The sequence below is a fragment of the Magnolia sinica genome, chromosome 13 (assembly GCF_029962835.1).
Source record: "Magnolia sinica isolate HGM2019 chromosome 13, MsV1, whole genome shotgun sequence".
In the NCBI taxonomy this organism is placed as follows: Eukaryota; Viridiplantae; Streptophyta; class Magnoliopsida; order Magnoliales; family Magnoliaceae; genus Magnolia; species Magnolia sinica.
The window spans coordinates 6,863,592-6,935,680 of NC_080585.1; the positions used below are offsets into that span (position 1 = coordinate 6,863,592).

At 41.4% G+C, this 72,089-nt stretch overlaps 3 protein-coding genes across 12 annotated transcripts; 2 read left to right on the plus strand and 1 right to left on the minus strand.

The window, feature by feature from the left end:
* The first annotated feature begins 20,095 nt into the window (after window positions 1-20,095).
* Window positions 20,096-29,857, plus strand: LOC131222599 (ent-copalyl diphosphate synthase 1). The gene is made up of 15 exons (XM_058217736.1): window positions 20,096-20,392; window positions 21,262-21,351; window positions 21,433-21,512; window positions 21,604-21,907; window positions 21,998-22,181; window positions 22,389-22,603; window positions 22,695-22,815; window positions 22,902-23,014; window positions 23,109-23,335; window positions 23,429-23,544; window positions 24,807-24,905; window positions 24,990-25,214; window positions 28,088-28,208; window positions 28,296-28,505; window positions 29,492-29,857. The coding sequence occupies exons 1-15, from the start codon at window positions 20,287-20,289 to the stop codon at window positions 29,723-29,725; spliced, it is 2,445 nt and encodes an 814-aa protein (XP_058073719.1). The 5' UTR covers window positions 20,096-20,286; the 3' UTR covers window positions 29,726-29,857.
* Window positions 29,858-30,475: 618 nt separating this feature from the next.
* Window positions 30,476-46,221, minus strand: LOC131222600 (uncharacterized). Of its 10 annotated transcripts, XM_058217737.1 has the most exons (9): window positions 45,927-46,221; window positions 37,708-37,740; window positions 37,001-37,085; window positions 36,607-36,746; window positions 35,744-35,870; window positions 35,422-35,492; window positions 35,177-35,225; window positions 34,688-35,005; window positions 30,476-30,819 (listed from the first exon to the last, which is right to left on the minus strand). In XM_058217737.1, the coding sequence occupies exons 3-8, from the start codon at window positions 37,006-37,008 to the stop codon at window positions 34,984-34,986; spliced, it is 417 nt and encodes a 138-aa protein (XP_058073720.1). In that variant the 5' UTR covers window positions 37,009-37,085; window positions 37,708-37,740; window positions 45,927-46,221; the 3' UTR covers window positions 30,476-30,819; window positions 34,688-34,983. The 10 variants fall into 10 exon arrangements, 3 of the variants coding, with proteins under 3 accessions (XP_058073720.1, XP_058073721.1, XP_058073722.1); XR_009160124.1 differs by lacking the exons at window positions 35,422-35,492; window positions 37,708-37,740 and having other exon boundaries at window positions 45,927-46,121; XM_058217738.1 differs by lacking the exons at window positions 37,001-37,085; window positions 37,708-37,740.
* A 14,723-nt stretch (window positions 46,222-60,944) lies between these two features.
* On the plus strand, window positions 60,945-71,342 carry LOC131222602 (uncharacterized). The gene is made up of 2 exons (XM_058217740.1): window positions 60,945-61,838; window positions 70,622-71,342. The coding sequence occupies exons 1-2, from the start codon at window positions 60,999-61,001 to the stop codon at window positions 71,042-71,044; spliced, it is 1,263 nt and encodes a 420-aa protein (XP_058073723.1). The 5' UTR covers window positions 60,945-60,998; the 3' UTR covers window positions 71,045-71,342.
* The last annotated feature ends 747 nt before the right edge of the window (window positions 71,343-72,089 follow it).

Below are 72,089 nucleotides of genomic sequence, written 5' to 3' on the forward strand. Positions count from 1 at the left end.
ATATTTCGGTTTAGTAACGACTTTGGAGAAGATTTGTCCAAGCTCACGACTAGTCTACACACAACAAGATAATGCTAGGATCTACTGGAACCTGTTACGAATCAAAAATCAAACATTCATGGCGATTTCAAATAGGAAATTATTTATGCATGGAGAAATCTCAAAGCTATAGATCTGAATGCATGGTTTATATAAACATGATTCATGCATAATAGAGGAATACCTATCACGAAATTTGAATCAAAACATAGCTGATAAACAATATTACGGATGCCGATTAAATGACGAAGAAAATACCACTTTTAAAGGCGATTTCTAAATCGATGCATCTCCAAAGGTTATGGCTAATCTAAATGATGAAGATCGATACCAATGGGCTTGGTATAATGAGAGACAAAGCTTTAATGGAGATTTTCCAATGGGTTCAGAAGTTTATGGCGGCTTGCGTTAACAATGCACGTCGTTTATTTTATTTTATTTTCTTTCTTTCTTTCTTACGAAATTTTTCCAAGGGACTAACATCAGGTGAAGCAGTTATATTGTAAAGCGACGAAAAAGGAGAGTGGGAAAGGAAGTCAGTTCTATCAATTTTACAGTAATGTATGTTGCACATCGAGTGCGTGTGTGTGTTTTTTGTATGATGGACCAAAATGACTGGACCCAGCTACAGAATGGTTTGGATCAGGCCGTAGGCCCACATTCCCAGTGGTTTGGAGGGGACAAATGGGTCCAAAAACCCTTCTGTCTACGTGGAGGAGGAGATGGGAGAGAGAGTTAGGAGGATCGGTTTCACAGTGAAGCACGGCACTTGTCAAATTATTTTTTTCTCACAATGGGCTCCATGGTAATGTTGCAGCAAATCCATTCCGTTCATCTATTTTGCTTACCCATATATTAAGACACGGTACAAAAATAGGGCTGATCCGATCTAAAGTGGGCCACACCAAGTGAAACAGTGGAAAGAGTTCCCAACGTTGAATTAAAAAGTAGGTTGTTACAAAATCCGATTTAAGTGCAACTTACCAAGTCTGATTAGCCCAAGCCAAGCGTTGTGTCAAGCAATCGGAACACGTGTATATCATGTGATTTATGACTAAAACATATGATATATTAAACTAGTCTCAGAATATCTAACAGATTCGATGTCTTAAATTAGTCTCTCAAAATTTCGTACTAGGATGTATTTGAATGCTCCTGAGTAAACCTCGTAATTGGATTGGCTAGTGTATACCACACACCACCGACCTGGCTAGTGTGTGTACGTACGTGTCGCACGAAGACATGCTCCTTGAGCGCTCTGGGCTGTATGAACGGTTCAAAGATATCAAAGTTAAATGGCCCGCGATAATGTATTTATTATATCCACTTGCGAGATCGTTTTTAGAGCATGAAACCAAAAGATTAGTCATATCCAAAGCTGTAGCGAACCACACCACAAATAGCAGTTGGGATAATAATTCTTACTGCAAAAACATTTGTAAGGCCCACCATATCATGTATTTTTCATCCGATCTGTTCATAAGGTTCGCAAGATCACACAGACATGTATGAAGATGAAAAACAAATATCATATTAATTAATCCAAAAGTTATGTGACCCTCAAAATGGTTTCAATAGCAGACATTCAATTTCCCACTGCTTTTTGTAGTGTGGTCCACATGATCTTTGAGTCTGTCATATTTTTCTGATCAAGCCGTACAAAGAGCTCCCCAAATGAATAGACGGTTTGGATACAACACATACCTCGTGATAGTATCCACATAACTTCGATACATCAACGCACCAGCCAGCTGAGTCGTGTATGGTACACAGGCCAATCCGCTTCCGTGAGAAAGTCGGGATGTATGCGAGGAAAGCGGATTGGCTGGTGTACCACACACCAGCTATATAGCTGTTGTAGGTACGTGCCGCTTGAAAACGAGAACCAACGCTCCTCGTGCTCTAAGTTGTACGGACGGTTCAAAGGAGATCAAAGTTACATGGTCCTATGGTGATGTATTTATTATATCTACACCAATTCACATATTTTTAGAAATCATTTTAAGGCATTATTCAAAAAATGAATCATATTCAAAATTCCTCTGAATCAGCAGAGATAATGAATTTCACCGTTAAACAATTGGTAGAGCCCACCATAACACTTATTTTCCATCCAATCTGCTCATAAGGTCACTATGACCGGAATGAAGAGGAAAAAAAAAGTTATATTGAACCAAAACTTCTATAAACCTCAAAAAAGGGTTTCAGTGGTAGATGTTCAATCCTCCGTTACTTTTCTCAGTGTGGTCCGCTTGATAGTTAGATCTATCTTATTTTTCGTCTCAAGCATTAAGATGAGCTCATCAACTGTATGGACGGTTTGGATATAACACATATCTCATAATCTAACCCACAAAACTTACTAACATCAATACAGCAGCTATATAGCTGGTGTGAGGTACACCAGCCAATCCGCTTCCCTTTCTCACCCATGTATGACGTGTGTCGGGCATCTAAGAAATGTAGAAACACGGGCCACGCTACGAAGATTCCTGGCGGTCAAAATCACGCCAATCAAGTCATAGGTTGGCCATAAGACTGTTCATTGATTAAGAATGGTAGGGCCCACCCACGTGTGCGCCGTCCTAATTCACTCCATGACGTGTCCCACGTTTTGCATGTGTGATCGTTTATCTATGTATCTAGGCCGTTGACTTTATTCAAATCTATTAATTTTAGCGTGTGCAGTGAACACAATCTCAGAGAAAATCAGTTTTTTAAAGAAAGATTATAAATTTTATTTCTTTTTCTTAAATTTAGAAATGCATTGAATTTCCAAACCTATGAGATGCACAGCATCTTCCTCTGGATTCATACTACCAACTATCCAGTGAAAAGTTACATCGTCCCACCATGATGTATGTATTCCATCCATGCCGCCTGTGCATTTATTCTGCTCATTTTAGGGTATGAGCTAAAAAATGGAAGTATTGGATTAGATTGATATTTGCTTTTTCCCTTCATTCCTACCTTTGTAACTTCACGTTGGATGGTAAATAAACATCATAATTGGCTTAATGAATATTTCAATTGTCCTTATGAATACTTCAAAGGTGGGCTTTTTTATTTTACTGTTGCTTGTGTAGCAGTTCACTTGAGCTTTGGATTTTCTTTACTTTTTGGGCTAATGCCCTGAAATGATTGAAAAATGAAAGAAGGCATAAATAAAACATATATACCGCGGTGGAGCTCACAAAATTTTTCCACCTTCTAGCCGGGTGGTGTTGGGACACACTCAATCCGAGTCCCAAAGCAAACAAAAGGTTAAAGCCATTATTTTTCAAGCCGTCTATTTGTTTTGTATCTTATGGCCCACCTGAAATTTTGAATGGCCTGATTTTTAGAGCAGAAGATCTAACCAGTGTAGCACACGTGATGTAAAGCTCAGATATCCCAAGCGTATTGTATATGACAGAGTAAAATTTCAAATACAAAGAAATCTCAGGTTTGATCTAGTTTAGATGTTGGTGATAAATTGATGATCGGTAAATTCAATGTACCACGAACAATAGATTAAAATTACGAGATGAATTTAATGGGCACCCAGATTTTGGTACACCCACCGTTTCCCTCACTCGGGCATTTAAGTGCAACTTTTCATTCTGAGAAATTGACCACTGTGAACGCCACCTTCTACCCGGCGTCTTTTCTGTAAGGACATACTATTCGTAAATCAGTCTCTAAGGACACACTATTTCTAACCTATGGCTACGGTTAAAATCGGTAGCTATAGTTTGTGGATGCCGGTCTTTTCGTTTAAATAATTATCCGTTCAAAACGAATTACTCGGAGATAGTAAAGTTTAGAAGCGTTTTGAAAAGACATTGGGTTAAAGGTGGCATTTACCGTGGTCAATTTCTCTTTCATCTTAAAACCTTTTTGAAACCGCACATGGATTGGGTACTACCCCTACCTCACCTCACCTGACCTCGACACGGCATGGGCTCTTAGGGTTCACCGTGATGTATGGGTTTTATCCACACCGTCCATCCATTTTTCCATATTACTCTACTGTTTAAAACAAAAAATAAGTCAATTCTAATGCTCAAGTGGATCACACGGAGTGGATTAAATACCTACAGTTAAAACTTCTTGGGGCCATATTTTTGTTTTTCCTTCCTCGAGTTACATAACTACTCCATGAAACCTTGATTAAATTTACTATCTCAGTGCGCAACAAATGCTTTACATTAAAGTATTTGGACAGGTACATAAATAATATTGATCCCCACCACATTTATGAAGAGGATTACCTACATAGCAATCCTTTGATGCGACTTAACTGTATCCGATTCATTCACCATGTGGGCCCCACCACTTGTGTGATGATCCAAAACTAAGGCTGACCCGTTCTTCACTTATGCAACCTGATGACCCAAACAAGCCACTGCATGTATGCGATGTGGCCTACACAACGTGCTGCCATGATACATACGTGATTCTATCCAGAGATTTAATTATATTGTGGATGAAGCGCAACCCGAAATTACACCTACTGAACGATCCTCGCCATCCAATTTCTGGTGAACAAATGGACGATTAAAAAGAAAATCTGACTTTGGGATAGGCTCATCCACAAGGAGGCCTGTGATCCGACGGTGTGGATGGGATTACAGGCATGCCACGTTTCCTTAGGGCGTGTTTGGGCAGTGAGAGTAGAAGGGATTAGGTGGGATGGAATTGCATCTGGTCGTGTGCCAATTCCACTCCATGTTTGGGAAGAATGGAGTAGCTGTAGATGAATTGCATGGGATATGTGCCAATTTCATTTAATTTTAGTAAGTTGTGTAGGTCCCACCATGATGTGTGGGCTATATCCACACCGTCCACCCATTTTTTGAGATTATTTTAGAGCATGGGCAAAAAAAGTAAGGTAAATCTAAAGCTCAAGTGGACCCCACCATAGAAAGCAATGGGGATTGAATACTTACCGTTGAAAACTTCTTTGGGACCACATAAGTTTTGGATCTGCATCATTTTTAGGCTCATGTCATAAAATGAGGTTATAAAACAAATGAACGGTTTAGATATAACACATGTGTTATTCTCAGTAATTTCAAATGATGGTGGGTATATCCATTCAATGTACTACCATATTACCAACAAATCATGGAATTAACCTTATGACATGGCAACCGGGGACAATCCCTGCCATGGGTAATAATTTTGCTTTTTGAATCCCATCCCACCTAATCCCTTTAAATCCCACCGCCCAAACACGCCCTTGGAAACTTTAGAAACTCGTACTAGGCTCAAATATACACGAAACGTTACGAGTGTATCTAGCACTCAGGCCCATCCACGAGCGGCTGAGCTCTTGCACACAGATGTGCTTAATTTTTGGAATTATCCTCCAAAATGATATTTCCAAACGGATGGACGGCATAGATATTAGGAAAATACACCAAAGTGGGCTCCATGGTCAGGGATCCCCTACCACTAGCTAGCGGCTGGTGGTCAGTGCTACGTAGGCCCCGCTATGAAGTATGTCTTTTATCCATGCCGTTCATCCATTTTTACAGATCGATCATTTTACTGTTTGATCAACGAAGTGAGAGAGACATAAATCTCAGGTGGACCACAACATAAGAAAACAACCGTGATTGGAAATCCAATGTTAAAATCCTCCTAAGGCCCACTGTTTATTTGACATAAAATCTGTTGATTAGGTCATACATACCTATATGAGGGGGGAAAAAATATCAGATTGATCCAAGACTTCTATGCCCCCAAAAGCTTTTAATGGTCGACATTCAATCAACATTGTTTCCTAAAATGTGGTCCACTTAAGATTGGGATATATTTTATTTTTGGGCTCATAACATAAAATATTCTAGAAAAATAGATAAACGGCACGGATGAAACACATACATCATGGTGGGGCCCACAGAGCACCGACCATAGCCAATCCGTTTCCGTTATGTTGTTGCATCGTGTCATCCATTAGCATGATGGGCCACATCTTTATATTGAATATGGGCCAGTGGAGGTATTTTTCTCGCCGTCCATTTTTCTGAACACTGTGATGACCTACGTAATATGGGTGGTCTGTATTTCTCACACACATCCGAAGTTGGCTTGTGTCCCATGAACAAACCATCGCATCCTACACGCGCGAGTACGACTAAGCATGCAGTGACAAAACGAAAAGCATCGGCCACGTCAATTTCTCTGTCGGGGAGCGCATTCCGATGAACCGGTACGACTAGAGCCAACGAGAGTCGACCGTGAGACTTTAATTCGTTTTTAATGGTAGACCATTCGATCACCACTAATTCTTACGGTATGGTCCATCTGATAATTTTTTATGCTTCATTTTTTAAATAACGGCTTAAAATAATCTTGAAAAAGGATGAACGGAATGGATGCAGAATATATACATTAAAGTGGGTCCCACGGTAAGGGCCGCACCGTCTGGGGTGATGCTGAGTTCTCATTTCTCACCTAATCCGCTCCCATGTAAATATGGAAATTAGTAAGTATTCTCTCCTAAAATACCGTCCAAAAAAATGATGACCTGAATTTGGGGCCTCTACTGTCCATTCATTTTATCAAAAAAATCTAAGGCATGATCTACAAAATGAAGTAGACCGAAAGCTCAAATGGACCACACCAAAAAAAAAAAAAAAAAGGTTATAAAGATATCTATCATGAAAAGTTGTTTCCGTTTTAGGGCTTAAATGATGTTTATCTTTCTCCTAACTCACTCGTAAGGTCAATGGAAACATAGATGAAGGTAAAATACGGTGCCAAAGTAATTCAAATCCTACTATTTTCTATGGTGTGGTCTACTTAAGCTTTGGATTTGTCTCATTTTTCAGTTCATGCTCTAAACTAAGCTAGCTAAACGTATGGACGGCTTTGATAAGTCACATACATCACGGCAAGCCTTATAATTTTTAGATTTTGTGCCTCGGTTTAGAGACCGAGTGCGTTCAAACACCGCATGTGAACGTAGGATACTGTAATTATAAATATAATTAATAACTATTTACAAGTATTTGCAAAAGGATTAGACACGCGGATTACATGGGATGAAGATTGCGTCCAACCCCCGCCCGTCTCTTGCCCTGAATGGGCAGTTCTGTGGGCAGGCTCACCGTGATGTATCTGTACATCCAAGCCGTCCATCCCTTTTCTCATGTCATTTTATGACATGAACACAAAAATGAGATAGATCCAACGATCAAGTGGACAACACCAAATAATAAGTTTGGTTACATTAAATAGACAAAACATTAAATGACAGATGCATTAAATGCTAGAATCATATTTGGTATGGAATCGGATTGCACACGGAGTTACTTAGAACGATCTTATCGTACTGAGTAAACTTTGTTGGCCCATCATGACTTCATGTAGTTTATTCACGCCCGTCCATCCATTTTTCCAGATCATTTTAGCTGTTGAGACCAAAATTTAAATATATCAAAAGCTCAAGTGGACCATATCACAGAAAACAGTGAAAGTATTAATTTCCACCATGGAAACATTCGTAAGGCCCACAGTGATGTTTATTTGTCATCCAATTAGTTCATAAGATCATACAAACATGGATGAAGGGAAAAAGCAAATATAAGTTTGATCTAAAACTTCTGTGGCCCCCGAGAACTTTTCAACAGTAAAAATTCATTTCACACTGTTTCGTAGGGTGTGTTCCACTTGAGTTTTTGATATCCTTCATTTTTGGTCTGAACCCCTAAAATTATCTGGTAAAATAGATGGATGGAATGCATGAAATGTATGAATGACATTAGGCCCCACAGGGTTTACTCGGTATGCAATCCGCTTCCATGTGGTGTGGTCCATTTTGGACGGTAGAACTGCCTAATTTTTGTGTTCATACTTTAAAATGATAGGAGAACATGGATGGACAGCATGAATAAACAGATACATAATGATGGGTCCGCCCACAGAACTGCCCCTTCTGGGCTAGAGACGGGCGGGGGAGAACACAAACCGCGTCCGATTGCACACTGAAGTGCACATATAACTAATCATTATCTTTTTTAAAAAAAGGGTTTTTAAAAATCAAACACCTTTACCACGGCAGTGTACAGAAATGGCGAAGATTCATGGGTCATACTATATTGTATGCATTATACCAGTGTCATCCATCCGTTCATTTTGTGAAATCATTTTAGAGCATGAGTCAGAAAAATGAAGCATATTTAAAGTTCAGCAGTAAAGATTGAACACCTACAAATGAAAACTTCTTATGGGCGACGCAAATGATGGATGAAGCTGATATTTGTGTTTTCACTTCATCCCTGTCTATTTAGCCTTAGAATATGTTGGATGCAAAAATAAACATTATGGTGGACCCTACACACCGAAAACACAAATATCAACTTGATCTAAAACTTTTATTAACCCTCTAAAGATTTTAATGGTGGACATTAAATCACACTTCTTTGAAATTTTGATTATTTCATTTTTGAGCCAATGGCTTAAAATGAATTGGCAAAATAAAAGAATGTCATTGATATAAAATACATATATCAAGGTAGGCTCCATTGTAACGAGTGTGTATGTAAATAAATTTAAAAATAAAAAATAAAAAATAAAAAAACGCTCTACAAACATCGATCCACAAGTATAACATGCATTACGAGAAATTAGCAAAAAAATTCTATATACTAAATGACATAATCTTCTTTCACCTTTTTCAATTTATTATAAAAATAAATACGCGCATGATGGGAAATTAGCGAAGATCTTTTGTAGGCTAAACGACGTAATTCTCTTTCACTATATTAATTTATTAAAAAATCAAATGCTCACAAGAAAGAAAAAAGAAAAAATTCACGATATTTGTGCCACGCATGCATAAACATACGGTACGCACAATCCTCCATTAGTAAGGGGATTTTCATAATTCTTTTGACTAAAAAATTAAGAAGATTCTTGTAATTAGGTGGGCTTAGGCAGGCCACACACTTATATATTGAATCAAATCCACTTCATTCATCTATACATCATATGTTGGTTCAACTCATGTTAAAATGTGATTCGCCGGATTCAATCAATCTGCATCTATTACGTGGAGCCCATTGACAAAAAGCCACATGGACCCACTTGATAAATGGGCACATTTCATATATGATTGGTAGCTGTGCTCCTGTGCCGTCGATAGCCTCTTATGTTTGTCCTACCGCAAGTCGAACATACCTCATTTGTTTTTTAACGCGGATTGCTTCCTGCCTCCGTCCAGCAGATCTGTGGAGGGGCCCACCTTGATGCATCTGCCCATCCAAGCCGCCCATCCTATTTTTGGATTATTTTAAGGTATGAACCTTAGAATGAGGCAGATCCAACGCTCAAGGGGACAGTACCACATGTGACTTTTGCATTTAATGCTTTCAGCATTTAATACAATCCAAGCTTACCATTTGGTGTGGTCCAGTTGAACGTTGGATCTACTCATTCTTGGGCTCATACATTAAGATGATCTGAGAAAAAGAATAGACAGCATGGATAAACATATACGCTACATACCCCTCCACATATCTGCTAGACAGTAGGAGCTGGACGCAATCCGCGCTCGTTGTTTTTGCCTGAGTAAAACGAACGTCCGTATCCATCGGGTTAATTTGTATGCCAGTGCACCAACGATGGAGCTTAGGGGCGTCAATGGGCCGGGCTAGGGCCTGTAAAATCAGAATTTTGAAATAGTTGTGGGCCTGGCCCGCCCAAAACAGTTCAAAATCCAAGCCAAATCAAACCCAGGCCCAGCCTGTTGACAGCCCAACTCTTCTACCGGTCAGCATGATAGTACGTCAATAATTATTAACCATCTGATTTATCCCACTTTAGGTAAATTGGACGTTATTTTATTTTTAACTATCTATTTGATATCAATTAATTGGACGATTGGGATCGATTCAACAGTGTGATCGTAGAGATATGCTCTATCGGCAATGTAACCTGCAATTTGGATGGTCTAGATGGCCGCATTTGAGGAGGGTGACACATCACCATTCCTTAAATGGAGCAAAATTGACATAAAGGCTGATCCATCATGATACATGTGTTTTATCCATATCTTCAGCCTGTATTGACAAATCATTTTAAGTGAATGAGTTTAAAACTTTAGTGGCCTCTGATAAGTTTTTAATGGTGAGTGTTCTGTCCATTTGGAAAGATTGTTTTAGAGCACGAGATAAAGAATGAGGTAAATCTAAATCTTAAGTGAACCTCACCCTAGAAAAAGTGAGGATTGAATAACTACCCCTGACAACCTTATTGAGGCCACAAGTTTTTGATCAAGCTAATATTTGTGTTTTCCCTTATTCCTCGTGCTTGTGTTAACTTATAAACAAGTAGGATCTCAAATAAATATCATGGAGGTCCCAAAGAAAGTTTCAATGGTGAGCGTCACTGTCCCTACTATTTTCTTTGTCAGGTCAATTTGAGCTTTTGATCAAACCTTAATCTTTCACTCATACTCTAAAATGATATCTCCAAATAAATGGACGGTGTGGATATGACACATACATCTTGGTAGGTTCACGGAAGGTGGTGACGTTCAGTCCGGTTCGGTAGCTAATCCGCGTCCGTAGGGAAGCAGATTAGCTGATGTGTGTACGTGGCGCTGGAAAAGAGGAGCACTCGAAAGTAGAGCTACAAAATGCACTAAGTTTAGAAGGAGATCAAAGTTAGGTAGGCCCCACAATAATGTATTTATTATATTCATGCCCTTCATCAATTTGGAGAGATCATTTTATTACATGATCTTAAAAATGAATCATATCCAAAGTTTAAGTGGAAGACACCACAAATAGCCTTGAATAATGATTCTCACTATTTTATTAAAATATTCGTGGGGCCCAAATAATCTTTATTATTACCGTCTTGGATGAAAAGGAAAAACAAATATCAGATTGATCTTATGTGACGCTTAATAAGGTTTCAATGATCCAACTTATCTTTAAATGTCTTATTTTTGGACACAAGCCTTAAAGCGATCTGGTCGCCAAATGGATGGCCAGTTTCGATATAACACATACCTCATGGTAGGGCCCACAGATCTTGGTGACGTCAACACACCAACGACGTCGGTGGTAGATCAGCCAATCCGCTTCCCTGTATACAATCGGCGTCGAGTTCAAGGACTTGTATGATGCTTCGTGGGAGGAAACGCGAAATATACACTGTTTTTAATTTTGGTACAAATAGGGAGCGATGGTTCAGTGATCCATACCATTGATATGGTGGACCCACTGTGGAGGGACCATGAACTGTCCTAAATAGGGCAATCCTACCATATATGACCTGAAAATACACATTCAAGAAGAGAACAAGCAACCACGTCCACGCTCAACTGAAAATAGACCCAACATAGCCGGCCAAGATCGTTCGATCTCTATGAATTTTGGAGCAGGGTCCATCTACGATAGAACCCAACAGAACAATCATCTGATCAATGAAGCATGTGGTTCACCTCAATAAATTTTTTTTTTTTTTTTTTAAAGTAAAAAAAAAAAAATTGTGATTCCCCTCTAGTCTTGTACAACCCGAAAACTACAATATGCTTCTGTATACTTCTGACATTCTCGGAAAGAGGACCGTATAGATCTACAAACGTTGGGATTGTTTGCTGTTCCCCGCGTCAGTGTGCGCTGTTCCCCACCGTCAATGGACGGTGCAGAAATGTGCACGTATTTTATTTTATTTTATTTTATTTTCAGAAACCATTTTTATCGTGCTAATTTTCTTTCTTTCTTTTTTATGTTTTCACTTTATTCAATCGCATTATAGATTGTTTGGACGGCGTAGCCATTTCTTTTCACTTGAGTTTTGAACCCACCTCATTTTTGTCTCGTTTTCTAAAACGAGCTGTCAAAATGTATGAACAGAGTATTTCTCACAAATATCATGATGAGCCCCACGCAGAAGTGCAGAAAAAACTCCACAGCCCCACGATCCAACATTATCCATTTATTTTTTTCAAATCATTTTAGGGCTAAGGGCGTGAGCCTAATCAAGCAAATCTAAATCGTAGGAGGTAGACCATACCATAGGAGACCGTGGTGATTGAATGTTGAATGCCCGCCAGTATAAAAGTTTTGATTCAAAGTGGTATTTGTATTTTCCCTTTGTACATGTCTGTCCAACTTAATCAACGGGTTTTCCGGTAGAAAAACATTATAATAGACCTTATGGGTGCGTTTGGCCTGACTTACTGGGCGGAACTGGATGGTATTAAGTGAGATTTGATCCATATCTCCATTCAACGGTATGCACCGGCCGCCCAAGGGATTCATGAAATCCCTCCTTCAGATTTTCACCCATCCTTCAATACAGCATGGGATACGGTATGGGACCATAGGCAGCCTTGTAGGCGGCCCATTGTGATATATAACTTCAATTCACACCGTCTGTATGTAAGGTCCATTCTATACAGAGAACTAAACCAAAACAAAGGTAGATCTAAGGCTGCAGTGGACCACACCATAGGAAGTAGCGATGCTAAGAACACCCACGGTTGAAAAACGCATGATGTATTACAATATACTTTGCATTTCCAAATACTCTCACCAGTTTACAAGAGGATGGCCGAATCCCATCACCCATCCAAACAGAAAACCCAAATCATTCCAGGCTTTTCCAATCCATACCGAAAGTCCTAGGCAACCATTGACAGGCCTCTCATTACCTTAAATCTAATCCCATCCTGTCTAATCCACTCTAATCCAATGTTCCAAACTGGCCTTAAAAAGATTTTAATAATGAACATTTAATCACCACAAAAAAAACCATAATAGGCCACTTGAGTCTTGGGAACACGTGCTAAGTTGATCTCAAAAGCAGATGAACTACATGGATAAAACACATACATCAGGATTGTCACTGTGAAGCCTTTCCATGACCATACATTATCCAAGTCTGCACCTGAGACCTGATTAGGTGTTACCCAGGAAAAACCCCAGTAATGTGGGGCCCACCTTAATGATGTGTTGTATATCCACGTAGTTCATTCATTTGTCCAGCCTATTTTAAACCATGTACCCAAAAAATTAAGCAGATCCAAATCTCAGGTGGACCATATCACAGGAAACAGTAGTGATTGAACATTCACCATTAAAAACTTCTTAGGGCATTACCTTTCCATCCAACCCATTGATGAAGTCAACCAAACTTAGATGAAGGGAAAATATAAATATCATCTTAATCTAAAATTTTGTGGCCCACAAGAAGTTTTTAACTGTCATTAACCTCTGTTTTCCAGGTGGAATCTGGTTAATGTTTAGGTTCGGGTGCTTAAAATGACATGGGACAACAGATAGACAGTGACTATACAATATATATATATATATATATATATATATATATATATCATCAAGTTGGGCCCCACATGGTAAGGGTAAGTAACACCTCATCCGCACCCCGCAATTCGAGTCTCCTTTGTGACCTTCCGGACAACAAAGAGGTAAGAGGAATCGTCAGTGAACTCGATAGAAATGCCAAACTGGTACATTTGTAGGCATCTGAGATGGAAACGGATTGGCTACTCCCTGCCAGCAGCCAATGGCTGATGGTCTGTGCTCTGTGTGCCCCACCATGATGTCTGTGTTTCATCCATGCCATCCATCTATTTTTTAGGTCATTTTATGGTATGAGACCAAAAATGAGGTATATCCCAATCTCAACTGGACCACATTACAGGAAACAGTGTTAAATGAATGTCGACCATTAAAAACTTTTTGGGGGCCATAAAATTTTTGGATCAAGCTGATATGTATTTTTTCCATTCATCTGTGTCTATATGACTTAATCAACAGATTGGATGTCAAATAAACAGTACAGTGGGCTTAGGAAGATTTTAATGGTGGATATCTAATCACTATTGTTTTCCTGTGGTGTGGTCCACCTGAGATTTATTTCGCTCTCATTTTTAAAATAAAGCACTAAAATTATCTCTAAAAATGAATAAACGGAATGGACGAAACACATACATCATGGTGGGCCCACATAGCACCAACCACCAGCCAGGGGGAGTAGCCAATCCGTTTACTCTGAGATGCGTCTTGGGGTTGGACCAACCGTGTTGATGGCCTGGCAAAAAGTCATGCAGGTAAATGTCCGGTAGGTCCTGCTTGTACAAAACAGATGAATAGTGTAAGTCGCACCGTGGTCTTTGTACGCACCTGATGCATGTATTCTGTATCCACGTAGTAAATTCATTTTTTCGTATTATTTTAGAGCATGAGTCCAAAAATTATAGTAGATTGAAATCATAAGTCAACTATAGCATAGGAAACAGGGGTGACTGTCCATTAATAACTTGTAATGAGCTACAAAAGTTTTGAATCAAGCTGATATTTATTTTTCTCTTCATTCAGGTTTATGTGACCTTATTAACAAGTTCGCGAGCAAATAAACATTACTATAGGCCCAATGTTCAATCACCACCACGGGACAAACAAACATTACCAAATCCAGACAGCCAATTTTCAGTCACGGTTGACAAAAATGGAAACGGAGAATATACTTTGGAAGTGAATAGGGTATTGAGTAAACTTTGTGGGGCCACCATGATTTATGTATTTCATCCATTTGTCCATCCATTTTATCAAAAAAAAATTAGGGCTTGAGACTAAAATTGAAGCATATCACCTAAGACCAAAATTGAAGCATATCACTACACCACCTGAAACAGAGTGAATTGAACGTCTGCCGTTTAAAAATTCTTAAGGCCACATGTTTTTGCATTAAGGTGATATTTGTGTTTTCCCTTCATATATATCTACGTGATCTTATAAAAATGTTAGATGACAAATAAACATTATTGTAGGCCATAGGAAGGTTTCGATGGTGGAAATAAATTTTTCCATTGTTTCCTATGGTGTAGTCCACTTGAGCTTTGGATATGCTTCAATTTTGGGCTCAACCCCTAAAATGATCTTTGAAAAATGAATGGACAGCATGGATAAACAACATACATTCATGGTGGGCCCATTAAAGTTTACTCACTGCGATAAAGTATACCAGAGTAACTCAGTAAGTAATCCAATTTCATTTACTTCATACTCTGGCTGTGCATGACGCTTGACAAGCTGGCACTTGAAAATCATAAATGTGTTATATATTAACTCTTAAACCAATTAAATTGTGGAACCACTTATTCGTAACTTACCCCCCAAATTCCAAATGGTTGACTAATCTTAGCCTTTATTCGTGGGTACATTTTCTTTAAAATAAGACTGTTGGATATTTTTCAGTTTTTGCCATCTAATAAACACCCAGCAATCTAATACCTACGTAACCCAATACAACTTTAAGTTCATTTTACATAATTAGACATTGCGTCCATACTTTCTCACTAATTTTAGCTGGATGCAAATTAACAGTGACCTCGGGTTATCCAGGTTGGTATTGTGCCTTAGAAAATTAATATTTGATTGCTTACAGGATTTTTGGACTTTTATGTATAGATTATTCATTTATTCATTGATCTAGTTATTATGTGTGAAAGAGGTCTATTTATAAAGATTTGTAGGTTGTCCTTAGGTACCTTAAGATTGGACATAATGATCTAGTTATGGCTAGAGGAGTTGTGATTTATGAATTTAAGTCATTTGGGGGTATGACCATGTAGATTCTTGAGTATGCTCTTATTATTTAGATTATTCATCTTGTATGAGGTGACTGACTTAGTGTTAAGATGCACAGTTTACACCATCAGGCTGATTCAGTGTTGGTGTGCCTTCACTTACCCTACATGAGTGTGTAAGTGTGTCTTCGAATGGTTCCCTAAATGAGGCCTTTAATCACTTTAAGTGGCAGCATCACTTACAAGTAATTAGTCTGGGTAACCCATCGTGCAAATTGGAAGAAGCTTACGATTACACTAGCTCTGTCAGATCCCTAGACTTGAGGATGTATGGATGGAGATATTTTAATTGATACTGGTTTAGCTCACTTTATAAATGAGGCCACCACATGGTCACTAAAAAGTGGGTGTGTGCTTAGGTGGCTTCATCAAGATCTTCAAAATCTGCATAATTCAACATGGCATCCACTTGATTTTCTTAGCGCATTAGTACTTGGTTGATCTTATGTATTTTGGCCAACCGATACAGTTAACGTGAAACTATGCCCTCTAATGAACCTTTAAAGGAGAAGAGAAATATGGACAATGGGGGTGCCGGTGGCCAGTTGTAGACCATCCGATGCCTAAGTTAGGGTAGTCGATTTTGATCAAATGTGAAATTTGGATTTTTAGAGTTACCTCTCTTCATTTAAGGCAGTCCTATATATAGGGTTCTCAAGTAGTTCTAAAACTATCGTGTATTAATAGGATACGCTGGAGAGTCTCTGTTCTGATAGGCAAATACTTTTGAAGATGTCATCGAGCTAGCTTCCATCGGTGTAATCTTCGGCCGAGATCAAGTTAGGCCCTCTTCCTCCAAGTTAGGAACATAATTCCTTCCGGGTTACTTGTACCACTTTAGCGATGGTCAGCCTAGTCAGCTTGAAATGCAGGGGAGCTCGGATCTCGAGCTCGTTCCCTTACAAGTTCCTTACTTGCATTATAGATATTCCCCATGAGACAAGTCCTCTCCCAAGGAGCTCTGTCCACGGAAAGCTTAACTCAGGGGGTTCATCTCTGCGTCAGGCAAACTACTTGTCCAGTCTACGAGTCCTGTGCTCTAATAACTCGGTTCGACAACTCGTCAATGGCACTTCCGTCCACATCTCTCCACATGGCAGCTTGGGGTTCGCCTAAGGAAAAGCACAACTACTCGGCTAACAATTATTAGCCTTTGATTCCCTTAGAATTAAAGAAACAATATGCAATTAATGCATGCCTCTTCATTTTGTTACAACTAATGATGATGACTCCTTGACTTTTGTGCCTTTTGTCGACCTTTTAGCTCCCGCCTTTAATAATAACAAATTCGGACTAAGTGTAAAATTTGAAATAGAACTGAGCTGTTCAAATTTTGAAATTTGAATGCCTGCACTTCTAAACCAATTTGAGATCTCATTTCCGAGTTTGTACAAGATTAACTCAAAAGTGGGGGGCAACTGTTGTGGAGAAAACCAAACTATTCCCTCACCTGAAAAGAATGACTGTTTAATTACAAGTGATGTGCCTCCAAGCTGAGGTAGACCCCGAGCTGGGGTGAGAGAGGTCCAGACAAAAGGGCCATCGACAGGTCACCGAGCCGAGCTGTCAAAGCATGGGGCTTGGAGATAGGACGAGCTATTCCCCTGACACAGAGGTGAGCCCCCAATCTGAGCTATCCGAGGACAGAGCTCAGTGGGAGTGGACTTATCTCACCAGGAATATCTGGAACGCATGTAAGGTACATGTAAGGGAAGGAGCTTGAGATCTGAGCTCTCCTACCTTCCGAGTTGACCAAGCTGATTACTGTCAGTGCGGTACGAGTAACCCAAAGGGGGTTACGCCCCAAACCTGAAGGAAGAAGGCCGAGCCTGATTTCGACCGAACATTACACTGACCGAGTCAGGCTCAACAACATTTTCAAAGGCAGTTTCCCATCAGAACAAAGACCCTCCAACGTATCCCATTAATTAGGGTTGAAAGTCGTGCGGGTTCAACCTGACCGACTTGACATTGGGTTGGGTTCGGGCAAGATGTATCGATTTCAATCTCGAACTTGGGCTATACAAAGAACCAGTTAAAACTTGGGTCGAGCTCGGGTTGCCCGACCCAACTCGAACCTAATCGATATATAAATTATTGATCGTCTGTGTTGAAGGCACAGAAAATTCCAGGGTCATCAAGTCTTATTGATCCACGTCATTTTCGATGACTCAAACTAATAACATACGCTGGATTTCTCTCCCAAATAGATTGCGTGCTACACCACACGACTTTTAAAGGAATAGTTGTCCTATATTTTAGCATATTTTTTATAGAAAAAATGAAGTTCTTTACTATAAATAACTACATGTATAATTAATAAAATCATATATAGGTATAAAAAATAAGACGTGTATTAAAATATAATAGACTAATGTAATAATGAAAATATTAGCATATATTCACTTAACCAACCTGCTGAACCCACTTGGGTTGGGCTTGGGTTTAAATTTTCCAACTCGGGGTTGATGTATAGGAAACTTGGGTTGGGCTAAGGTTGAGGTGTAGGAACCTTGGGTTTGGGCTAGGGTTGAGCACCAACGCGACCCGACCCAACCCAACGAAGAGAGGTAAGTCCAAAAACCCTAACATTTACCTTTAATCAAAGTCGACTAGTCTAACTAGTGCATCGAAGGATTTATAGTCAGCCATGGCACCCCCATTGTATATATCTCCCTTATCTTTGTAGGTTCTTCGGAGGGCCTACTTCTACATTAAGTGTATACGTCAGCTAAAATCCGGTGACAACAAAAACTTTTGGGACCCACGGGAAGTTTTAACAGTAAATCACCAATGTTTGGTGCGGTTCACCTAAGATTTGAGTATGCTTTAAGTCCGCTCCATGTCTAGGAGGCATCCCAAAATTGAGCTAGCAAAATAGAGGACGTTGATATAGATATAGAATAAATACACCAAGGTGGACCCCAAGATCGTCCCGCACCGTGTTGGGTGAGGACGGATCCGCACCTACTACGTTCCCTCCATCGAGTGTTCTGTTGTAAAGGGAACAGCCGCTAAAGGGGAATCATCACATCCGTTCGGATGCAGGGTAACTACCACACTTTCCAGCTAGGTTGATGAGCATTTTGACTCAAAACCATGAGTTGGATGGTCTTCCTTGTGTGACAAAGAATCATTTGATCCACAACTCAGGTGGGGCACCATAGAAGGGGCTTGGGTGGCTTGGGTGATGAGCCCAACGCCACTGGGCTAGGTTGTGGAAAAGCACTGTGGGTGTATATGTTTTATCCATGCTATTCATTCATTTTGCCAACTATAAGAGACATAAGATAAAATTAAAAATTAAAAATGAGACAGATCTAAAGCTCGAGTCGACCATACCACATGAACCATGGAGATTAAATCCTTACTATTGAAAACTATTTGGGAGCCTAATTCGATGTTTATTTGCCATCCATCTTGTTTATAAAATAATGTAAACCTAAATGATGACACAAATATAGACTTAATCCAAAACTTATTACTCGCCTCTGAAGAAATTTTGAATGCCTATGAAGAAATTTTCAATGGTAGGCATTCAATTTCCACTATTTCTTGTGCTTGATCCACTTGAACTTCGAATGCATCTCTTTTTTAGGCTCGTTCCTTAAAATTAAGCTGAAAAACATAGATGAACATGGGGGGATAAAATACATGCATCATGGTGTGGCCTTATAGGGCTCTTCCAACAACTAGCTGGGCGGTGTTGGGGTCACCGCCCAAACCGAGTCCGGACACGGTCACGCCTAGCTAAAATCTATATTTTCGGGTAGCCTGGATGGGCGTCCTGCCCCCACCTCTGTAGGCAGGTCCACCTTGATTTCTCCGTATATCCATACCGTCCATCCCTTTTCTCACATAATTTTAATTCATATACACAAAAATGAGGCAGATCCAACAGTCAAATGGACCACACCAAATAATAAGCTTGGTTGTAATATTTGGTGTAGTCCACACCACTTAAGTGTTGGATCTGCCTCATTTTTGTGCACATATTTTAAAATGATCTGAAAAAAGGAATCAACGGTGTAGATAAATAGATACATCACAACAGGCCGGCCCACAGAACTGCCCGTTCGTAGCTAGAGACTGGCGGGGGTAGGACGCAATCCGCGTCCGGTAGCCTGTCGCATCTGACTTTTGGTGTATCCCTTCATCTGGTGGGCTATCCCGTGATGAATGGGTTGGATGGCATATAGAAAACACGGTGGACTTCACATTCAGCTGGACATTTCTACGGCGGGCGTGCCACTCTACAATCTCCTCCATTGCCTACAAGCTCGAACGTACGGTGATTACATACGTTCGAAGGTATCCGATTGTTCTGGAAAGAGTTAAAAAACGGAAATTCATTCACGAGGTTCGGACATTCTGACCGTAGCTTACAAAATATAGTGGCAGAAAGGAAATAAACCGGCCGAGAAATTCAAAGACGAAAGGAGTTATCGGGAAAACGAGAAATTGAAGACAAATGGCATATAATCGCAAATCACGCATTAGAAAGGATCCCATGCATCTGTTCGCGGGAATCTCTCACGAACCCGTTCTGTCGCTTCCCTTCTCCCTCCTACTTTAAAATCCCAAGCTCCCCCACCCTCTCGTCGTCACCGCAGTATCTCCGGCCACTGAAAATGACTTTGCCAACAGCTCTCCTCCATTTCCCCCTTTCGTTCCCCGCCTTCCGTTACGGATCACTATCTTTTCCGACCCTCGCTGATCCGACGGAACCCTTCTCCGGTACGTTCTTCGCCTCTATTTTCTGCTATTTTCAGAACCCAATACGAAGAAGATGGAATCTTCCAGATGATAATGCTTGATTCTTAGGTGGAGAGAACGTTTTTTTTTTTCGATTTTCAGTAATCTGCGGATCTTTTCTTGCTTGAAGTGTGTGATTTATCCACAAGAATTCTGTTTTTTCGAGGTTTTGGATTTTATTTTTTCGCATAATGCTCGTTTTCCGGTGAGGATTTGGGTTTTATCGTATCGGAAGTGATCTCCGGTGGAAAAATCCGGTCACTCCGCCAGAAATTTTGAATTTTATGACGGATTTCAGTTTTCCAGCGAGATAATCAGACGGCGTCAGTAAAAAGCAAGAAATCTTATCTTTATCCGTGGAAAGCTCGCGTCCTTTGGGTTTTCACGAGAAGGTAGATGATACTATCGTAACATCAAGTAATGGCACGATCGTAAATTTCGGCCTTTTCGAGAATCACAGAGCAGTGGCATTTTCGATCGGGACAATACTCTGGTGGAAGTTCGCCACCGCTTTAGTGCATACGATGCACATGTACAGCCATCCAGCCCTACCGAATCACTTATTAGACTGTACATGGGCCATGTTTTGAAATCACACCGATGGAAAATTCATTACACCTGTATGGTAAAAGTAAAGAAGGTGAAGCAGTCTCTGAAAGGTGTGATTTTTGGGTTTTCATCGACAGGATTCATGTCCCAGCTAGGTAGTTATTGCGTAACTATGCCACGTATATATGGTGGAGAAGCCACTGTGTTTTATAAGTGGTGGTAAACTAAAGTATCTTGGTCTTTTGTTTTTCATCTTTACTACCTCTAACTCTTCCCGAAATGCCTGTTCTTTTGACCGGCAGTCTGTTCTTTCGGAGTTGGATGGAAGCCAGCATACGTCGCCGTTCCTTCTTCGAGATGCAACGCCGTATCCAAACCTCGTGTCATGCATGGTAACAAGAAAACCATATATGTACATGCATCCATTGATATAAACACATGGCTTCTAACGACGATTCTCGCGCTATCCACAGATATACTTCAGAATAACACATCGGTGATCAAATGGCCGGAGACGCTTCCAGACACTGATGACGGCAAAGCTCTTACAAAGGTTAACTATACTTGGATTTCGTTATAGTTGAATGGTTTTAAGTATCATGTGAAAATTGGGGTATTGATATTTTGTTATGGTATGTTTCAAGGTACCGGAATCGAATGAGATAACTCAGAGAATCGATGCGATCAAAGAGATGTTGCGGTCGATGGACGATGGAGAAATAAGCGTGTCGGCATATGATACGGCGTGGGTCGCTCTAGTCGATGACATGCATGGCAGCGGCGAGCCCCAGTTCCCTACCAGCCTCCAGTGGATTGTAGAAAATCAGCTGCCAGATGGATCGTGGGGCGATGAGCGAATATTTTCTGCTCATGATCGGATACTTAATACATTGGCTTGTGTGATCGCCTTGAAGTCGTGGAATATTTACCCCAAGAGATGTATAAGTGGTACTAAAAAATCCTGTATGTAGTAGAGCTTCATTTTCATGAATTGAACGAATGCAGTTGTCGAGCTAAGTTCGATTTTCTGTTTGATAGGACTGTCATTTCTTCGAGAGAACCTGAAGAAGCTCCAAGATGAAAATGCCGAGCACATGCCCATAGGCTTCGAAGTCGCCTTCCCGTCTCTGATAGAAATTGCTCGAAGCTTAGACTTGGAATTTCCTTATGATTCTCCACTTCTGCAAGACATCTATGCTATGAGAAATTTCAAACTCAAGAGGTATAAAATTACTTTAAATACGAATCTTCTGATGAAAATCTAATCCTTCTTTTTATGAACTATATATGTTTTACTAGGTTGTAAAACATCTATAGCGTCCAATCGGTGCGCTTGTCCTTCAAGTAGGACCATTCGATTGATGGTCCATCCCTTGGATGGCCCGAAATTCACCTGATTACGGAAATGCCCTTTTTTGCCTGTGAGTAGGATACCAAAGGAAATTATGCACAAGGTGCCTACAACACTACTTCATAGCTTGGAAGGAATGCATGATTTGGATTGGGAAAAGCTTCTCAAGCTACAAAGCGCAGATGGATCATTCCTATTTTCGCCATCATCTACAGCCTTCGCACTCAAGCAGACCAAAGACGAGAAGTGCCTGAAATATCTCCAAAAGGCAGTTGAAAATTTCAATGGAGGAGGTGAAATGCTCCGCAGTTTCAAGAAAAAGCAGCATATTTACTTCAATCATATGTTATAGCAGCACTGATTTTTTACATTTCTGTTCTTCAGTACCAAACGTGTACCCGGTGGATCTGTTTGAACATATCTGGGCTGTCGATCGCTTGGAACGGCTGGGGATCTCTAGATACTTCGAGGCGGAAATCAAAGATTGCCTAGATTATGTGTACAGGTATTACCAATAATCTCTAAAGCTCTTATCTTCCTTTTTTACTGATTGGCGGACCATCTTAGAAATATAATTCAATGAAATTTCAGATACTGGACCGAAGACGGAATCTGTTGGGCTAGAAACTCACGAGTGCGGGATGTGGATGACACAGCTATGGGGTTCAGGATCCTCAGGTTACATGGTTATGATGTCTCTGCCGGTAAATAAATACCTAAATTCTACTCCTTGCTATACTTGTATTTACAATTACTATAGCCTACTTATGAATGTACATACGAACTGCTCCATTGCAGATGCGTTTCGGCATTTTGAGAACGGAGGCGAGTTCTTCTGCTTCTCCGGACAATCGAACCAGGCAGTCACCGGAATATTCAACTTGAACAGGGCCTCTCAGATCTCGTTTCCAGGAGAGAAGATTCTAGAAGAAGCAAAATCCTTCTCAGACAAGTTCCTGAGAGAGAAGCAAGCCTCCAAGCAGCTTCTAGATAAATGGATTATAACCAAAGACCTGCCTGGGGAGGTAAGTACTAAATTTTAAAATAAATACTAAGAAACGGCTATTACCGTAATTATACGGAAAAATCATTAAAAATATATATATATATGTATACAGGTGGGGTATGCATTGGACTTTCCCTGGTATACGAGCCTTCCTCGTATAGAGACGAGATTCTACTTAGAGCAGTACGGCGGGGAAGACGACGTTTGGATTGGCAAGACGCTCTATAGGTTTGTTTGTTTTTTTTACTTTCTCGGAACAACCTTTTATCCTCCGCCACGCCGGCACGCGCTTTGGTTATTTGGTCGCCAGGATTTCGCCCCGCACACACGAGCTATGTGGGGCCCACAGAGATGCCCGTGAGAAATTTACTCCGTTCATCAGTTTCTCAAGCTCGCAATAGGACAGGAGTTTAAAAGTAAGGTAGACCCAAAACTCGGGTGGACCATGATGATACTAGCTTACAGTTTATTCCAATGGTAATAACATTATAAACGGTTTAGATGGCATATAAATATATTGGTCGGCTCTGGGAAAGGCTTCGACGGTTTACCTTTTCATCCGGATTTTAGCATGTCGGGTTTTTGGTCTTTTATACTATTGTGATATTAAGAAACTGATAGACCGAATGGATTTCTCATGGAAATTTGTGGACCCCACATAGACCACAGGAATTTCGTGCCTGCGGTGGCAAAGCATCTCGCGTCCTCTGAATACTCTTTTTACGTATCGTGTACGAATAGAATGCTCTTTCTTTTTCTTTTTTTGTAAGGTGAGCTTGTTAGTACACACCCATGTCAGTACGCACACTCCGTGTTAGCCACCCGCTAGGAATCGATACCAAGACCTCGAGCGTTGAAACGAGGTATCTCTCTCAGTCTGTGAGTTGAGATATGGATCTGGGTGTTACGAATACAATGTTTGATTGAACACATCTGGACGTATTAATACCGTATATTGCGACTTTCGCTTTTGTGACAAGTTGCATGATAGTACGGTAGATATTCAGCAAACAAAATCTCTTTTTTGGATTATTTCAACTCGTCCGTAATTTAGCTTTGCTTTGAAGAGGACGGGTCAACATGACCTGTCTATAATCTAAGGGTTGAAAATTTTAATCTAATATCATTATTGTTTTTTTTTTTTGTTTTTTTAATTTTTTGGACATCCCTCATCCAAGGGGAATCTAATCAAATAAACGGTTTGGATCATTCAAAAGATCTCAAATTCAATGTTTAGGGTCCCGAGGTGAGTGGCGGCCCTCCCTGGCTAAAAGTATTTCATATGTGATCCACCTTATGAATGAATGTGGCGAGTTTTAAACCAGGCAGCATAAAATAATACCGTTGGGCCCATGAGCTAGATGACTTGGATCTCGCGTTCATCTGCTTCATTGGCAATGATTTATCGCGTGTGTATGGAATGGAATGTAGGTGCCTGCGGGTCTCCCTAACCACCGGTAGGTTGCTAACTTGCGCTAACTTATTCGCAGGATGCCCTACGTGAACAACAACGTCTATCTCGAGCTTGCCAAGCTGGATTTCAATCAGTGCCAAGCGCTGCACCAGCTCGAGTGGCGCGAGATCGAAAAGTAAGTACCGAGTGATGAGAATTACCAGAATGCCACTGCATTCAATGGAATGACGGAATTCTCTTTGTTCGTGCACGTGTGCAGGTGGTACGTTGAGAGCGTTTTGATGAATCTGGGGCTGAGCGAAAATACAGTGCTGCAAGCTTACTTTCTGGCAGCTGTGAGTATATTCGAGCCCGAAAAGTCCACAGAGCGGCTCGCTTGGGCCCAAACCGCAGTGCTGATGGACGCGATCTCCTCGTATTTTGGCACCTCGGCGTGTTCATCCGAGAAGAGGAGAGCCTTTCTCCAAGATTTCAATGACCAAAGGTTTGTGAAATTTGGACTCAATTTGATTCTCTGGCATCCTATGAGGTTTGACACGCATGCACTTAGTAATTATACACGTGGCATACGTTAACTCAAATTAGACTGTCTAAATTGTGAAACCCACTGTGGCTAAGTCACATCACCAAAATCAGATTAGTTGAATAATACTAACTTCTGATTAGGAGAGGTGGGACCATTGGATATTTTTTTTACTTTAAAACCGTCGGATAAGTGTCCACCTATCCAATAGTCCGACAATTAAATCATGATATCCAAATCGTCTACTTCGGGTCTGATCACCTTGTCTCGCCTGTAACTGCTTGTATCAAACCGTTACAGCCTTTTCGTTCATGGACGAGCATCTGAGGTACATGTTGGCACCGGACCACACGTTATGCCAAAGTATGCAATTACTAAGTTCGTGCGGATCAACACCCAGATCCATAGCCCAACTGGCAGACTGAGTGGAGATACCTCGTTTCAACACCATAGGTCTTGGTATCGATCCCCAGCGGGGATGGCTAACATGGAGTGTGTGTACTGACATGGGTGTGTACTAACTAGCTAACCAAAAAATCAAAAAAAATATGCAATTACTAAGTTCGTGCGGATCATTCATCAAACCCTGCCTGAGTATCAATGCTTTCCTCTTGTAAATTAGTGGCAACACGTGCACAATCTATGAGGTACTTTCCCTGTCACGTGTACTGAATCTGTTTGATATGCGGTACTCTTCCGGAGTATTAGTGCTATTTTCACGCGGACGTTAGAACTTGTCGGTACCGGGTCTCTTCTTCGTTGTAACCAAGAACGGACGCAGGTGGTGCGTTGATCTATGTGTTACATTCATATTATTTGTTATTTTAGGAAATTATTTTAAGATGTTAGCACAAAAATTGGGTAAATCTAAAGCTCAAGTAGATTACAGCACAGGAAGCAACGGCGACTAAACACCCACTGTTAAAAACTTCCTGAAGCCATAAAAGTTTTGAATCAAGATAAAATTTATGTTTTCCCATGGTTCACGTCTATGTGACCTTATTAACAGGTTGTATTAAAGATAAGCATTATAATGGGCCCTAGGAAAATTTCAACCGGGTATCATTGTCCCCACTTCTTTCTTTCACGTCGTCTCCCTATACTTTGAGTCACTAATTTTGGGTTCATGCCCTAAAATGATCTCATGAAATGGATGGACGGTATATATATAACACATATATTATGGTGGGCCAACAGAACTTTGCCATGTCAACGTACCGTAGAGGTCAGCACACAATCCACGCCTAACCAAAACAACAGTTCCTTATCGAAAATAACTACATCAGCATTTTTTAAGTGACCAAAGATGCACAGGAATACAACATTTACTTTCAATCATCATTGCATTTGATGTGGACGTTACTTACCTAACATAAAAATAAAATAAAATAGAGCCCTATGCCAACCGACGAAGTAGAATATTCTAGTTTTATTTGTATCTAAAATAGCTTGGCTTTTCTCTTGTTTTTATTTGGCTGTCCCAATAAGATTATCTTGTTGCCTGATAAAGACGTTGCTTGGGCTTTTCACATCATCTGTGTTGATAGAGCATCTCTCTAAAATCTAACTGACGGAGCAATCCTAGCCATCTGACTGATGCCCATCAAAAGGATGATTAAAAGTAAAATAATAAGTGGTCCAAATTCTAAAGGAGAAAAGGAGCAGAACCAATAATGACATCTTTTGGACGCGGATTTCCTGCGAAAGCCTTTCGCAAGAAGTTCCTGCGCAAGGATGCTGGGTGGGACCCACCACTATGTTTGTGGGAAATATACTCCGTTCATCCGTTTGGCGAGCTCATGTTAGGACAAGCGACTAAAAATGTGGTGGATCTAAAACTAAAGTGGGCCACACCAGAGTAAAAATTGGGGTAAGAAATACCTACCGTCGAAACCTTTCTGGGCTCCACTTTGATGTTTATATGCCATCCAAACCGTTTATAAGATCATTACCACTGGAATGAAGTGAAAATACAAAAAATTTAGCTTGAAACAAAGCTTTAATGGTCATAAAAATGTTTCAACGGTTCTCACTGAATCCCCACTGTTTCCTCTTGTGTGGCCCACTTGAGTCTTGGATCCACATTATTTTTGGTCGCTTGTCCTAAAATGAGCTAGCCAAACGGATGAACGGAGTATATTTCCCACAAACATGGTGGGGGCCCCACCCAGCATCCTCGCGCAGGAACTTCCTGCGAAAGGCTTTCGCAGGAAATACGCGTCCACATCTTTCCTGCTAACATGCAACCTTTTTGGGACATCAGTGCAATGGAAATGATACGTGGGACAAGGGTACACGTGGAATCAAACCTTTCATTTCCGACAATATGCCCACCTGAGTTGACGGGCCTGATTTTTGTCCCAGGAGATCTTTCTGGTGAGGCCCACTATTTTAATGGCATTGATGTCCTACACAAGTGTCGTGCCGATGGGGAAGATGTCACTCTACCACAAGTTGTGGTACAAGTGCCTGTAGATGGTCATTTCTCAAGAAGCCAGATAAGTCAGAATCATCTTCTCCTTGTAATCTTTATTTTTCCTTCAGGGCTACGTATGCAGCACTTAGAAACACTAAACGTGGAATATAATAACACAAATTAAACCGTCCAAATTAGGAAACCATGTACCGAAGTTTCAATACGAAAATAAGAATTTATTGAATTTCTGGTCTGCCTATCATCCATCACACTCTACCAAGTACCAAAGCCTTTCTTTTTCCACCAAGCCCCCATGCGTGACCGTAACAGTACTTGATTTTGTCGGGTTAGTTGATTCCTGGTTTTGCTGTGACTGGTACCGAGAACAATAATAACCCTTTAAAAGTGCTCATTGTAGTTCGGGTTCGAAGAGAACGAGAAAGGGACTCGTCGGGTCCCTGCTTGAAACCCTGCGCCATCTCTCCCTCGATGCCCTCGTGGTGCACGGTAGCGACGTCCACTGCAACTTACTAAGCGCTGTAAGTTTTCTTTCACTACACCCAAACTCCGTACTGCCTTTGCGAACAAGGTGTACTCATCCGCACCACGTCGTTTTCCACATGCAGTGGGAGACCTGGCTGCTGACGTGGCAGGGTGATGGAGACAGCAGCCACCACCAGCGGCGCGGCGCGGAGGCGGAGCTCCTAGTGCGCACGATAAATCTATGCGCTGGCCGCTCCGTCTCCGAAAACCTCCTGTCCCACCCTCAGTACGTGCGCCTCGCCCGGCGCACGAACGGGATCTGCGACCGACTTCGTCGCGTGCGGAAGCTCAAGGTAATAACTCTCGCGTTTGGAATCTTTTTTTCTCCACCTGCACGCTTGCATATGATTTTTCTTTTTGTCGGCTTCTTATGGTACTGTTAGAAGGAACAAAACCCGACTTTGGGAACGAGGAAGGATTTCCTCGCCGGGAGAATATATGCTGTAACTCCGGTGTATGTGCTTTCCCTGTCCTTTGGGTGACGTATGCTAAATCATCTTGGAGCTTGTTGGGAAATAGCGTAATGAACTAATCCGGCCGTCTGTGGACTCTTGGATGGGCCCTACATAGCTCGGGAATCGCACTGGTCTGTGGACGGTCGATGGAGGTTGTGAAGATTTCATTTGGAGTATGGCGAAAGACAATACGCGTGTATAAGGCGGTTTTCAAGTGCACCCAATCACACGTGCGTTTGGCCACATTGCCTTGAGATCCGAGTTGTCCATCACGTGGGTCCCACCATGTAGGTCCTTTGGATCTCGGAAATCAGGCGGGTGTGGTTTTCAGGTGGGACCCAGTGTTACAAATAAGCGGACGGCTTAGAAGAACCTGAACAAAGTTTTATCATCCGCCCGTTTTTCTTTTGTTTTTTCTCTTGTAAAATGTATCCCACGTGGTGAGCATACTGGCCTGATTTTTTGTGAGGAAGCATTGGAACGATGGGACCCACTAGATGGACGGCTTGGATCTCAAGCAAATGTGCCATGCTGACACGTGTGATGCTGCGGAACAATGTGCGGCCCATCTCCGACTACTGCTATGTACGGCCCTCAAGACGGTTCATCCAATGGTCCTGGGACCATTGAGACCAAAATGATAGGAATCTTTGATCTTGTAAATTATTGTGCTGTGAACCATTCCTCGTGGACCCCATTTTATGAATGGCCCATGTTGGTGGAGGCGATATGATATTTGGCCCATTAAATCATTTCCCAAAAAATTCTATTTAAAACACCAAATTTTAATTGATAACTAACATTTTCTAAATGCATGTGACCAGGAACAGAGAGCAAATGGCAACGATGCAATCACCAGCAGTGGACTCGACACCAAGCCCATAGAATCCGAAATGCAAGAGCTCATGCAATGCGTGCTCCAGAGCTCCGACGGCATCGACAGCTACATCAAGCAAACGTTCCTCACGGTTGCCAAGAGCTTCTACTATGCTGCTCACTGTCCACTGTCCACCTTCAACTATCACATATCGAAGGTACTCTTCGACAGAGCAGCTTGATCTAATGCCGCTAAGTTTCAGTTGCAGCATTGATGTACATATAATCTCCATTCATGTCATCTTTTAGAGCTTATATCAATTTAATAATAATATAATAACTGTGGCGTCCGTATAAAAATGCATTTTCACACATTTAGTGGAAATAGCTAACAAGGCACTCAGCCGCATTCCAGTTCACGAGTAACAGGTTTTCGGAGAGATGATGGAATTCATTTTTCCAAGTACCATGACAATGCTTCATCATATCTGAAAATGGCAGACAAGATCCATTGGAACATGAGATGTGCTGTAACTGATGTCAGATCCGCACGTTGTACTGAAATTCATGAGATGGACGCACTTAACAAGCCCATCTTCTTCCCAGAGATAACACAGCACACACCAATAGCATTAACTGAGCAAGACAAAAAGAGGAAACCGAATAACCAACGATTTTTTTTTTTCTTTTCTCACAATTGTTGCATGACGAATATCTGATCTTCCAAGAAAGGAATAACTGCGCCGCAGTAAGCCACATGTGGGGTGGTGGGCTCCGCGCTTGATCGGGTTTAGATGGTCCCAATATGTGAGATCTGATGGTTTTAAATGGATGGAGAAAAAATATCTGCTCATTCCTCCTACAAAATGAGAAATTATGGAAATCAACCTCATTTCCAATCAATTGACATCAGACATGTAGAATATAAGGACCGTAGTCCCCTATACGTCCTTGTCAGAGACAACAAGCTTTCTAGAAAGGAAAGATAAAAATATCAAATAATAATAATAATAAGTGGAGAACGTTTTGATGATTTCAGGGTGATTTGGTCAATTCAAGATATACAGCATTTCAATCAATTTGTCAAAAAAACGGGTGGTTCTGGTAATGGCCCATTAAAATCTGTGGGTGTGTGAAGCGCACCTACATAAAGCCTACAGTAGATGCCATGTGGCAGGTCAATTGACGCCCTCATAAAAAAAAGGTGGTAGTACAGAGAAAAGCTGTTGTATGTTGATATGAGAGGTTGGAAATGATCATCAGAACTTTTGATACATCTTTATGGCCGGCATGTTCGATGCTCCTCGTAAAAAGTTCCACAAAGTAAGCCTTATCCCTGCAAAGAACCTTTTTCTCAGTGTGTCCAGACAGTATCATCAACACCCAATACAACTAATGAGACCAACATGACTGCATTATATCATTGCATGGTTCGAGGCTTGAAATCATAACAGCAGATGGTCAGGGCATGGAAGTTTCACTGGTAGGGAAGGGATACAAAATCATTGTTACATCACTTTTTTATGGCCATGACAGATCACTGAGATACTTCAAGAAAGTATAAAATGATAAAAAGCCATGATCACCCTGCAAAAGCAACAAGGCAATGCTTGAAGACATTGACTAGTCTGAATTTTTTTCTCTTGATAAACTAAAAAAATCCACCCACCTCCTTTGCCTAAGCTTCTAATTCTGACAACAAAATAGCATGTTGCTGGCTGTGTCTACACACCTAATGCAAGCAAATAGAAGTGTTGCCAGGTATTGTATGTATGTGCAAGCATGTGAATCTCACATGCCATTTGATCACCACATTCAACTGTCAGTTGGAAATTCCAGGCAGGAAAAATCAATCAACAGACATGTTGGTGTGTGTGTGTGTGCTTGAATTGAGTACTAGAATGAGATAATCAATGGTGTAATATACAGAAGTACATTATACAAGTTGGACAGCATGATAGTATTTATGGTACATTTCTCACAAAATCAATGCACATGGGCTTGTATAAGATGTACACTATCTTTCCTAGGCATGCAATTTCACATGTGCAGCCATTGGTGAGAAACTGACTCGATTATGTACTTGATGGCGACCCAAAGTTCCTGGATCTTATTACTAGGTTTAGGTTACTTTTTTACTACTCAAGCAGCACATTTATGTTAGATATGGTTCCAGCTGCTACCTTGTTCATTACTAATGAAAACACATACTTTTAAGCATTTATCAATTGAAACGCGAAAGATTACACTTGAGACACATTAATGGAACCAACTCCGAACTCACCCTGTCCTTGGAGTGAGTCTACTCAGGTGAGAATGCTAAAAAAATCATCATCATCTGAGACCTATCCCAAGTACTCGGGATTGGATAGTCCCAAGCCCGGATAAGAAAGGAGGGTTGGGTAAGATTGGCAGCCAGTATCAAACTTCGCCACAACTTTTATCATGAATCCCGAAATGTTAAAAAATCAGAAAAAGAAAACAAAATCAAGGAAAGTAAGTGATGATACTAAGAGATAAGGTTGTAGAATTTTCAGTAGACGGCATCTAGGGATCTATAGGCAAGGCCACCCAATAAAGAAAAAAAAAAAAAAAAAACGATCTGTAGAGGAGATTCCAATTGGGTCATGGAGTCAATGAAATGTAGTAGTCAGCCAAAGGAAAGAACAAGTGAACCCTTGGAAATATGGAAGTTCTACTTCTGGTTTCCATCAGCTGAAGGTTTTTCAAAAAGTAATCCTGCCATCTTCAAGTATCGACGCGAGTGCTGTTATTCTCTAAATTATCCAAAGTCATTGACTCTGCAGTTTCTCAAAAAATAAAGAAAAACAAAACGAAACAAAATCATAATAAGTTTACTACTGTTTGAATCTAAGCATAAACAGGCCTATTCAGATGAGTTCTGTTCCCATGACGCAGGTGTCATGACTGCTTTAAGTTCATCTCATCTTTTGGTGGGTGAGCTGTGGTTGGAAGACAAGATCTCAATGTTGAAGCAAAGAATGGGTGCAATTTAGCTACGGGCTCAAACCCTACTCTTACCTTCCCTCAAACAATTGTGTACAACCTGCAAGCTTATAACATTTTTGGAAAGCATGTATTAGTGTGAGGGATTTTTGGGTTTTTTCAAAGAACGAGTCCTAAAAATGGTTAATATTCAATATCTTATAGTTTTTCATGGATTATTAATATTTTAGTTAGAAACCTTCCAAGTGGGCCCAGCATACAGAAAACATTCCAAGTGAGATGGAGAAAAGGGAAGAGATGAAGATCCATGCATCCCTCAATATGGTGAACAACATGATGTACTATCATTATTTAGAGTTGCCAAGGAACTGAAAAAAACTTGCGCACGATGCCCGCATGTGAAATATTAAGAAAGATCAAGAAGAAAATATATATCAAGAAAGATCATAGTCAACCAGATTGCTCCAAAGTAGAAGCCTGAACAGAGTCAGGTCTGCAACTGAGTTATCATTTTACTAGGAATATTTTGCATTTAGCTTTTATGGGGCGTCAACAAACTTTTCATCGTGAGATTTTTCAGATTATCAGCTCATTATGACATTATCACAGTCAGATTTACAGACCTCAAGTCCAAGAAAGCTAATACATAAATATATATATATATATATATATATATATATATATAGTATTCCAAGAAAGCTACTATATATAACGCAGGTAGCTTTAGACATTTACCCACACAATTAGACCTAGAAAAGTTGCAAACCTTCTAAGATTTAAAGGAATTTGGAACATAGAGGGTATTTACATCATTCATATCCGTGCACACCCATCAACCTACATCTGGGATTTTACCCACTTACGCCCCGCATCTTTCTATCTCTATGTGTAGCCCGCACCTCTCCCCCAAGAACCATCTCCCTTTCTTTGTATAGCGGAACAAGCATGCAGCTAACCCCAATTAGTCGGGATAAGCTTAGATGATGATGATGATGATGATGATGATGATGATTATGGAGGGAAAAAAAAAAAACTGCAAAAGGCATCATAGTTGCATGTAGGGGATGTGGCAGGATCCTTCACATATTACTGAATAATTTCAGCCCCAAAGAGGTGTTATCTCAACCAAAGAGTGCCAACTCCACATACGCTTGCGGCCTAAAGTAGTGACATGTAGCCCGTGGTTGGCATGTTGTTAGTGGATCCAACATGTCAAAAAGGGGTTTGAAAAGTTTGACGAAGTTTGAGTTGAATGTCCACCTGTAATTTTTTTTAGTTGGTTCTCTAAGCCCACATGTGTGTGGAGCCCTGCCCATCCACATGCAGCCACAGGTGCCAATATGTCACATGTGAACGAGATCCAAGCTTTCCATCAGGCTGACCATGCTGTTTAGATTGTCTGGCCTAAAGATTAGGCCCTTTAACCCCTCTAGTGCCATGATGTTGCAAAACAAATGGACAGCTGGCCATCCACAGTGACACATATGAAAATGGCACATAGCGAGATCTAAACTTTCCATCAGGTGGCCTACACTGTTTAGATCTTCTGGCCAGAAGATCTAGCCATTTAACTCCTCAAGGGGGCCTTGATGTTGCAAAATAAACAGATAGCTGTGCAACGTGCCAATATTGCACACATTTGCCAGATCCAAGCTCTCCATTAAGTAGGCCTCACTGAAATCTTCTGGCCTCATAATCAGATTGCTTTGCTCCTCAGGTGGCCCACAATGTTGCAAAACAAGCAGATGGCTATGGCAATTTCTCCAAGACATCCATTTCTTTTTCAGTGTGGTGCACCTGAGGACTGAAATGCCTGATTTTCTGGATAAAATAACTAAAAGTGGAGCCGCCTTATGGAAAGCTCTAATCTCTCATGCTTAGCACTTCTATTTATGTAAAAGAGTAATTTATAAAATCTTAATCAATAAAACAAAGAGGCTAGACTGCGTTGATAGTTCAACAACTCTTTAAAATGGTGGTGATTCATCCACTGTGCATGGTGACGCATGTATGATGATCCAGCCATCTTTAACCATCTGATTTCACCCATTGAATTCAGATCATTGAACATGTGCGTGGTGAATGTGTCACTGCCATTTCCAAAATGGTGGTGAACTATCACCCTTGTCTAACCCACAGGAATAGGGATTTCAACCCTCAAATTTCAAATTGACGCAATTCTTTTCCTTTCACCAGTAAAAAATATTTAAAAAGAAAAAAAGAAAAAAAGGCTTTACCTATCCTTGATCCATGCTGAACAGTCCAGCCCACACATCAGCCATCATTGACGCACATGCCAATATAGCATCACATGTTCAGGAACAGGTGCAAGATCTGAGCTTTCCATCAGGTGGGCCACACTGACTAGCTCCATCTGAGTGGAACGGCCTGATTTTCTGGCCAAAATGGGCAGGGCTCCACACGTGATGGCTTGCAAAACTTCATAAAGAAAAAAGAAAAATTACAAGCTGTCTCGTTCTTCTTCTTCTTCTTTCCTTTTTTCTCGCCTGTATCCTCTGCCACAGCCATTCCATCAAACAGCTTCTTCTGGAGCCCTGCGTTGGAGATACAATTCACACTTGGTCAAACTTTTCAAATCTCCTTTTGATTGGTGGGACCCACTCGTGACATGTCGAAAACAGGCTGCATGTGGCTATTTAAAGCCACATTTGCACATGGAATTAGAAAACATCCTTAACCAAATATATATTATCAAGAATCAAAACCTCATGTGAAGATCCCTGATTCTTTGCTCATTTGAAGGGTTTTGTGCACCTGAAAATGACAAAATCTCCCCACGTCAATCTCAATCTGTTGAGATGTCGACCTCCAGTAAGACAAAACAGAATAGATGCACAATGAACCCAACCCGCTAACTGCTTCCTTTACCGAGGGAGTTGTTCATCAGAATCTGTCACAGGCCTTTCGAATCACTCTCTACTTGTTAAGAGTAACAAAAGGAGATGCTTACCTTGTAAGTGGTAGAAGATAATAGTAGCAAACTCAATTTGAAAACTAGAAATACTGGTTGTGGTTGATTTCCTATACAAAAGAAAGTTGAGAGATCAGATAAAGGTTTTCCAAAAATTCAATTGAAGGACGCCAAAGCCACCCTCGTTATAACTGATGCACAGCTTAACAAACAACTGTGAATTTCAAGTGATCAATCAGGTGTTTCACTACATAATCGCCTATTAAGAAGACTATTGAAAGGTTCTGATTATCTTGGAGTTGAAGAAAAACCGCCTTCTCAGAGGGTCTGTTGAGTAAGGTTGGTTATGAAGGGAGAAAACCTCATCAGGAAGCTGCTGCCTGTCAGGACTCTTGAATACATGCAATCCTCTCTAGGCAGAAAGGATGTTAAAGGTCGTCTGCTCCTTCTGTGCATGTATCTTGCAAAATGATGTTGATTTAGAGCATCTGAGATAAATAAACAATAATAATAATAATTAAACTTTGGGCATTTTTGGATACACGGAATCCACATGGAAATGAAAATTGTTTTCCACTGACAAAACAGTTATGCTGTTTGGATGCATAGATTCCACACAGTAATCATTACTCTAATCCATGGTGAGAATTCTTTGGCACAAGAAACGAGGTTATTGTTGTCTAATGAATTTGAGGATTCGACTTGCTTTCCAAAGAGCCACGCCATTTCTGGAGTCATTGGTTTTTTAGAGAGAGAGAGAGAGAGAGAGAGAGAGAGAGAATTAATCGTTGGGTAATCATTATGATATCCAAGGAATCCACATATTCAAACACGCTGTTATTGATTATAATGATAATAGGGTTTCATGGAAAAATGATGGCAATATGACAGAGATGGTGTGAACCTGTGACAGATTAAGTTAGCATAACAAAAGAAAAGTGAAGTTCGTTGAAACAAGAAGGCAGACAACATATACAATTATGACAATTCCTACGTCTCTATTATCCCAAGCATGAACTTCAGTTTCTGCACACCACAAGCAAGCCTGAGTTAGAAAAGAGCCATTATGGGTTCTTGTTGGAAAGTATTTTTGCCTGACCCCCATGAATAGGATCAAACCTTATTCCATGGTGTTTCCATGAGATTCCTCTTTCTTATTCTTAAGCAAGCCCCCAAGAGGGAGGGCTTAGTTGATCCATGACGATACAAAGCGAAGAACCTTACCAGGGCTTGACATGCCGTGAATCCTCTTGAAAGAGAGGGGTGCCTGCGGGAACGCGGACAAAAGTGGTGCGTGGCTGTCATCAGCTCGTGCCATAAGGTGTTGGGTTAAGTCCCGCAACCAGATGACAGAACGGGGAGACCTAGGATGTATAAGATCATAACATAAGTCATTCGGCAGATTTGGATTCCTATACATCCACTCATGTGGTACTTCATCATACGATTCATATAAGATCTGTCTATCTAGATATCATATACATCCAGAAAGCCATATGCTATTACCAGTTCTTCCTCCCGAGTTGAGACCAATCATTTAGATAGATGGGGGTAAACCAATGAGTTTGGATATTAATGAACTCTATCGAAGAGTTATTTATCGGAACAATACTCTTACCAATCCATTAACAACAATTAGACCTACGCCAGGGGAATCACATCCACGAAAAGGTATAAAACAAGAATAGGTGGAAATCAATATCCTGAAATAAGGAACAACAGCCAATGAGATAGAAATAATGAATCATGAATAGCGTTCAGGTTCGAATTCCATAGAGAATATGGATGGGATTGTCTATAATGATAGGCAATGGTGCAGGTGGGACTGGTTTTTCCATAATCCAAGTCAATTCATCTAGGGGGAAGAGGGACCCGTCATGGCATAGGCCATGTCACAGACTCACAATATCTATCCTATCAGATGATCTCAACCATCTGAATGGTGGCTTGTGAATGGACAGTTACAGACAGTGGTCCAATTTAATGGCAGGTCCAATTGGACTGTTACATCATCTGGTGGGGGGAAATTGGTCTCTCTCATCCACGATCAGGGCTAGCATATTAACAGTTTGGACCACCACAAGGTGGGCCCATGTGCAGTTTGTTTGACCAAGCAACTTGCTCTATCCAGAATCATATATTTCCTTGTTACAAAAAGCTTCAACCCAAAGAACAATAACTAAATGAAATTTTCACACAGAATTTTGTTTAAATGTTTTTCTAGATTAGTCTAACATCTTGTTGCCGACATCTTCCAGCATGTTCATTAGTTTTTAGCTAATTTCTGCATCCTACACTCTGCAGCAATGGTTACAGATGATTCACCTTGCCCTTCAACTTGTAAGGATCAAATGGTGACTGTAAAATTCAAAGTAGGAATGTTTACAAAATAAAAAAAAATAATCAAAAGAGGAAAAAGTAACTTCAGAAGAGAGATCATTCAGAAAATGAACTATGCCACTCTTAAAGAATCATCTATTCAGATGCATTGGAACCAAGACTTGTTAAATAACGAGAAACAATAGCAGAGTACAGGAAAATAGATATTGAAGATAATCGAACTATATACTTCTGACTTCTGACTATTAGACAGAATCATAGCATATGCCAAGACAGAAACAGAAACATAAGACGGGTCAATACAAAGTGGGCCACATGGGGTTCAAGACACTAGAGAAACAAGAGTTAATAGGTGGCAAATCTAACCTTATGGATGCATGTAATTACAGAAGTAACCTGCTAGCAGGAAGAGATTGGCCTTGTTCAGGTTTGGAGATAATTATCGGAGGAGACTTTTCTGAGTTGACCGTGGGTGTGGATCAAAAGGTTCTTCTCCATAGATGATTGTAAGTGGGAAATAGATCTGTTCAGGTCGTGAATTGAATTCAATGACGTAGATTGCTGGTGTTTCCCAAACCATCGGCAACAAGTTACAAGATCATTTCTTGATTGGCAAACTAGAAGGGAGACGAGAAACAAGAACATCAGCTCATGTCATTCCTATCCCGTACCCAGTGTATTTCAAGCAGGGTTTCAAGGCCATATAAGACCAGAAATGAATCTTTGTGGTTGTGGGATCATTGCATGTTTGCTAGTGGAAGGGGAGTAGGTTGTCAATGGGCTGGGTCCAATCCGGGCCGAGGTGTATCCAAGGCCAGCCTGCAAAGTAAAATGTAGGCTCAAGCGCAGCCTGGGTCAGTGACAGGCCAAAACAGACATTCCTGAGTTGGTGCCAACTGCCAAGATGATTATGCCTAGCCTAGCCCAGCCTGTTCACCGACTAAGTTTCAGGATGTGAGCTATTCATTTATTAGGCGTGACCCAAAACCAGGCTAACCGATCACCAGCTGGGGCTCTACATCATGAAGGGATGGAAACCAATGGTCTACATTCAAACAAAAGAAATCCTAATTTCTATCTATTTAATGGGGGCCATTTTAGCAATCTAGACTACTGCAATGGACCTGCAGTGGGCCAGCCATACCATGGACTATGGAGGGTCCAATATGAAAATCAACGGTCTGAATTGATGACATAGATGTGATGAAAAAGACCCAAAAAGAACCTGATTCTTCTTCCTGCAGACCAGGAGAGAGAGATGAGAGAGACAACAGTGAGAGAGACAGTGACGAGGGTATAGGGTTTTGCAATGGAGAGAAATGGGGGGGAGAGAAGAAAGAGGGAAAACTTTGATACTTTTGTAACTGGGATAATCGATATGCAGGTACTTGGAAATCACACACATGGCATACATTATAGCTTAAATTACCCGTCCAAATCATGGGTCCCACTCCCATCTTAGATGGACTGTATATGGAAACCTACACTGATTTGATTACACATTTTTGTATTGGTGGAAATTCGATGGATGGTGGAAATAACAAACAGTCAGAGATCAAACTCAACAAAAAACTGCTGATTAATCAGATGTTAGGATCATGCAATCACTCTGGATTTTAGATAATGAACAATCTACATTGGTTCCTGCAATTTGGACAATTTAATTTGAGTTACTTATGTGTGCCTGCATATCAACCACCATGCTCTGCCACAGTATCTGGTTATATTTTCAAGAGCTAGAGCCCTATTATTTTAAAAAAGGTAGTGACTCATGAGTATATACACTTGGCAACATTTTACGGGATTCCAGACCGACAAAATCCACAATCCACTTGTGGATGGACCATACCACATAAATTACACCATCTGATTTTGCCCATGTAATTTGAACCAGTCACCATTTTATTTCCAGCCATCTGTTTGATGGCTATGAGTCAGATGGTTAAATTTGGTTTATCAGTGTGATGTCAGATGCATGATCCATCCACAATGTGTCCCACATTATGAGTGGCCTAGAGAGCAAGGCTTTCCGAATTGGGAACAGTGGCCGAAACGGTCACCACCGTTACCGATATGGAGAATCAGTATAACGGTTGATGTGGGGGGTGTAACAGGCAATATGCCTACGTATTGGTTGAAAGAAATAAAAATAAAAATAAAAATAAAATTTGCTCAACAAATTTTGGAAAAACATGCAGAAAATCCATAATAATGTAAATGTTCCAAATATACATTCATTTTTAGTTTTGAACATGTTTATAGTAGTGTGCTGGTCCACTCTTTGTTGAGAATGTTGTATCGGGTTGTCTGATGAATTTATGAACTAGACAACCTAGGGTTGACTATGAACATTTTATATTTAATTTTTTAATTATATAATATCAATGATAAATTTATTAGAATAAATGTAATACCAAAACATCTCACATTTGCACGTTTTATATTACATACCTTGTGAGTCGCGACTCATATACATTTCATTTCAACATATTGACTCCAAAGACCTTTGTGTCCTATTATGTAATTTCTCTATCTAACAATTTGATATCATTTCTCCCAAAAAATCTTAAGAAAAAAGGGAAATTAAATTGGAATGTATAACGCTGTCAATTTGGGGCTGATTTGTTGGACCACTCGATGCCCGAAATTGGCCTCAAATTCATCCAATTTATTGCCATTTATCCCACCAATGGATTGGTGGACCTTGATCGGACAGTTAAGAATGAAAATATCTAATGGTCTTATTTCAAAAAATAAGTATCAACAAGTTAATGGTTAAAATCGTTCAAACAATTTGATTTTGGGATTGTGACTTAGCAACAGCTTACTTATTCTTTAAATACCAACATATACCCCCTATCACCGAACCCAACAATGAGACTCTCGAGCTTGCCATCGTACTATCCAAGCCAGCACATGGCTCCCAAGGCAGTGGTTCGTGCTCCCAATACTAACCAGAACCGCCACTCATATGACATCTCAGCCCTTAATCAAGGCCCATATATGCCATTGTTCACGTGTCGCCATCAACCCCCCCCCCCCCCCTATCACCGAACCCAACAATGAGACTCTCGAGCTTGTCATCGTACTATCCAAGCCAGCACATGGCTCCCAAGGCAGTGGTTCGTGCTCCCGATACTAACCAAAACCGCCACTCATATGACATCTCAGCCCTTAATGAAGGCCCATATATGCCATCCCCTACCCCCAAGAAGTACTCTGACATAGCATTGGAACTGTGCTCCCTCATCCCCTTACAACAATGTTGATGCCATTACTAGCAAGCCTCCACCACCCCTCGTCCAAGCTGGGTACACTCTTATCACAGCACCACCCTAACCACCACTACAATCCTTTCTAGCACCAACACTAACCTTCTATTCATCATGCAAAATCTCACCCATCGCATCTCCCCTGATTCCATAGCCGGGTCCACCGCCAACACTTGACCTAGTAGGAGCCGATGATCAAGAAGTCTTCCACAAATCACAATTCAATGGGCAAATTCCAAAGCTAAAATTAGACATCCTCCCAAGTCCCAACCAAAAGTTGACCTATCAACCAATGTTGTCAGATTGGCATAAGTGATCCTATGTGATTGTTTATGCGATTGCAAAAAATTTAAAAAAATTAAAATAAAAATAAAATAAAATAAAATGGAAAGTATGCGATCACATGTCATTATGTGACCACATAATGGCATATGCAATCACTTTATGTGATATGCGATCGCATACCATCCATATGGCATATGCGACCATCACATATGCCATATGGATGGCATTATGCAATTCTGCGATTGCTTTTGACAACATGGCTATCAACCCATCTACACAAGCTCGCCACAAGCCCATCCCGAAACGGGGCAATAACCATCAACACGCTATCTATTGCCACCTCCTAACTCAAGAGACCCAAACCTCCCTCTCTAATAGGAGCTTAAGAGCAAACACGATTCTTTGACTCCCGCACTTTCAATCATCCAGTTTTTCGCCTCCACCATCAAAGCCCTAACCTCAACTGCAGCACCAATCTTCTCTCAAAAGCCCCTCCATGCATTCTCAATGACTGTCGGGTGAATTCTCACCACTGGTTCACTATCCACCTCCTTCCAGAGCCATCTCCCCTTCCCCTTTCCTCTCTAACCATTAACTGTCTAAATACCCTGTTTCCCCCTCCCCCTATACATCCCCTTTTCGTTTCTTAGATTCCCCCTCACTATTATATCCCTAAATGAAATCCCAACCCTCACTACCCCACCCTTATCCTCTCTCCCTATCACCAAATCTCTCCCCCTTCAACATTTCTCCCGACCTCCCCTTATCACACTCTTCCCCCCTGTACATTCCCCTCTTCGTCAAGAAAACCACATCCTCATCTTTAATGTCTAGTTCAAGGATCTTACTTAGGATTTCCTTCATTTCCCCCTCTTCTACCCAATATCACCCTTTCCATTCTACAGTTCTCCTCTTCAACAACTTCAATTTTTTACTTAATCTCACTGGACCAAATGATGAGACACTCAAGCCTACCACTGTACTATCCGAGATAACGCGTGGCTCCCGCAATGGTTCGTGCTCCCAAGGTAGTGGTCCAGGCTCCCAAACCTCCCGGCTCTCCAAACCTCCTTTCCGTAGAAACTCTTGCCCGAGATACTGACTAGAACCACCATGCATATCACATCTCAGCCCTTGATGAAGGCCTAGATCTGCCACGTGTCCATGTGTTGCCATCGACGCCTCTCTCATAGCCAAGAGATGAACGCCTCTCTCATAGCCAAGAGATGAACAAGATTGTGCCACGCATCCCCCCTCCCAAAGCACTCTCCCTCATCTCCTTGGAATATTGTCGATGCCATTACCGACGAGCTTCCACCACCTTTTTGATAGACCTTTGGTCCCCCCGATTTCCATCCTCAAACCCAAATTCCTTCTTGTCTGACCTCTTGATCACCCTCACTAGCGATTTCCTCAATTCCTGACCAGCTCCCAATCTTCACGCCTTTCTTCAGTTCTCTCTCATAATGACAAGATCCTCTCTCGAGCCCTCTCTCATCTCGAGCAACCATTACAGCCATTACATAACCATTTTGGGATACCTTGGTCAAGATAATCAAGGCAGTTTTTGGTTAGTGGCCAATTAATGGTATATTTACGACATGGTTCGAATATCACACAAATGTGCCACGTGTATAGTATATGATATGGAAGCACAAAAACTACATGCCTCTACATGCATTGGAATATCTTCCCAATAAACAAATATGGCAACCATTGCCAAAATATATACACCAATCTGCATAAATACATCCACAAGAGAATATGCATATTGAGATACCCACATTTGTGTACTTACAATAGTACCTCGGAATATATCATACAACATACAACATCGACTAGGAAAACAGTATCAAATGCATGATGTAATAAAAAAAAGGAACTGTATGGCTAAAATTATTCCAAACAAAGCAACCTGCAAGTATTGATGAAACTAGTTATCTTGGCTTGGGAACTATAAAAACCCCAAGGCATCATTTGGACTCACAAAGTTGTGTACTTCACATCCGATTTTGAATAAACTATGCAAGTCATGCAATGTTGGACTACCTACATTGTACCTTGTTTGTCAAGCACCATGAAATATGAGTCGTGGAACATGTGGGGAGCTTAGGAAGGTTGGTAACACAAGCATCATTATGGCGCATGTGCACATTAATTGACACATGTAGCGAATGTGAGCCACTTGAGAATTGATTATGGCACGTGTAGTTGCTTAAACATGAATGGTTGCACATATAGAACATTTGGCACATGCGATACATGTGAAAGAAACATTATAATTCTACATGTACCTTTCAAGACTTGAAACAAGTATAGTCAATTTTACCCTTTTAAAAAGGATGGACAAATTTGCTTCACAGACATTTTTAGAGTACATGATGTACTCTGTTTTCCTCATTTTGTGTGCAAAAGGGAGTTTGACAAGTCATGTACATGTTTAGCCAATACAGCATGCAAGGTGCACTACTTTGTGAGCATTCAAACGGCCTCCAAATATCTTTTGACCAGCATTCTTGCACCAAATAGAGTAAGGAATTTAGACAAGTAAGAAAATATAAAGATCTTACTTATAGGCCAAACTCGCATCATCACAAAAAGCATTGACTTGCAGGCTACAACCCTGAACCTAGTAGGCTTCCTCGTTTTCTTAAGATTGCCATAAGAAACACCCCCCCCCCCCCCCCCGAAGATTTTTTAAATAAGAATTAAAAAATCATCTGGATTGAGGTGGCAAGAACAAATACGATAGCTTGTATACTTACAAAGGATAGGGCATTAGGGGTTCTTTGGATGCTTAAAGCCATGTATAGCACATATTGTACTAGTAAGGCAACATCAACATGGTCTGCTCCCTTTTGCACAAAAAAAATTTTAAAAAAAATGAGTACATTACATATTCATTATATGACATCTAAGCAAGGGTAGTTTATCCTTGATAACTGGGTTAGATTATACATAATAAAAGCCTTGTACGGTGCATGCAAGAACATAATGTTCCGTGCACAAGCATTACATGAGCCAAATGTTCTACATGTTCAATCATCTATGTTTGATCAACCACATGTGCAACATGTGCCACCAGCATTCTTCAAGCACCTTGCATATGGCACACATGTTAATTAATGTGCAAACGCACTATAATGCTGCATTTGTTACCAACCATCTTAAGTTCCCCACATGTTCCACCACTCCATGTTTTAAGCACTTGATAAACAGGATACAATATAAGTAGTCTAACATTACAAGACTTGCATATTTTATTCAAAACAACATGTCTAGTACACAGCTTTGTGAGCATCCGAATAGCCCCTTAAATATGAATGATTGGCAAAATTGGACATGTACGTCTTATTCCAAATAATTGGGACAAGGTTATGATGATGATGATGATGACGATGACAATAACGATGATGTTTGTCATGAGAGATTTTCATCGAAACTATGGACAAGGTTATGGTTGTGTATAATTTCCAACTAGAGATTTTCCACAGAACTATTTGCTTCCCACCATGAATGTAAGCTCCATGAGAAATAAAGCTCACTATATGGAAACATTCACTGAATTTGGTGGATTTCTCACTTCAGCTCCAATTACTTCCACTTAGACTAGACCCCTTGCACTCATAAATGTTTTGCCCCATGCACCGCTTAGGAATCACTATAGCTACCCTTGGCAGTCGCCACCCAATGCGCAATTTAAGGGCATTCATGTGTCTCACCTCCAGGAATGAAACCAATCAACTAGCACTTGTGAGCACCATTAAAATCCCCAAAGTTATGAATCGCCAAGGGTATGCTTGTATGCACAATCTAATTCAATTGCAAAGATAAACTTTGCATCCAAAGACACCCTAATGGTTTACTATCCAACAAGAGCCTGGGGTAATGATTACCCGAATGCTATTCATATTGATTGACTCTATATGAGTTCAGATGGAACTGAAGAACAGGTAGAATTTACAGACAGTAATAAGCAAATATCACATTCTCCACTGCCCAAGCTTTTTTCCTCGTTTTTTTTTTATTCAATAATTCAAAACATGGTTACCAATTTAAAAGCAGGTAATTACTATTTAAGAAAGGAAATTAAAAAATTTTATAAAAAAAAAAAAAGTTGCTATCAAGCTACCCATGATTAAAACAAATTGGTTATTAGAATCCAAACAGACCCAAATCGCGAAAAAGCTTGCTATTTATACCAAATTAATGAATGGGCAAGTACGAGCTGAAATTAAGTTGCTGGTCTACCTACCGATGACTCCAACAAATTAATCATTAAGATCCAAACATCCCCAACTCACAAAAACAATCACCGTTTCTATAGAACTAACAAATGGCTAAGAACGAGCGAAATTAAATTGCTGATCTACCTGCCAATGATCCAACGCATAGACCATTAAAACGAAAACATACCCACTTAACAAAAATAAATAAATAAAAAATCGCCATTTATACCAAACAAACAAACAGGCGACTATGATTCAATCTCAAAACCTGCCTTAGACGGACCAATCTCTAAAAACACAATATAGATGACATAGCCAACACACCCAATTCACATAAACCGCTATAGCTAAAAGGGGGGGAAATAACAGAAATAGAAATACAGAAAGAGATTAAATAAATCCAAGTAAAGGTGCGTACTGTATCCCATAATTCGATTTCCAGGAGCTCTGGCAACGTGAAAATAGATAGTTGCAACAGAACCTTCGATCGTGGTCATTTCACTCGCAGCTGTCTTTGGAAGGGTAAAGCAAGTTCATTTTGCCTCTGTCGCGATCCGGGAGCCAGTCTGCACGGGGAAGCAGATTGGCTGGTGTACCACCCACCACCGATGTGGCTGGTGTGTTGAAGTGTGGATCGCATAATGAGCTGTGTTATATCTCAATTGTCCTTCCCTTTGGCGAGGATCGAGCCAAAAAATAAGACATTTCAAAAGAATAAGTGGACCACACTGCAAAAAGCAGTTGGGGATTTAATATCTACCATTGAAACCTTCATGGGTAAGAAAAGTTTTTGATCAATATAATATTTGAGAAGTTTTTGATCAATATAATATTTGTTTTTCATTTCTTCCATGTATGTGTGACCTTAGGAACAGCTTGGATAGAATATAAACATTATGTGAACCCTATAATTGTTTTTATTTTTTAGATCATGTTCTAAGATAGTCTTGCAAAATAGATGAACGATATGGGTATAATAAATACATCATTTGGGGGGTCATATAACTTTGATCTCCTTTGAACCGTTCGTGCAACTGGGAGCTTAGTAGCAGCAGCACTTGTCTTAGAGAGACACGTACCCACACCGGCCAGATCGGTGGTGTGTGGTACACCAGGCAATCCGCTTTTTTATGCGGGGGACCGGTCCAGTGATTTGAAGAGACGTGAATTCCATACCGACGCTGCCAGTATCAAGTCCTGGGAAACGGATTGGCTACTCCCCCTTACACCAGCCGATGGCTGGTGGTCGGTGCTCTGTGGGCCCTATCATGACGTATGTGTTCCATCCATGCCGTCCATCTATTTTTCCAGATCATTTTATGGTATGAGACAAAAATGAGGTATATCAAAATCTCAAGTTGACCACGTTACAAGAAAAAGTGTTAAATGAGTGTCTACCATTAAAAACTTTTTAGGGGCTAGAAAAGTTTTGGATCAAGCTCATCTTTGTTTTTTCCCTTTATCTGGGCCTGTATGACCTAATCAACAGATTGGATGTCAAATAAACAGTACAGTGGGCCTTAGGAGGATTTTAATGGTGGATATCCAATCGCTATTGTTTTCCTGTGGTGTGGTCCACCTGACATTTATATCCCTCTCATTTTTTGGATCAAGTCCTGAAGTGATCTGTAAAGATGGATGAAACACATACATCATGGTAGGGCCCACAGATCACCGACCACCAACCACGGGACTGGTGGCAGGGGAGTCCCTACCGACGGTGCTTCGGGGCTCCACCATGATATGTATTTTATCCACACCTCTCCATCCATTTTCCAACTTATTCTAAAGGAACGAGCTCAAAATTGAATCAAATCAAAATCTTAAGTGGACCACAACATAGGAAACACGGGTGAGGTTCCACAAATGTTTTGGAACAAGCTCATATTTGTGTTTTCCCTTCATCCAGTTCTATGTGACGTACTCAACAAGTTGGATTGTGTGTTCCATGACCGTTGTTTTCCTTTGGCATGGTCCTCGTAAGACATGAATCTAGCGTTGTAACAAGCGTGGGCTCTATCTAATTCAATTTAACTTGACTTAGAACGGTGACTTGAGGCAACTTGACTTAGATCATGACTTGAGGTGATTCAATTTTTCATGACTCAACTCATTTGAAAACGAGTGAAGGTCAAGCAGAATGGAGCTCAACTCAACTTAACTCAAAGCTCAAGTTCAAATTCCGCTCAACTTGTGTATGATTTATATATATATATATATGTGTGTGTGTGTGTGTGTGTGTGTGTGTGTGCTCACGCGCGCGCTGGTGCTGTAAGACCCTGTAGGCCTTCGCAGTCCTCCCGGTCGAATTTCGGCAACCCACGATTTGTTATCGGCGTTTGCACGCGATCCTGAGTTATGTCCTGTATATCAGAGTTGGCTTGACTCGAGACTTGTACCAGTGTGACTGTGCTGTCGTCGCGATTCCGATGTCACGTCTCGCGCCCCGAGGCAATACCTAAGGCAGGAGATCTGGGCCAGCGTTCAGTTCGAGGAAAACGCCGGGAATTACAAATCCCAAGAGAATCTCTAATCAAATCAATCTCATCAATCCCATCAATCACCACATCATGTCAAGTACAACACCATCCCCAAAGTCAACTCTCTCTCTTACACACTCTTACATGTCAAGTACACATCACCCACTCCATCACCCATCACGACTACCTTTCCATCGGACCAAGAAGATCAACGGCAGGTGTTCCATAGGCTTTGATTTTTTGTATTTTGATGAGGGGCCAAGTGGGGTCAACTGATTGATGGTATGGATCCCACTTTAGACCCTAGGTGTGGCCGATGGCCCACCATGATTCTCATGATCATTCCATGTAGAGTCATTCTCCATGGATCCCATCATGATGTTTATTTTCTTTGAATAATAGGGTCGTGTAAACCTTGTATTTTGGTGGAGGAAGGATCTTCACCATTGATTTGGATCGATGGGCCCACATGTAATGGGACCCACTTAATGTAAGTTGTAAATCATGGAAGGAAGGGCCCATAGTGTCAGGGTCCCTCCCGTCATACTCATCACTCACTCTCTCTCTCTCTCTCTCTCTCTCTCTCTCTCTCTCTCTCTCTTTCTCTCTCTCTCTCTCTCTCTCTCTCTCATTTTTGTGATGATATGGCCATGTGGCCCACCCGAATGGTCCCCACCATGAATTATGCATCTTATCCTTACCATCCATCGAATGGACACACCCGGCATCCTGTCTAGATATGCCCGGATGTAGGGAAAATACAAATATCAGATTGATCCAAATCAGGTGGGCCACGTCCATGTGGGACCCCTGACCATGATGCCTGTGTTGTATCCATACCATCCCGCTTCCAAGGATGCTGGACGTGGCTAACAGTGGCATGCGTGAACTGACAGTGGGTGTGGTTAACAGTGTAGTATGAACTGACGATGGTCATCATGAAATCAAAAATAATATATATATATATATATATATATATATATATATATATATATATATATATATATATATTATACAATATATGGCGGTGGGCCCTACGTGGGACCCACCTACCATGCAAGACGCAGACAGCTATATAGCTGCTTTATTGATGTTAGCAGGGTCTGTGGGACCTAGCTGTGTGGACATCATCCACATCGTCCGTCCATTTACATGGACCCACTAGATGTAGGTATTATATCTTACACCGCCCATCTGCTGCTGTGGGGCCCAACTTGCATATGTGACACATGTGAGGTGGGAACCACCTTGATGTAAGTGTTTTAATCCACGCATGTGAGGTGGGAGCCTCTGGACGTTGCTTTTTTAATATATATATATATATATATATATATATATATATATATATATATATAATATTATATATAATTATATTATATTATATCTGGTGGCCCCACGTGGGAACCACTTATGATATGTATATATATATATATATATATATATATATATATATATATATATATATATATATATATATAATATACATCTAAGTGTAGATCTGGTAGGCCCCACGTGGGACCCACCTTGATGCAAGTATCATATATCCACACCGTCTGTATTTGGACGGTGGTAGGTGCAACACACTGTGATGTATGTGTAATCCACTCCGTCCATCCATTCACCTAGACTGGTGGGCCACACATGTGGACCCACCTTGGGATGGAAGCTGACTGGTTGGTGTACTTTACATCAACTATATGGCTGATGTATTGATGTCAGCAAGTTATGTGGGTCCCATCTGAATCATGGACACCACCTTGATGTATTCATTCCATCCACACCATCCAAATAGTGTTGGACGGTGCTGGACAATGTTTGGACGGTGCAGATTTACACGAACAATGTTTGGACAATGCTGATCATCATTAGTGAGCCATGTGCCCCATAGAATGATAGTGTGCGGTGATACACATGTTACACCTACAACTATTGAAATGATTTTTGGTGCGACCCATGTGATGAGGCCCACCTTGATGTATTTGTGGCCATCCATGAGGCCCACCTTGATTGTATGTATTTTGTATCAGCCGTTCATCTGACAGGATGTGGGGTGACAGGATGTGGGGTGCACCGTGATGCATTTATGATCCACACCGTCTAGCTATCAGGTGGACCACACAGTAGAAAACAGTGGTGAATTGAACAGCTACCCTTGAAACCCCTTTTTGGTTACAGAAGCTTTGGATTTGTATGAAATTTGTTTTACCTCTTATTCAGGTCTTTGTGACCTTATAATCAGATTGGATGGAGAATATACGGTGGGCCCTACCTTGATGTATTTATGGCCCATCTGTGGGGCCCACCCAGATGTATTTGTAGCCTATCCATGAGGCCCATCATGATGTATATATTGAGGCCCATATGCAGGGCCCACCTGTGATGTATATAGTTCCATGTCTAGGGCCCACCTGTTGCGTATTTTCGGCCCATTGTGATGTATTTGAGGCCCATGAGCGTGGCCCATCATGATTCATTTGAGGCCCTTGTATGAAGCCCAACGCGATATATGAGAGGCCCATGAATGGGGCCCAACATGATGTATATGTGGCCGATACGTTGTGTATGAATTCTTGAGGTGGGCCACTCCTTAGGAGCAATGTTGGTTAGATGTCCACATTAATGGGCAATGATGGTTGGATGTCCACATTGTTACCTTCCCTTGGGCCTTGTTAGGCCCATTCTCATCATTCTCTTAGTGGGTTAACCCAAATAAGTGGGCCCATTCGCCATAAACGGATGGCTCTGTGTTATCAGTTTTGATATAACCACAGCTGAGATCCGATCTTTATATTATGGTTTAATCGGCCGTTTATATATAGATCCCGCCATGTATCGAGGTCGATTATCGATTGATTCCGATTATCGTGGCCAATTGTCGATTCTGATTATTGTGGCCAATTGACCGATTAGCGATCAAGGCCGATTATCGTGACCGATTACCAATTTCGAGTATCGAGGCCGATTATCGATCGATTCCGATTGTCGTGGCCGATTGCCGATTCTGATTGTCATGGCCGATTGACCGATTATCGATCGAGGCCGATTATCGTAACCGATTGCCGATTCCGAGTATCGAGGCCAATTACCGATCGATTTTAATTATCGTGGCCGATTGCCAATTCAGATTGTCATGAGCGATTAACCGATTAGCGATCGAGGCTGATTATCGTGACTGATTGTCAATTCGGAGTATTAAGGCCGATTATCGATCGATTCCGATTATCGTGTCCGATTGCCGATTATGATTGTCGTGGCCAATTGACTAATTAGCGATCGAGGCAGATTATCGTGACCGATTGCCGATTCCAATTATTATCGAGGCTAATTCCGATTATTAAGGCCAATTCCGATTATTATCAAGGCCGACTCCAATTATTGAGGCCGATTCTGATTATCGAGGCCGACTCCGATTGTCGAGGCCCATTGTGATGTATATGCGACCCATATTTGAGGCTCATTTTGATGAGCATTCAGCCTCGGCTTGATGCATTTGAGGCCTATGTAATGTATGTGAGACCTATGTGATGAAGACATTGTGTTGCATTTGAGAGCCAGGCGATGGAGCCCGTTGTGTTGTGTATTAGGCTCATGTGAGAGCCCATCGTGATGTATATTAAACTTTTGAGTGAGACCCATGATGTTGTATATTAGGCCCTTGTGTGAGGCCATGGGTCCACTATATGTTAGGCTCTATGCAGGTCATTCCTTGGAGGCAATTGTTGGTTAAATGTCCACATTGACGAGGCCGATTGACGATGTCGGTTATTGATACTGATTATGAGTATGGGACAGCATAGCATCATGATGCATGCCCATACGCATCATCTGCATGTTTGTTATGAGATGTAGTTGATCATTGCATATATCATTGGGCAGGTTGTTATGAGACTCCTTGACAGGTGAAGATTTTCTCACATGAGTGCACGGTATCGCAGGATTGATGCATAAATAGATTGTATGACTCATGCATCTAGCATTGTGTGTTGTGATTACTATACACCCTAGCGACATCAAGGTCATAGTCTCCACAGGCATATCGTGGATGGCCAGATGGACACCAAAAATATGTTATTAGCATTGGGTTGTCATAGATGGCCATGGGTGAAAATTCTTAAACCCTCTTGGTACCAGAGAACGCCCCAACGTCGAGACCGAGTAGATACATGAGCGCCTGAGTGCCGAATACCAGGAGGCCGCATCTTCCACTGTGTCGTGGTCCGTTGGGAGAGGGCGTGGCCTTACCCACCTGAGGGAGTAGGCATGACTAGGCTGAGTCTGACTGGCTCTTGAATGGGTCCACTATCGACGAGCCGGGTAGGCATTGGTATACTGTTGGCAGGCGAGTAGTGAGCTCTTTTTCACTTGCTGAGCTCCGCGGCCTGCAGGGTCGGTGGCTAGTTTGGAGTGTACCAGACCCCAGTGATGATCCCAGAGATGTACAACACTGATATGTTGACTTATTGAGCAGGAGTTGCATCCTCATTCATTCATTCATTCACTATTTACTCGGGTTGGTGGTGCGCAACTATTTGTTACGTGTACCTTCGCAATGACCAGAGTTTCGGTTGGGACGCGCGACTAATCTGAGATAAAGAGTTTACTACATTGAGTCTGATTATCCAAATTTAGGTATGAGACTGGTTTGGATAGAAGCCCCTTGTGGTGGACCCCGTAGCCTATGATACTGCGTATTATCATCCCGACTTCACACTCCAGCTTGGTCATTTCATTCGCATCGCATATTACATTATATCTGTAGGCATATGGCATTTTGGGTTGCTATGTTTCTGTATCTACATGACCTATATGAGGCTTACGGTATTCATAGCTCTTCCGAATTGTATATTGTATTGCATCATCGGTATCTGATATTTGGCTCATCACGTCTCCGCATTGCATATCCGACCTACATTACTTTTTCAATATATGATATTGTCTTGCTATGTCTTTTCATCGCATATGCTGGATAAGATTGATGATATCTTATGGACTTGCTAGTATTTCCACTTACTCTGATGTTGTATGATTTATGAACTCACCAGTATTTTTGTTTACTCTGATATTACATTCTGAGCATGCATATACTGTTCACACACTTACACCACGTCACGCCCCAAACTCGAAAAATGGGCTCACAAAATTTTCGATCGTCGAATCCGGCGCCGACAGCCTCCGTAGTGCCCCATTCTCAGATCTCGACACTCACATGCCAGATTCCGATCCTGGGATCCTATAAGGAGGATTTTCAATATTATTTTTTTTTGTAATGAAGCATAACCACGAGTATAACCAAGTCACAAATATAACATCATCACATATCCACTATATCAAAAACTTTAAGTACAATACGGAAAGAAAAATACTAGGTGATAATTAAAAAAAAAAACTCCAAAATAGTCTGATGTACGCTCCTACCTCTGCGCTACTGCAATTTAATGCCACCTGCAGGCAACGGTCGTGCATAAGCTTACAAAAGCTTAGAGGGTGGTGTAAGTGTGTGCGCAAGGCAAACGCTAAGTGTACAATATCAGAGTAATGCGGAAATATGCGGTAAGTCCATAAATGCTATCACTTGTACCAAAGCTATATGATGTAAGGCATGAATGCTATCGGCTATACCAAGGCCATGCAATGCGAGGCCTATGTAGTCGAATGTCATATGCAAGATACAAAGCAAGCATGTCAGTCCTCATCAAGTACATATATCAGTACAATTCCTCTCTGGATATTACCGGGGTCTAATACACTTCACACTGACTGCATCCTCCCTAACTGCACAGCCAAGTAAGTGGAATAGACCTCACTATCCGCCTGACCAGTAGTCTGCCAATACCTACCCGACTCATCGATAGCGGACTCATTTGCGAGCTGGTCAAACTTATTCTAGCTTATAGCCCCCTCACTCAGGCGGATAAGGCCACACCCCATTCAAACCGACCACGACACAGTGGGAGACACGACCTACTGGTATTCGGCACTCGGGCATTCGTGTATCCACTCGGTCTAGACGTTGGAGCAACTCTTGGTACCAAAAAGGTTCTTGGACTTTCACCCAAAGACATTCTAAGTGCTTACAGTGCTAGAACCAAGCATTTTCGGTATCCGATACGGCCATCCACGATGTGCCTGTGGAGCCACAGCCCTGATGTCGCTAGGGCATACAATGATCAAGTCACTCATATACGAGATGCATGAATCACACTGTACAGTTATGTAGCAATCCCGCATGTACCATGCGCTCAGTGGGGCACTCCGTCTCATAAGGAATCCTGTAAATGTCTCAGCCCAACGGCTTATGCTATGATCAAACATTCCTCATATCAAGCATACATATGATGCGTATGGCATGAGGTGGAATTATACTAAGCATGTTATAAAGCGATGAACTATCCTCACAACGAAGATGGGCCTAGACGGCCTTCACACAACAAGTATGGGCCTATCAGTGGGCCCCAGGGAGAGTCGTAATGCGGACATTTAACCAACACTATCTTATAATGTGGACGTCAAACCAACATTGCTCCCAAGGCATAACCTGCCATAAACATCATTAAGTAAACCATGTTAGGATCACACATTGCAATGGACCTTAGGTACTTCCCATTGGGCCTTCAATACATCAAATGGGCCATATCACATAGGTCTTATATTCATCAAGTGGGCCACATCAATGGGCCGCACCAATGGGCCTTATGTACATTGCAATGGGCCATAACCCATGGGCCTTAGAATGCATCAAAATGGGCCTAATCACATGGGCCTTACATGTATCAAATGAGTCACGCCAATGGGCCCCATATATATATTAAATGGGCCACACCAAAAATAAGTGGTGATAATGATTTCTATCATTAAAATTCTCAAGGCCCACCATAACATTTATTTTCTACCCAATCTGGTCATAAGGTTACACATACCTGGATTAAGAGGAAGAAACACATTTCCTAATGATCCAAACTTTTGTGACAACAAGGAATTTCAATGGCAGGAACTCAATCCCCACTACTTTTGCTAGGTGGTCCACTTGATCCTAGATCTGCCTCATTCTTCAGCTCATGCCATAAAATGAGCTTTCCAAATGGTTGGAAGGCTTGGATGCAACACATGCATCATGATGGACCCCACTGTCATGAGATAGTGTGAATAAAACACATAAAGGGGGTCCCACCGTCCGCCTGGACGGCGTGATTAAAACACATACATCACTACTGGGCTCCACTGTCCACCTGGACGGTGGGAGCCACACACATACATCTCTGTGGGTCCCATGTGGGGCCCACCATAAAGTGAATTTTCCATCCAACCGCTGATAAGGTCATACGGACCTAGTTGAGTAGGAAAAACAAATTTCATATTGATCTAAAACTTTTGAGATACCCAAAAGGGTCAAGGGCAGGCATTAGATCCCCACTGTTTCTTGTGATGTGGACCATCCGAGACTTAGATTGGCTTGATCTTTGGAGGGGGCCCACTTCAAGGAGGGGCCTACCCAATGGACGGTTTGGATACTAAACATACATCATGGTGGGGCCCACGGCCCCCCATCCGCCCGCCTGTAATGACGCACAGCAGCGCCTGCTGCATGTTTTTTTTTTTTTTTAAACCGATTTTTCTGAGGTTTTTCACGTGTGGGGCTGGCATCGGGCGAATCCACCCAGCTCACTGGTTCCCATAGCTCGAGACAAACCAAACAAGCCCAATATCTGATATTTTTCGGTGTATAGAAACGGCAAGATGGGTTTTCAACGGTAGAAACCACTGTTTTATGTACTATGACCCACTAAAAGATCGGATGGACTTCATTTTTCGGCTCAACGCTTAAAACGGGCTGAGGAAAGAAATGGACAGCGTAGATTAAATACATACATCAAGGTGGGGCTTACACAAGTGGCCCACCCAATAAGCTTGAAATCAAGCTTATATTTGTTTTCACGTCCAGCGTCCCTGGACGTTCAACGCCCTAGCTCACACGAACGTTCAAGGTGGGCCCTGCTCACATGGTTGGGTGGTGTGGGACAACACATATAAAGTGGGCCCCACCTACAAATGGATTGGATCCAATACATGCTTCATGGTGGGGTCCATCCAAGTGGGCCACACAGCCACCTCATCAAAAAAATAAATAAATAAAAAGAGGGGGGAGAGAGAGAAAGATAGAGGGACACGCGTGATGAAGGGACCCCGATACTATGGGCCCTCCGTTTCAAGCATCCAATCATACATCAAGTGGGTCTCATTTCATATGGGTCCACCGATCAAAATCAACGATGGAGATCCTTTCTCCACCGAAATAGAAGGTCTAGATGACCCATTTTAAAACTAGAAAGTAAACATCGTGATGGGGTCCATGGAGAATGGCCCCATCATGGAATGATATTGATAATCAAGGTGGGCTATCGGCCACATCTTAGGATCCAAAGAGAGATCCATACCATCGATTGGTAGGCCTCACTTAGCCCATCATATGAACATGACAATGTAGCCTATAGAAGCACCCACCGTTCGATCTTCTCGGTTCGTTGGAACGCCGGTCTCCTTGTGCTTCATTTTGATGGAGGGTGATGAAAGTTGAATGATTAGGATGAAAGTTTTTGGGATGAGAAAGGTGGGCTACACAAAGTCATTTTTCTCTCTTGGAATGCATGGACGTGCATTTTTTTTTGCTAGCTTGGGAGTTGTGTTGAGAAATGAGAGAGAGAGAGAGAGAGAGAGAGAGAGAGAGAGAGAGAGAGAGAAAGGGTTATAAGAGAAGTGAGAGATGGGTGTGATGGGTGAAAGGGTGAGTGATGTGTGATGCGTACTTGACATGTATGGTTGTTTAAGAGAGAGGGTGAGAAAGAGTTGACTTGGTGGCTGCTTGACTTGTGGAGAAAGAAAGCATGGGTTGCTTTGTACTTGACATGAGGCGATTGATTGATGGGACATGCTGTAGAGATTCTCTTCAGATTGCAAACGCGTGACCTTTTCTTTGAAATAAATGCCGGCCCACATCTCCCTGCCAGGGTATCGGATCGGTATACAAGACGCGGCGTTCGAACCGCAGCGACGATGCAGTCGTAATGGTACAAGTCTCGGATTAAGCTGACTCAATTTTACAGAATATGACTTAGAGTCCGGTGCAAACGTTGATTATACGTCGCAGATTGTCGGACTTCGACGGGAAGGCTCGTTTGAGTCGACAGAATAGTACGAAATAGGATACGGGTTTTACACACCACCCTCTAAGCTTTCTATAAGCTTATGCACGATAGATGCGTGCAAGTGACGCTAGGGCGAAGTCATGGCTGAGCAGGAGCAGGAGTGTAGCCGAGCCTTGTGAAGATTTTATTATATGCATGTATTTTTCCCTTTCAATATTGTACTCAATGATTATACTAGTAGTTATGTGGTGATGATGTTGTTCCTGTGATTTGGGTATACCTGGGGTTATGCTTCTTACGAAACAAATTCATATTGAAATTCCTCCTTGTAGGATCCAAGGATCGAAAACTGGCTTATAGGCGCTGGGAGCCGAGAATGGGTTGCTATGGAGGCTGCTGGCACCGGATTCGATGATTAGGAATTTTGTGAGCCAGGTTTCTGAGTTTGGGGCGTGACAGGTGCAAAAAAAACCTAAAGTATCCCGCTCGTTCCTTTCCATTTCATCTAAATTCCTTACCCATCCTATGTATGTCCGTCTGAGCTTTACTCTCTCTCTCTCTCTCTCTCTCTCTTCCTTTCTCCTGTTGCACCCGTCTGACACAACCGAGAGATAGAGCTGTACACGAGCCAAATTGAGTTGAGCTTGGCCCAGCTTGGCCAATAGGCCACCCCAAGTCGAACTTGGCTTGGCTTAGCCAACAGCTCGGGCCAACTCGAGTTGAGTTCAAGCTAAACTTAAGCTCGATCTTTCAAGTCGAGTTTGAGTTCGAGCCTACAAGATGAGTTTGAGCTTACTTTTTAGGATTTTATATATATTATTGATGTAAAAATCTAGTCCACTCTTTCTAGACTTTCGAGTACCTGCACAAGAAGAAGACAAATGAGACCCTAGCTATAGCAAGGGACCCTCTGATGCCAAAGTCAGGCTAGAAATTTGAGTCTGGTAGTGTTAAGGGGTTTTGGGTGAGAGATTATGCGTGCCTTTTTATGTATATGGATCTCCTATTTATAGTGTAGGCGAATGAGAGTTGGTTCTTAATCTTAGGCATGATTTTGGCACAATTTTTCAACTGTCACGTGAGATTTATGCAAGTGATAAGGGTCGACGTAGTTGGCCCCAAAATTACGCAGTGGACGGTCGATACCGACCTGGGCTGGATCCTTCAATCGATTAAGATGAGGCGAAGCTGAGCTGAACCCTTGATTAATCGAGCAGATAAGCTTAGTCGAAGCTTGAATAATTAAGCTTGGTCGAAGCTTGGACATATAAGCTCCGTTAGAGCTCGAACACATAAGCTTGGTCGAAGCTCTGACATATAAGCTTGATCGAAGCTCGGATATATAAGCTTGGTCGGAGCTCAGACGTATAAGCTTAGTTTGAGACCCGTAAGTGTGCAGCGTGCTAAGGGGTATGGAGTGTCTACCCTTCATAAAAAAGATTTATCGATGATTGTCCAAGAACTCTTCAGCCCGAAAACATATGCTCGTGAGTCCAAGCTAACCTCATGAGTGGTCAAGTCATTTTTACCCATAATGAATATATATTATAATATAATATATAATTTATTTAAATATTTATATAAAAAAATATATTAAGCAAACTTTGTTTGAGTCAAATCAATTTGAACTGAGTTAAGTTCCAAGCCAAGCTTGGTCTAACTTGGACTTGGCTCGAAATGTTTTTCGAGCTTAAAAAATGAGCTCAATTCAGTTTGAACCCAATTTCGAGCTGAGCCAAGTTGAACTTCTCCAAATCGAGTTGGGTAAGTTAACCAAGCTAACTCGGTTTGTGTACAGCTCTACCGAGGGTGGAGGGTCTGCTTGACACACTCTCTCTCTCTCTCTCTCTCTCCATTTCCCAACCTGACTCAATCGGGTTGCTTAGCTTGACCAACCTAACTTGGAACTCGCTCGTTCGGGCTTTCAAAGTTCACCTTATTTTTATTCCTCAACTCAACGGTATGATATACCTTTAATATTTGGTTTTTTCCCCTTTTGATTTATGTAATTGTTTTAAAATAAAAAACTTTTAAATCTCAATTTTGAGATTTAGAATTTTGATTTGTAATTTGGAAGGTTTTGATTTGTAAATAAGAAAACCTCAAACCCTATACATTTATCTTTTTTTTTTTTCAAAACAAAAAGAAGAAAAAGAGACAAAGCTTGCCTCGCCTCGCCTCAGCTCAACACAACTCACTCAGCTCGGCTCAAACCCAGCTCACTCGGCTCAAATAGTTAAACCAAACTAAGCTAACGTTTTAAGCTCAAAGAACAAGTCGAGCCGAACTCAAGCCGAGGTAGTCATGGGAATGAGTAAGGTAGAACTTGGCTTTGCATTGGCTCGATGTATAACTCTCTATATATGTATTTGTCTTGTGTTTGGGTTTATATCCTAAAAAGTGATTTTAAAGGGATGAATGACAGGGATAAAATACATATATCATGGAGGCCCCACATAGCACACGCACCATGGTGGCCCAACTTGACTGCATCCAACTGGGATGCAGATTGCCGACTGAGTAGCAAGGTGGACAGGGGTCCGCGTTCCGTGTGCTCCTCCACATGTATGTGCTTCATCCTTGCCATTTGCCTATTTTTTTCAATTCATTTTAAGACTTAGCAGAAAAAGCCAGGGATCCCATAAAATAATAGTAATTGAACGCCACCATTACACGGAGGAAGGGAAGACTCAAATGTCGGCCTCATCCAACAATTTTGTGATCCCAAGAATCTTTTAATGATGGTCATTTAATCATCACCGTTTCCTGTGGTGTGGTCCACATGAGATTTGAATCTGCCTCATTTTTGGGTTCGTGCACTAAAATGATATGGAAGAATGGATGGACGGCAGTGATAAAACGCATACATCATTGCGGGCCCATAGAGGACCGTCCAGCTATTGGCGATTGAAAGCATCAATAGGCAATACGCGTCCATCCAACTGCCTCTTGAGTCACGATCAGTATCCGATTGGTTTGACATTCCAAACGTCTGATCCGTGGACACATGTTATGTTCGTGGACGTACGACCATTGGATAGTTTTCATTTTCAACCGTCCAATAAATATCCACCGAGCCCACGGACGATGAAAACAACGGACGCGGATTTCCTGCAAAAGGTCCTGCGCTGGGAGCTTAGGTGGGGCCCACTGTGATGTTCGTGAGAAATCCTCCCTGTCTTTGCGTTTTGTGACTTCATTTTAGGACGTCATAAAAAAAAATGTACCATATCCAAAGCGCCATACTAAAGGAAAATGTGGTTAAGAAAATTCTTACTGTTGAAGCCTTCCTGAAGCTTCCTAGATTCAGCAGTTATATTTAGATGTCATCTGATGAACTGAAAACAAAATTATTAGCATGAATCAAAACTTTTGTTGCCCACAAATATTTCAACTGTAGATGCTTAATTATCATGATTTTCAGCTCACTAAGCTTTGGATGCAGTTTATTTTTTAGTAACATATCCTAAAATGATCTCACAAAATGGTTGGATGGGGAGGATTTCTCACAAACATCACAGTGGGCCCCACCTAATTTTCCAGCGCAGGAACTTCGTGCGAAAAGCTTCCGCGGGAAATCCTCGTCCGAAAACAACTTAATGTGACTACTTGTATCATGATTTGGACGGCTTACTGTGACTACTTGTATGCCATACGTGCAAAACGTAAATAATTTCAGGAGTTTCACCACCGGGTAAGGGTTCGAGTACTCATAGGTGGGGAAATTCCACTACGGCGTGCGTGGGTGGGGTGTGTATGCGTGTGTGAAAAAAATAAGTGCCTGCGTATCATCCATCACATTCTGCGAATCAAAGTTTCTCTCCCTAGGAACTCCTCCCCGCACTCCCTTTCCAATCCAACGGACCCGAGATGGATCTCCTGAAACGAGAGCTGCAGAAGAAGCGGCAGGCGCTCCAAGAAGAAGGCTTCTCTGGCAAGAAATTCTTCAAACGCTCCGAACTCGAACAGAAGAAAATCCAGAAGCTTCGCCAGGAAGAAATCCAAGAGCTGCAATCCAAATCCCTAAAAAACCCTAACCCTAACCCTATCTCCACCTCTCAAAACCCTAACGCTACCTCCTCACTCGCATCCTCCAAACCCTCCTCTTCATCCTCCAAAATCATAGAATCCACCCCCGAGGAGCAGAAGATCGATGCCCTCGATCTCCCCCGGGCCGAGGTCATCCGCCGCCTCCGCTTCCTCAAGCAGCCTATCACGCTCTTCGGCGAGGACGATGTCGCCCGCCTCGACCGTCTCAAGCTCCACCTCAAAGCCGGGATCCTCGACGTTGACAGTGATATGACTGAGGGGCAGACGAACGACTTCCTCCGCGACATCTCGGAGCTTCGGAAGCGGCAGAGGACTGGGATCTTGCATGACCGGAAGCGGAAGGTGAAGGAGACGGCGGATGCGGGGGAGGATGCGGATGGCGGCGGCGGGGGAGGGGGGGATGACGATCTGAGCGGGGATGGCGGGTCATCGGGGGTGGACGCTGATAAGGATCTGAAGCAGATGAAGGCGAATTTCGAGGAGTTGTGTGATGAGGACAAGATTCTTGTGTTTTTCAAGAGGCTTTTAAATGAGTGGAATCAGGAACTTCAGGATATGCAAGAGGCGGAGAAGAGGACTGCAAAGGGGAAGTCAATGGTGGCAACGTTCAAGCAGTGTGCCCGGTATCTGAATCCTCTGTTTAAGTTCTGCAGGAAGAAGGTATGTTTTACACTTTTTTTCTATCTCTAGATTTGCAGCACGTGCTTAATCTATATGAAAGGACATATGAGGTTCTCTTGATGCAATTACAGAGTTTCATAGATGGTTGGAATTAGTGGGTAGCGGTATAATGTGTGTAGTTGATGGTGAAATCCTTTTCCCCTTTTGTTTTTCCCTCTATCTGTGAGTAATAATGATTGAGAATAGTGGTGATTTACTAATGCAACTAGTTCAAGGAAGAAACTAATTGCAATAAGATTCAATGTACCAGATTGAAGTTTGAATCTCTCTCTAAAAAAAGGATTGACGTTTGAATTACAAAAGAGAAAAAGAATGCAATGACTGTGAGCAAGCTCAACAGTCCTCTAGTCATATACTAGAATTTGCTCAAAGAGAATCCCATTCAACTGGAACAGAAGCGTTGATGTTAAACCTCCTCTGTGCCCCTCGCTGTTCTGCAGTTCATCTCCCACCATTGCTTTATAGACCTTCTCCCCAGCGCCCCCCTCTTTGGAGAAGCCGTTTTTGCTATTAATTCTCTCTGGCCCATATCTTACCTGCCGCACTGGCAGAGGGATGCCTTTGAAATACCTACCATCATGCTAATTCACTGCCCGCTTGATTTCATCTTCCTTTTCAAAGCCAACGAAGGCAAAGAGTTGATCCCCTGGTGTACTCCCCGGTCGCGGTAGCACCACTTCACGCCTAGCACAATATGACTGAATACCCTTTGGAAGTTGATTTCCGACCAGCCAGAGGGGAAGTGTTCCACAAACGATGTTGGCAGATTTGACAATGGCCAGGCCCTGGTACATTAACGATAGATAGGAGCCTTCTTTTTGGAAACCAGAATCCAATCCCCTGGAAACTCCCTTTCCTCCGTCTCCTGGTTGGAAACAACCCTTTGGTGCTTGTTTTCCCCAAGTCCAATGAGTGGCAAGTAAGAATGGAGTGTCAATAAAGGCATGCTATGAGATGGTTAGGGGAAAGCCTGTTTGGGGTGTTATTTTCCTTTGGATCTCAATGAGTATGAGATCATGGAATTCTTTAATCTTCAAGTGAGGCTTCAAGAAGTGATTATCAAAAGCAATAGGGTGGACAAGCATTTGGAAGTGATCTTACAAGGAGTGGCTCTTTGTGAAGTCCTTTGTGATGCTCTCTTCTTTTGAAGGTTTCAATTAGAGTTTGTTTTCTGTTTTCATACTGCCCCTATGTTTTCTAACATTTATAGATGCCCCTCTAGTTTTAGGATTTAAATAAACCCTATCAAGCATTTACTAATGCTAAATACTGCCCATGATGGTCTCGTGATATCTATGACGTTATCAATTGATGGCGCCTTTTGCTGAAGTTAAATGATGACAATGCCCTCATCTAATTGAAATGACAAAAATCCCTCAAGTTGTCAAGTCTCTCCACCCTGCCCGCATCGTAGCAACATCATCCACCACCCACACCCCATGCGTCACCCTCCTTGCAACCACCCTACAGAGTACAAACTAGCATCACATGTTTCACATTCATGAAAGCGAACTTCATCCCCATAAGGATTGCCTGTGGGCTTTGTAACTGCTTGCCATCGGCGAAATTCCATCAAGCTTCAATGAGAAACCACTTCGTATGATCCCAACGACCCTTCCCGCATCGTAGTAACAACATCCACACCCCACGCGCCACCCTCCTTGCAACCACCCTACAAACTAGCATCACATGTTTCACATTCATGAAAGCAAACTTCATCCCCATAAGGATTGCCCGTGGGCTCTGTAACTGCTTGCCACTGGCAAAATTCCATCAAGCTTCAATGAGGAACCACTTCATATGATCCCAAAGACGTCGTAGAGCTTTCCTCTACAAATTGCAGAATCCCTTTTGCTAACCAACAGAGGAAAGTTGAGCACTAGAATCTGAGCATCCCATTCCTAGAACCGGAGCATCTCATTCCCTTTGGCACTTGTTTCACCCCCCTCCATTGTTGTATTCTGCAATGACTTGATCTTGATTGATTCTAGGTATTCTTCAAACCAGGGGAGGATCTTTGGACTATTGTGTATTCTGAGGATCTGGTGTATGTTCGGTAGGTGGTTCCCTTCTACATTCCAGCCTATTTGGAAAATGATCCAAATGATGTTCTTCGCGATATCGTCATCGAGGAGCTCTGTAGCCGTGTTTGGTGGATTGGTGGTGTTCAAGGTCTTGGATTCTCCGGAAGATTTCTCTGCATAAGTATGGGAAGATGTCGCTTTGGAAGGTGGAGGACAGTTTTTGCTACATTTTAGATGAGATATCAGATTATGAGACAGACCTAGATGACCTTTTGTGGGTGGGAGCTGAGAGGGCGGTGGTGGGATGTGGGATTAGAGGGTCGGAGAGATCAGACGATAGAGAGACGAGGTGGGTCATCAAGCCTTTTCGGGTTTTTTTGGGCTATTGAAGGAGAATTGAGTTTTAGATATGGCCATGGTTTCAGTAGGGAAGAGCTTCGTGGGTTTTCGCTTGAGGAGGAAGAGAAAAGGGAGGGCTTTGAAAGCTTTGTTTTCTTTGTTGGGAAGTTTTGGAAGGGGAGAGAAACAATCTGAATGAAAGGGAAGGAGAATGAGGAATGGAAGTTGTTGAAGAAGGACCGCACGGTAGCCATGTAAGAGAAGGGACTTGCAGAGAGCTGAGGAAAGAAGAGAGAGAAGGTGGTGGGAGGCAATGTTTTAAATATCGACGATATCGGCCGATATATCCCATGATATATCTTGTATCTCACTTGTGCGATATGAAATGCACAAGTGGTGCTGATATATCCTACATGTTCAACCTGGTGAGCATTTTCAGTTTTCAATCCCTTTTTTGTTGAAATTATGTTAAATCAGTGTCAAATGGTTACAAATCCATTGGTTATTCAAGTTTTGCATGAAAAATTATGGAGTTGGTGCTTTGATTTCAATATTCATTGGTTCTTTATGTTCTCCATTTTTTTAGGTGAAATTTTCCTTCAACCAGCTGTCAATTGAAACTAATTTCAAAGTATTTAGGAGTATTTGATGAAATGATCCTCACATACATTCAAATTTCAAAATTTGAGTGTAGGTGGTCCGATTCGGAGAAAAATTAGGAAAAAAATAAAAAATTTCCCAAAATCTCCCAAATCGCTTGAAATGTTGCACTCCAAACATGAAATCAAGCATGTATAAGGGTTCCTCTACGGATTTGTTAAGTCCTTGTCAATTTTTGAAAAATAAAAATTATTTTTTAATTAAAAATTATTAAAATATTAATTTTTTCCGAAATTTCCCTTCAACCAGTTGTCAATTGAGACTAATTTCGAAGTATTTAAGAGTGTTTAATAAAAAGATCATCACATACACTCTAAATGTTATGCATTCAATTTGAATATAGTTGCATTAGTACAGTCGAACAGTGCATAACTTAGGACTATATACAAAAGAAACCTATTATATGCACTTCTTTTTTTATATGTTATGATATAAAAGTGTGTATTAAGGTCTTTTTTTTAACAATCCCGGAAGTTTCATTGAAAAATTCTACAATTTCCCCAATGTTTCCCCATGTTTCGCAAAAAGTGCGATAAATTACCTGATACAAACGATATATCCCGTACGATAACTGATATGTATTTGTATCCCAAGGATGCGATATGTAATGCGATACTGATATTTCAAACACTGGTGGGAGGAATAAGAGGGGGAGGTGGAGTTTTATTAGAGATGTTGATCGGGCCCATGGAAGAATATAGCTCGCAATGGCGGAAAATTAGCTTCTAGGATGGATTTATCGGTTACATGCTGTATCAAATATTTGGTCATTGCACTTAGGGCATTATCGTCATTTCACACACAAAAAAAGCCATGTCAGATGTCACACAACTATCACCAGGGGAGGGATGGGTATTTGGCGTTGTTAGGAAATGTTAGGTGGCATTTGTTAAATCCTGAAATGAAAGGGACACATCTGTAGTTGTCAGAAAATGTAGGGGGCTATATGAAAAAAAAAAAAAACTTTCAAATATCAGTACTGGGCTTTGCATCGGCCACCTAAATTACTAATAGGATACAAGCCAATAGGGCTCATATCTTATTGGATATTTAGAATCTTGCTTCTTTCGATAGAGAGATGTCTCCCCAGCGCAGTCTTGTTTGTGGAAAGCCTATCTTCTGGAGGTAGCTGATTTTTGTTGGATGGTAGGCGGCCAACAAATTCCGTACCATGGATCATCATCAACATCAGAAGCATCATCTCCTATGCTTCATGTGCAAAGAGTTGGAGGAATCGGTTGATCATCTTCTTTCCTTTTTCTTTTTGGAAGTGCCACAATAGCTGTCGAAATACAGGGGCTTTTTTTAGTCTCCTTGATGTATGTTGGGTTCTTCACAAGAGCATCATAGATATGCTTGAAGGATGGCAGGGGGAGCCATTCCGGGAAAGTGACAATTTGGTGTGGCAAATTCTTTGGGACATCTTGAAAACGAAATGGACGAATTTGAAGGTTGTCAATGCAACAATTTTCACGAAAATTAAGAGTTATTTGGTAGGTTAGGCTCTTGTGTAGATAGAGATTAATGGTGTTAGGGAAGATTTTTCATTCTAGTCGGACAAACTTAATGTGATCATGGATCCCAAATAAGTGAATTGATTGAGAGATTCCAATTCCTTGCTAATCGATGGGAGTCTAAAGTTGGTTGTGGAAAGTATTTTGTCCTCTATGAAAGGTCTTGTTGGGATAGGGGGCATTGTCGGTAGGGGTGTACATCGAGTCGAATTGAGTCAAGCTGGCCCCAGCTCGACTCGGCTCGGCCACTTGCTGACCTCAGCTTGAACTTGTCTCGGCTCGGTCCTCGAGCTTGACTGGCCAGCTCAGCTCGGTTCGGTCAGCAGCTCAAGCCAATTCGAGCCGAGTTCGAGCCAAGATCAAGCTGAGTTCGCCATTGCCGCATCTTCACAAACACCTGGACTGCACCTTCAAAATCTCACTGTATTTGAGACAGCAGCAATGGTTTTACAGGTATTTTATCAAACACCTTTTAAGCAACATAAAAATCAAGAAAAAAAGGGTGTTGGTTTCATATACATACCTTCCTTGCCACCAGCCACATTTCTTTGAGTCATTTCATCAAACACTTGGTGAGCAACATCAATATCAAAGTAACCGAATCACCGAACTGGTTCGATCTAAGTTCGATTCGAGCTAGGTTCGATCTGAGTCGAGTCGAGCTGGGGCCAGCTCGAACTTGCCTCGAACTCATTTTCGAGCTCAAAAAATCAGCTCGACTCGGCTTGAACTTAGCTTCGAACCGAGTCGAATCGAGCTTTTTCAAGTTGAGTCGAGCGAGCTAACTGAGCTAGCTCGGTTCGTGTACACCTCTAATTGTCGGTAATTAACAAGGCAAAATGTTTGGGTGTTCTCTGACCTGGTTGGGGCTCGTGACATCTAGGATTCTAAAGCAAAGGATCTTCATGAAGGGGCTTTGAATATTTGTCAGTTTGTTGCAAGGTTTATATCTGGTTGAGAATTGGGCTTCTACTAAATCCTTTGAGTTGTGTGGCTGGATTCTGTATTTGATGAAATGATGCCTTTCATGACTAGGCTTAACATTGTCTTCTATAGACCTGAGAGCTCACTTGTAGATTGCCTTCATCCTCATGAAAGGGGTCCATCAAGACACAATTTGTATGGGGAACTCTATCACAGTTTTGTAGTTGTATTCTTTTATTGATATAAGTTTCTCATTTCCCATAAAAAAATTATTGAGCATATATACTTTGGGGCACCACATGTAAAGTGTTTGACACATGGCACATATTTCTATGATGTCACCTGGAATTTGCTCCATACGTATTTTGGGGTTGTGCCTTGTGGGGAGTGTCCAAGTGTTGCCATGGTAAAAACCATAATGCAGCAGTGTTTTTGTATCGTAGTGTTCTTCTTCGGAGGTTTGCAAAATGGCTAAGGAGCTGGTTATGGAATGGGTGATCGAAGCTAGGAGCCTAGGATTATTGTAGCTGATTAGTTCTCCAATATCTGGATAGATTTGTAATCATAGTGTTTTGTCTTTTCTGCTTTTGGTTGGTTGTATTCTTTAGGCTTTGGCCTTTTATCAATAAATTTGTCAATGTTCAAAAAGAAGAAGAAGAAGCAGTGTTCTTGTATCAATGGACGGGACCATCCCAGGGTTTCTCCTTGCTTTCACCCAAAACTGCAATATGAGCAAGAACAAGCGGCACTCATGATGCTCACTTGCTTTTTGAATATGATCTGCATCCAAGAAAAATGAGGAAACCTTTACTTCTCATTTTCCATTCAAAAACATTGACAACTTATCCTTCACACTCATTCTTTATACATCCATGCATTCCAATCATCCATTTCTTAAATCCTTGGTCTAACGGCCAAGAAACTTCCTCTTGAAACCATTTAAATTGGGCCATTGATTGTCATATTTTCTATCTTCATTTTTTATTGAGAGTAACAGTTACCAACTTTTCTTTCTTTCTTTTTTTTTAAATTAAAATTTTTTTTTTAAAAAACTTTTTTGGGTAAATGCATGTAAGTATATTTCTTGCCTTGTTTGACCACATGCGTAGAAAGTCTTCCTTCAAAAGCTCGAGATGATGAGTGGAAATCAATGAGGAACGATGCTTCATCCTAAAATGGAGTTTTTCTTTTCCTTGATGCCTAAAGAAAGTATTGATTAAAAAAAAGAAGGAAAAAGAATGTTCTAATGTTGCTAGATCTAGAATTCAGCTGGAGGGAAAAAGAAAATTTGATGTGAAATTGTTGATTCAACTGTGAATGGACCAAAAAAATTAACTGAGAAGGTATATTAACCGTCTGATTGTTTCCCTTCAAATTTGAACCTCTCACTTCTTTACCTTTAGGGCCTGTTTGATTTATCGACTCAAGTGTAATTACCATGTAAATGGGTAATAATTATTTACCTAGGTAATTACCACATCTTTCCCAATACGGATGTGACAACTTACTTTTTTAAAACTTAAATCGAGAAATTTACAACATCAATGTGGGGCCCATCGTGATGTATGTTACTTATCCACGCCCCTCATTTGTTATGCCAGCCGAATTTATGGCATGAGCAAAAAAATGAGGCAGATCCAAAGCTCAAGTGGACCACACCATAGGAAACAACGGGAATCGAACACCTACCATTAAAAACTTCTTGGGGCGCTTAAAATATTTGGATCGATCTGATATTTGTGTTTTCCCCTTATCCATATCTGTGTGACCCTATGAACGGGTTAGATGATGAAAAAACCTTAATGTGGGCCTAGTGAAGAAAATAACTTTCAATGGAGGACGAATTAAGGCCACTGTTTCCTTTCGTGTGGGCAATTTGAGTGTTGGATCTGCCTCATTTTTCGGTTCATGCTCCAAAATGTTCTAATAAAATAGATGGACGGTGCGGATATGTCATATACATTACGGTGGGGTCCACATATTTAAGTCAACACTTTTATTTTGATTTTCAAGGTGGAATTACTCTCGTATTTTCAAACAAGGTGAAAAAGTAATAATTACTTATTTACCATGATTTACATGTATCATGGAAAATCAAACAGGCCCTTAGCCATCAATTAGTGTAGACAACTGGACAAGCCACTTGACATGAGATGTCCCTGAGATCATCCAATTGGATAGGATCAGGAGGATTTTGCTCCTGAACACTTCTTTTCAAGTTTTTTGTCAGTTAGGACAAGACCAGACCAACCCCCAGCCACTGTTTTATGCCAATATAAAAAAATGTCAAACTTTGCAAGATGATAATGGGGGTGGGATGGGGACCAGCCATTTGGGGATTCGAAAATGCCCTTGGGCTGATTATCCTTGCGTCAGTATCCATTGGAGTTTGTGAATACTCAGACGAAGCGGTTAAGATTTGCACCAGCGGTTTAGTGACAGTTAACAATGTTAAGAGAGACAAATAGCCTGTGGATAGGCTGGTGAAAGAGGTGGTCTCTAGATCTGGACCAGTACTCTCGAACATAATGAATATTCACACGCACAAAAAAAAAATAAAAAAATCAATATTCATTTGTTTTAAGGACCATGCTGGATGAAAGATTACCCCAAATCTCCATTGTCAGATGATTCTAACCATCCGATTTGTCCCACGCTGAATGTGCACTGTTGACTGTGTCCATTGGATGGCTACATCTGAGGGACGATATTTGGCAATGGCCCATTTCAAGTTGCGGTCACCATATCAGGTTGTTGAAAAGGTGAGTCCCACCTGCTGGGTCCAAAAGGATGAAGCAGTCTCTTGATCAAGCATATACCGCCTTCTGAGCGAGATATCGAATTGGTTGAATTGGATTTTTCAGACCAGCATTCTAGGTGGACCAACCTCTGAATAAAAAATAAAAAAAACATTCTAGGTGGATGGCAACTCTACATCAACCATGGGTGTTTAGGTTGGGTTGAGGATCAACCAGAGCCCAACCTTGACCTCAAGAGGACCCAACCCGCAACCTGACCCCACCAGAATTCCAACCCAACCCAAATATATGTGATTATTCCCAACCCAACCTGAATTTGCTCAACCCGAACCCAACCTGATTTAAAATTGGGTTGGTTTTTTTCAACCTGAACCCAACCCGAGGACCTTGACAACCAGACCCAAACTGGGGTTTGCAGCCCTAACCTCAACTCAACACCTTCAGAACCACTTTCTATAAAGAATTTGTGATTTGTGTCCAAGTTAGAACAGAATAGAAGGATGAAACCTTTTTTATTGATATGAGCTTTTATCCTCTCACAGGTTCTTCCGGATGATATCCGTCAAGCTTTGCTGGTGGTTGTTGAGTGCTGCATGAAACGAGATTACTTGGCTGCGATGGACCAGTACATCAAGATGGCCATTGGAAACGCGCCCTGGCCCATTGGTGTGACCATGGTTGGCATCCACGAGCGTTCTGCACGTGAGAAGATCTACACTAACAGTGTGGCCCACATCATGAACGATGAGACAACTCGTAAATACTTGCAGTCTGTGAAGAGGCTGATGACGCTCTGTCAGCGGCGGTATCCGGCCATGCCATCCAAGGCAGTGGAATTCAACAGCCTAGCGAATGGGAGCGACTTACAGTCACTTCTATCAGAAGAAAAAGGCGTTGGTGGGAATCAGGCCTCAGAGGAAAGACTGCGGTTAATGCCCATGCCAAACGAGAACCAATCATCCTAAACATTGTAGCTCATGATCAGTTAATCATTGGGTGCATACAGCTCTGGAGCCAAAGAAGTTAAAGACATGGCTTCTTCCTAGGTTAGTTCTGTTTTATTATTAATCAAGATGGCCGTGTTCAGAGTCCTTGTATCAAAGCATCTGTGTGTTCGCATACCTTGAAATTCAGTCTTCAGTAATGACTGTGATATGGAAAGGCTCATCTCGGTGTATGTATAGAATTTTTTTTTGAACAATGCAATTTACCTTTGTTTTTTGTTTCCCGTAATTCTAATTAAATTTTGAACTAATTCTTTTAGGGATCGATTGGGAGCTTATAAATGGAGGTAAGTAGGAAATGGAATTAGAGGTAAATGAATTGGGAATTAAGGGCATTCTTAATTGCGCTTGGATGGGAGTAAATGCAATGCATTTGAAATCAAAATATTTTGTTTGGAGGAATTGGAATGCATTGAAAATTTTCAATATATTCACAAAAACATATGTGATATCTCAAATTGGCTTTAATACTCAAATTAGTGTACATGATATTTAAAGGAATGGTTGTAATAAACCATCTATTTGGAATGGTTGTAATAAACCATCTATTTAGATGGCCAAACTTTGGACGATTTGGATCATTCTATTAATGTGATTTTAGTGATGTAGTCAATAGTTGAATTATTTTGGAGTATCATTAGCATGCTCCACGTATGACGGACATTTGCGTAGCAGCATCTTTGTTTACTCGTCTGACTCTCCGAAGGATCTCAAATAGTCATTTCACTCCATTTACTTCTAAATCTTCTATCAAAAAGAGGATTTCATTTACAAGCCCATTTACTTCCATTTCATTTAATTTGCATGTATCAATTCTCGGACGCATCAAATACCATTTACCTCCATTTACCCCCAAATTCCCCCATCTACCTTCATTTTCTCCCCTCAAAACAGCCCCTGAAAAATGAGCAGTACTGTGATTGGTCAGATGGGTGGCCTGGCCGAGCTGGAGTGTAATGTGATCAGGCCCCTTCATTCTGGTTGTAACAGGTTTGGTTTGCCATTA

Excerpts from the sequence above, each read along its gene's own strand:
- LOC131222599 (XM_058217736.1), top strand. The coding sequence starts at position 20,287 with ATGACTTTGCCAACAGCTCTCCTCCATTTCCCCCTTTCGTTCCCCGCC. Across the intron at positions 25,215-28,087 it reads CAAGATTTCAATGACCAAAG|TTCGGGTTCGAAGAGAACGA; the intron begins GTTTGTGAAATT and ends TGCTCATTGTAG. Across the intron at positions 28,506-29,491 it reads GTCGCGTGCGGAAGCTCAAG|GAACAGAGAGCAAATGGCAA; the intron begins GTAATAACTCTC and ends GCATGTGACCAG.
- LOC131222600 (XM_058217737.1), bottom strand. Across the intron at positions 35,493-35,743 it reads GGCAGCAGCTTCCTGATGAG|GAAATCAACCACAACCAGTA; the intron begins GTTTTCTCCCTT and ends TCTTTTGTATAG. Across the intron at positions 35,226-35,421 it reads TATCTTCTACCACTTACAAG|GTGCACAAAACCCTTCAAAT; the intron begins GTAAGCATCTCC and ends TGTCATTTTCAG.
- LOC131222602 (XM_058217740.1), top strand. The coding sequence starts at position 60,999 with ATGGATCTCCTGAAACGAGAGCTGCAGAAGAAGCGGCAGGCGCTCCAA. Across the intron at positions 61,839-70,621 it reads TTAAGTTCTGCAGGAAGAAG|GTTCTTCCGGATGATATCCG; the intron begins GTATGTTTTACA and ends ATCCTCTCACAG.